The sequence below is a fragment of the Procambarus clarkii genome, chromosome 86 (genome assembly GCF_040958095.1).
Source record: "Procambarus clarkii isolate CNS0578487 chromosome 86, FALCON_Pclarkii_2.0, whole genome shotgun sequence".
Taxonomy (NCBI): domain Eukaryota; kingdom Metazoa; phylum Arthropoda; class Malacostraca; order Decapoda; family Cambaridae; genus Procambarus; species Procambarus clarkii.
In genome coordinates, this window is record NC_091235.1 from 1,653,569 (window position 1) to 1,720,511 (window position 66,943).

The 66,943-nt window shown below is 44.7% G+C and overlaps 1 protein-coding gene across 1 annotated transcript; it reads left to right on the top strand.

The window, feature by feature from the left end:
- Window positions 1–31,171: 31,171 nt before the first annotated feature.
- On the top strand, window positions 31,172–57,229 carry LOC123767228 (probable glutamate receptor). Its single transcript, XM_045756803.2, has 12 exons — window positions 31,172–32,194; window positions 32,357–32,580; window positions 32,728–32,856; window positions 33,176–33,334; window positions 34,617–34,707; window positions 37,191–37,488; window positions 37,522–37,527; window positions 46,697–46,917; window positions 52,270–52,450; window positions 55,946–56,045; window positions 56,872–57,001; window positions 57,140–57,229. Exons 1-12 carry the CDS (start codon window positions 32,066–32,068, stop codon window positions 57,227–57,229), a joined length of 1,758 nt encoding a protein of 585 aa, XP_045612759.2. The 5' UTR covers window positions 31,172–32,065.
- The last annotated feature ends 9,714 nt before the right edge of the window (window positions 57,230–66,943 follow it).

The window sequence follows — 66,943 nt, forward strand, 5'->3', positions numbered from 1 at the left end:
CCACACAAAATATGAAAATTTCACAAAGTATGGTATATGCACAAATATCGCAATTTGCACATTTGCTTGTACAAATCAAAATGCACTTTCACGAAAAAATTACCAAATTTCGTAAATATCATTTTCGCAAACTGTCTGCACACTGTCACAAAACCAAATACATTTTCACGCTTATACAGGAAGTATTAATTTTTTTAATAACAACATATGGAATTTGCACAAAATACAAATGCACAAGTTCCATTACTTCAATTAATATACAACTTGCATAAATACAATTAATACACAACAAGCTCAAATACTTAAAATACACAACTAGCATAAATATGCAATTCGCACAAATACAATTACAAAGCATGCACAATTGATACACAACTTACACAAACAATACACAACTTGCACAAACAATACACAAATTGCAGTAATACAGGCAATAAACAATTTTCAGTAATACAGACAATAAACAATTTGCAATAATACAGGTAATACATAGATGCAGTCATTACACAAATACAAACATTACACAACTTGTGTAAAATACAGCCAATACATAACTGGCACAAATAATACACAACTTACACAATTACAATCCTTGGACAAGTTGCACAAATACAATCACACATATCTTGGACAATCAAACCAAAATTTGCACAATATTTTCCTAGATATGTTAAGACCATCTTCTATAATATGCTAACATTCCATTCGCATGGGGTCTAGGAGACTCGAACCATGGCCTCCATGGTTCTATATAAATGTATGACTGGGATTGGGTGGATATAAATAGGAGCTGCATCCTATGGGCCAATAGGCCCATACGTTGATATTATGAAGATAGTGAGTATTAACACGGTATTAGTGAGACAAATGTGTATCAATGATCCTACTCAAATCGCCCTTTAATTGATCAATCAAAATTGGATCCAAATTATACAAACCACTGCTAATGTTCAAATTACGTAATTTTGTAATCTGTATGAAAGCAGATTCAATAATGTTCCTATTGAAAGTAATTTTACAATTCGTTATCGAAGAAGCCATCTCTCAATCAATCTAGTGGGAATTTTCTGACAAATGAACAAACAAAGCATTAGACAATTGGCCATGTCTTACAGAGTATTTATGTTGCGAAATTCTACTTTTCAAATCTTCAGATGTTTGCCCAAAATAGAACTATTACAATCTTTACAAGATATTTTATATATGACACAATTATCACTACGAGATACTTTTTCTAACTAATAGTTTTCCAACAGTATTTTCGTAATTAAACAATACATGTATATTAAAAAAGTTTCAAGGCCTTGACAATATTTTCAACCCCAGAAAAATATGGTAAACATAACACATTCTTTGGGAGAATTTTCTCACTGCATATTTTATTATAATATGTACGACGTGCTTTGCTACGGCAAACTTCCAAAAGCACGTCGTACATATTTTAATAATATATGCAGTGAAAGAATTCGCCCAAAAAATGTGTTATGTTTACCATATTTCTCTGGGTTTGAGAATATTGTCAAGGCCTTGAAACTTTTTAATATAGATGTATTGTTTAGCTACGAAAATACTGTTGGTAAGCTATTAGTTAGGAACAGCCCTCGTAGTGATAATTGTGTCATTTATAAAATAACTTGTAAAGACTGTAATAAGTTCTATGTTGGGCAAACTTCTAAAGATTTGAAATGTAGAATTTCGCAACATAAATACTTTGTAAGACATGGCCAATTGTCTAATGCTTTGTTTGTTCATCTGTCAGAAGATGCTCACCAAATTGATTGGGAGATGGCGTCTTCAATAACGAATTGTAAAAGCACCGATAACAGAAACATAATTGAATCTGCTTTGATACAGATCACACAAGAAAGTAATTTGAACATTAGCAGTGGCTTATATAACTTAGATCCATTTTTAATAGATCAATTAAAGGGCGATTTAAGTAGGATCATTGGAACACATTTGTCTCACTAACTCATTGTAAATATTTACTATTTTATGCTATGATTATCCACGTGTGGGCCTGTGTATGGTTGCTGCATCAGATGGGCCATTAGGCCCTCTGCAGTGTCTACGTATTGTACCTCACCTCACTCCACCATTCTTTCCAGCCTATTTATGTCCAGTACTCAACCTGTAAAACCACTCCTTCTGAAGATGTATTAATATACGAAAGTACTTAAGGAAATTCCTGTTTCAATTTTCCTCCGTGATCTGACACTGTCACATTTTTAATCACGTGTTTATTTTCGTGATATATACACACACACACATATATATATATATATATATATATATATATATATATATATATATATATATATATATATATATATATATATATATATATAAGGCTCAACTCTCCTAAACACGAGAGTTAAGTATACAACTTTAGAACACTTTCCCACCAGGAGACTCGAACCCTAGCCAGCACAGAAGCCTTCCAGCAACTGGCATAACAGGTACGCCTTAACCCGCTCAGACCCTTAAAAGAGATGGTAATTTCGGAGTATTTAAATACCCCAAAGATCAACACCTCCCAAGAGCACCAGAGCAAGTGAGGGGTCATTTATACGTTAATTTCATCAAGTCCCTGTTAATATGGGAAGACACAGTGTCTCTGCTTAAGGCACAACTCTCCTAAACACGAGAGTTAAGTATACAACTTTAGAACACTTTCCCACCAGGAGACTCGAACTCTAGCCAGCACAGAAGCCTTCCAGCAACTGGCATAACAGGTACGCCTTAACCCGCTCCACCACCCGCTCAGACCCTTAAAAGAGATGGTAATTTCGGAGTATTTAAATCCCCCAAAGATCAACATCTCCCAAGAGCACCAGAGCAAGTGAGGGGTCATTTAGACGTTAATTTCATCAAGTCCCTGTTAATATGGGAAGACACAGTGTCTCTGCTTAAGGCACAACTCTCCTAAACACGAGAGTTAAGTATACAACTTTAGAACACTTTCCCACCAGGAGACTCGAACCCTAGCCAGCACAGAAGCCTTCCAGCAACTGGCATAACAGGTACGCCTTTAATCCACTGCACCACGCTCAGACCCTTAAAAGAGATGGTAATTTCGGAGTATTTATACACACCAAAGACCACCATCTCCCAAGAGCACTAGAGCAAGTGAGGGGTCATTTTTACGTTTTTCATCAAGTCCCTGTTAATATGGGAGAACACTGTGTCTATGCATGATGCACAACTCTCCTAAACACGAGAGTGAAGTTATACAACTTTAGAACACTTTCCCACCAGGAGACTCGAACCCTAGCCAGCACAGAAGCCTTCCAGCAACTGGCATAACAGGTACGCCTTTAACCCACTGCACCACGCTCAGACCCTTAAAAGAGATGGTAATTTTGGAGTATTTATACACACCAAAGACCACTATCTCCCAAGAGCACTAGAGCAAGTGGCTAGGGTTCGAGTCTCCTGGTGGGAAAGTGTTCTAAAGTTGTATAACTTCACTCTCGTGTTTAGGAGAGTTGTGCATATATATAGTTGTTGTGCATATATATATATATATATATATATATATATATATATATATATATATATATATATATATATATATATATATATATATAATGTCGTACCTAGTAGCCAGAACGCACTTCTCAGCCTACTATGCAAGGCCCGATTTGCCTAATAAGCCAAGTTTTCCTGAATTAATATATTTTTTCTAATTTTTTTCTTATGGAATGATAAAGCTACCGATTTCATTATGTATGAGGTCAATTTTTTTTATTGGAGTTAAATTAACGTAGATATATGACCGAACCTAACCAACCCTACCTAACCTAACCTATCTTTATAGGTTAGGTTGGGTTAGGTAGCCGAAAAAGTTAGGTTAGGTAGGTTAGGTAGTCGAAAAACAATTAATTCATGAAAGCTTGGCTTATTAGGCAAATCGGGCCTTGCATAGTAGGCTGAGAAGTGCGTTCTGGCTACTAGGTACGACATATATATATATATATGTCGTACCTAGTAGCCAGAACTCACTTCTCAGCCTACTATGCAAGGCCAGATTTGCCTAATAAGCCTAGTTTTCATGAATTAATGTTTTTTCGACTACCTAACCTACCTAACCTAACCTAACCTAACGTTTTCGGCTACCTAACCTAACCTAACCTATAAAGATAGGTTAGGTTAGGTTAGGTAGGGTTGGTTAGGTTCGGTCATATATCTACGTTAATTTTAACTCCAATAAAAAAAATTTACCTCATACATAATGAAATGGGTAGCTTTATCATTTCATAAGAAAAAAATTAGAGAAAATATAATAATTCAGGAAAACTTGGCTTATTAGGCAAATCGGGCCTTGCATAGTAGGCCGAGAAGTGCATTCTGGCTACTAGGTACGACATATATATATATATATATATATATATATATATATATATATATATATATATATATATATATATATATATATATATATATATATAATATATATATATATATATGTCGTACCTAGTAGCCAGAACGCACTTCTCAGCCTACTATGCAAGGCCCGATTTGCCTAATAAGCCAAGTTTTCATGAATTAATGTTTTTTCGACTACCTAACCTACCTAACCTAACCTAACCTAACTTTTTCGGCTACCTAACCTAACCATATCTATAAAGATAGGTTAGGTTAGGTAGGGTTGGTTAGGTTCGGTCATATATCTACGTTAATTTTAACTCCAATGAAAAAAATTGACCTCATACATAATGAAATGGGTAGCTTTATCATTCCATAAGAAAAAAATTAGAGAAAATATATTAATTCAGGAAAACTTGGCTTATTAGGCAAATCGGGCCTTGCATAGTAGGCTGAGAAGTGCATTCTGGCTACTAGGTACGACATATATATATATATAATATATATATATATATATATATATATATAATAATATACATTATATAATATATATATATATATATATATATATATATATATATATATATATATATATATATTATATAATGTCGTACCTAGTAGCCAGAACGCACTTCTCAGCCTACTATGCAAGGCCAAATTTGCCTAATAAGCCAAGTTTTCATGAATTGTTTTTCACTACCTAACCTACCTAACCTAACCTAACCTAACTTTTTCGGCCACCTAACCTAACCTAACCTATTAAGATAGGTTAGGTTAGGTAGGGTTGGTTAGGTTCGGTCATATAGCTACGTTAATTTTAACTCCAATAAAAAAAATTGACCTCGTACATAATGAAATGGGTAGCTTTATCATTTCATAAGAAAAAAATTAGAGAAAATATATTAATTCATGAAAACTTGGCTTATTAGGCAAATCGGGCCTTGCACAGTCGGCTGAGAAGTGCGTTCTGGCTACTAGGTACGACATTATATATATATATATATATATATATATATATATATATATATATATATATATATATATATATATATATATATATATATTTATATATATATATATATATCACCTCATTTTGTCCGGTCGTGATGGTCAAGTGGATTAAGGCGTCTTGTACATACCAGTTGCGTGGCATCTGGGAGTATGGGTTCGAGTCACTTCTGGGGTGTGAGTTTTCAGTTGCATATTGTCCTGGGGACCATTCAGGCTTGTTCGCATTTGTGTTCCTCACGTGTGCCCCAAAGAATGAGGTGATTTGGTAAAATGCTATGCCCAAGATTACTATCCGAGTGCCGGCGGTGGGGTGGTTCAAATAGCCTCGGCTATCACCTCATTTTGTCCGGTCGTGATGGTCAAGTGGATTAAGGCGTCTTGTACATACCAGTTGCGTGGCATCTGGGAGTATGGGTTCGAGTCACTTCTGGGGTGTGAGTTTTTCAGTTGCATATTGTCCTGGGGACCATTCAGGCTTGTTCGCATTTGTGTTCCTCACGTGTGCCCCAAAGAATGAGGTGATTTGGTAAAATGCTATGCCCAAGATTACTATCCGAGTGCCGGCGGTGGGGTGGTTCAAATAGCCTCGGCTATCACCTCATTTTGTCCGGTCGTGATGGTCAAGTGGATTAAGGCGTCTTGTACATACCAGTTGCGTGGCATCTGGGAGTATGGGTTCGAGTCACTTCTGGGGTGTGAGTTTTCAGTTATATATATATATATATATATGTAACTGAAAACTCACACCCCAGAAGTGACTCGAACCCATACTGCCAGGAGCAACGCAACTGGTATGTACAGGGACGCCTTAATCCGCTTGACCATCACGACCGGACAAAAGGAAGTGATATATACTGTTTTTTTTAGGCTTACAGTCCCCAAGAGGGCATTTGAAGGCATAGACGACGTTGGTCTCTTTTAAAGCGTTCTGTTTTGTGTCTGGAGAGTTTCTCATGAGTAGGCTGGCCGTTTTTCTGGTTTTATAGTAAATCGTCAGTTGTATCCTCTGATTTTTGTCTGGAGGGATAACGTTTCTACTGACAATATCTTTCAGGACCCTTTCCTCCGTTTTATGGGCTGTGGAAAAGAAGTTCCTGTAAAATAGTCTAATAGGGGGTATAGGTGTTGTGTTAGTTGTCTCTTCATAGGTTGCATGGCGTTTCACTTTCCTTCTTATGATGTCTTCCACGAAACCATTGGAGAAGCCGTTGTTGACTAGGACCTGCCTTACCCTACAGAGTTCTTCGTCGACTTGCTTCCATTCTGAGCTGTGGCTGATGTCGACCGTGCCCTCAGCCATGATTTTGATCAAAATTTTTCGCTGATTTTGGCGAATATATTTTTAGGAGTGTGTTGTTACTGGGTACTTTTCCTCATATTATCAACACTCTACCACCTGAGACTTATGATTTGATACAATGTATACTTAGGAAAGTGTGGATTTTGGATATAAACCAAACTGTCCGTGCCTAACCTTTCTGGATCTATGTTCAATATTATAGCTCTATTATTTGGAAAGTGTGCTTTTTTACACATCAACTCGGCCACCCTGTACCTGTACCTTATGTACAGCTTACACATGATTGATAGAAGAAGCAGATCATTATTTTGCTTTCAAATATTTTCAGAGAGTGCACAGGAGTGCACGAAATTATACCTTCTTTAATAGGAGCTAGAAGGTCGAAATTGGGTGTCATTGAAATGCAGACACAGCTGTCCAGAAAACTTACGGTGGCCGCCGTAGTATTACTGAGAAAATAGTTATAGCATTAAGTTATATTTGTGTGCCAGTGCCCTGGGAGTCAAGATACCTAGGAGTAAAGGGTAGTTTTAACGGTTTTTCTGGCTTAGAGGAAGCATCACCGGCAGGTGATTCTTATTGGTCGAGGCACTACTGGACCTCCAAGATGCTGCCATCTCATTGGCCATCTCAAAAGACCAGGGGACGCAGCCGCACCTTCCCGCCTTAGGAACGAGCATTCTGAGGAGTGATCCTGTGTTGGGAAGACGCTTTGTCCTGACTTCAGCCAAAGTCAGGGTAATTTCCCGTCTAAACGCAAAGTTCAGCAAGCTCAAGCATATCTATTCCCGTCTATGCGTTATCGTCGCAGAATCCTATATTCGCCTGACGTCATTAGATATATATTTTCCCGAGATAAATGATTCAGAAAGAGTAATTCCACTCCACACATGTTCGCCTACAGGTGCATCAGGACTGTAGTATTTGATCCGTGTTCATTTGCAATCTTAAGGGCGATCCGTCACCATAATGTTAAGTAAACCGTGTACAAGAAATCTAGGATTGCGATTCCCATTCTTTGAGTTCAACATTCTGAGTGAATTAAAGTAAAACTGTGGACTGTGTGGACTCTGTTATATTTCGCCCACTGTGCTGTCCATCCCCTTGTAATTACCTAAGTGTAGTTACAAGGATGAGAGCTACGCTCGTGGTGTCCCGTCTTCCCAGCACTCTTTGTCATATAACGCTTTGAAACTACTGATGGTCTTGGCCTCCACCACCTTCTCACCTAACTTGTTCCAACCGTCTACCACTCTATTTGCGAAAGGGAATTTTCTTATATTTCTTCGGCATCTGTGTTTAGCTAGTTTAAATCTATGACCTCTTGTTCTTAAAGTTCTAGGTCTCAGGAAATCTTCACTCTCGATTTTATCAATTCCTGTTACTATTTTATATGTAGTGATCATATCCCCTCTTTTTCTTCTGTCTTCTAGTTTTGGCATATTTAATGCCTCTAACCTCTCCTCGTAGCTCTTGCCCTTCAGTTCTGGGAGCCACTTTGTAGCATGTCTTTGCCCCTTTTCCAGTTTGTTGATGTGCTTCTTAAGATATGGGCACCACACAACCGCTGTATATTCTAGCTTTGGCTTAACAAAAGTCGTGAACAATTTCTTTAGTATATCGCCATCCATGTATTTAAAAGCAATTCTGAAGTTAGAAAGCGTGGCATAGGCTCCTCGCACAATATTCTTTATGTGGTCCTCAGGTGATAGTTTTCTATCTAGAACCACTCCTAGATCTCTTTCTTTATCAGAATTCTTTAAAGATTTCTCACATAATATATAGGATGTATGAGGTCTATGTTCTCCTATTCCACATTCCATAACATGGTATTTATTAACATTAAATTCCATTTGCCAAGTGGTGCTCCATATACTTATTTTGTCCAGGTCATCTTGAAGGGCATGACAATCATCTAAGTTTCTTATCCTTCCTATTATCTTAGCATCATCAGCAAACATGTTCATATAATTCTGTATACCAACTGGTAGATCATTTATGTAGACAATAAACATCACTGGTGCAAGAACTGAACCCTGTGGTACTCCACTTGTGACATTTCTCCAGTCCGATACACTGCCTCTGATCACTGCCCTCATTTTTCTATCAGTCAGAAAATTTTCATCCATGTTAGAAGCTTACCTGTCACCCCTCCAATATTTTCCAGTTTCCAGAACCACCTCTTATGTGGAACTCTGTCGAAAGCCTTTTTTTGGTCCAGATAAATGCAGTCAACCCAACCATCTCTTTCCTGTAATATCTCTGCTGCTCGATCATAGAAACTGAGTAAATTCGATACACAGGATCTTCCAGATCGAAAACCATACTGTCTGATATTATATCATTTCTCTCCAGGTGTTCTACCCATTTAGTTTTAATTACTTTTCCAATATTTTGACTATTACACTTGTCAATGATACCGGTCTATAATTAAGGGGGGTCTTCCCTGCTTCTACTTTTGTAGATTGGAACTATGTTAGCCTTTTTCCACACATCAGCTACAACTCTTGTAAACAGGGATGCCTGAAAAATCAGTTGAAGTGGAATGCTGAGCTCAGGTGCACATTCTCTCAGAACCCATGGTGAAACTCCATCTGGACCAACTGCTTTGTTCTTATTTAGCTCCTTGAGCATTTTTTCCACTTCGTCTCTAGACACCTCTATGTGCTCTATGTTGTTCTCTGGAATTCTTATTGTATCTGGTTCCCTGAAGATTTCATTTTGTACTAATACACTTTGGAACTTTTCGTTTAATGTTTCACACATTTCCTTTTCATTTTCCGTGAATCTATTTCCCATTTTCAACCTCTGAATATTATCCTTTACCTGCAATTTGTTGTTAATGAATTTATAGAATAGACCTGGTTCTGTTTTACATTTGTCTGCAATCCCTTTTTCAAAATTTCTTTCTGCCTCTCTCCTCACTGCCGTGTAGTTGTTTCTCGCATCTTTGTATCGCTGGTATGTTTGGGGGTTTGGCCTCTTCCTGTATTGATTCCATTTTTGTGTCTTTTGGTCTCTGGCCCTCTCGCACTTTCTGTTGAACCAATCCTGTTTCCTAGTTCTGCATCTCTGTTTTAGTATCATTTTTTTTGTGCCTTTATCATATATTTCACAAAACTTTACATACATCTCATTTACTTCCTTGCCTATAGCAACAAGTCTGTCCAATTATACTCACTAAAAAAAATTCTAAGGTTGCCATAATGTCCTCTCCTAAAGTCAGGTTTTTCAATTGCATCAACCTTCATATTTTCTTCCAGATTATCACGCATTGCATACTTTATTCCCAAAAAGACATGGTCACTTTTACCCAAGGAAGGAAGGTTCTGAATGTCACATATTTCTTCCTCCTTCCTGGTAAATATCAAATCTAGCATGGAGGGAACGTCCCCTTCCCTCATCCTCGTAGCTTGTTTAACATATTTTCCAGTTTCCAGAACAACCTCTTATGTGGAACTCTGTCGAAAGCCTTTTTTAGGTCCAGATAGATGCAGTCAACCCAACCATCTCTTTCCTGTAATATCTCTGTGGCTCGATCATAGAAACTGAGTAAATTCGATACACAGCATCTTCCAGATCGAAAACCCAAATGTTTGTGCTTAACCTGTGGTGCCCATCTCGTTCCACCAGTGTTCCACCAGCAGAGCACGCCGCTCTAATTCTCACCTTGCTGTGCGCGGCAATGCGCCCCTGCCTCCACCCACCATCTTTGGAGCAAGCAATTCTCGTCTTTGTGGCCCGGTGGCTTCCCGCTTTCGCCAGCCTTACAGTCTCACTGGGAAGCGAGCCGCCCCCACCTCACCTTCACCCGTGTGGCCCCTGTGCAGAGGACCTACCACCGGCTGCCTGGATAATGTTCGATCTTCAATCAACAGCGGAATCATAGTGAGTGTGAAAGGCTGGTCAATGTATACCGGTATTTTCAAAGTGAGTACTCAAGTTATAAAATTTATGTATCATTACATCCGAAGTGCATTATTCCTTTGTGCTGAGAATTAAGTCAGCCTGACGGTCTGTTGTTTCTTCGTAATCCTACAACGGGAAGAAGATCCACAAGCGGGGAAGCACGATAGATAAAGGCAGTTACACCCAGTCTGTGTGATAACTGTAAACTGACCTGAGTGTGTTCGTAATCTTACACTTTGTTACACATTTAGTATTTGTGTGTATTGTTTGGTGTGGTATAAATATATACCGTCACTGTAATTAACCATTTCCGTGTATGTCTTCTTTTCTTTCATTCCAGGAGACAAGCAGATTGTTAAAGTTAGGGGGTGATTACCCATTTATTTCTGTGTATTATTATTTGTCATTTATTAGTGACAGTGTTGTGTTGTGTCATTCAGTGCTGTGGTTAAGCACTGTATTTACACCTGTATTGTGTTGGTCTACATGACCGGGTGCTGTGATGATTTTTGATTATTAAGTGAAGTCAGTGTTATGGTAATTAGTGTTTTTAATTACCATCAGTAATTGTGCGAGGTAATTTGCAACGTGTTGACTAATCAGTGGTCGTCAAACGATTTCAGTGATCGGCCAAGTGTTAATGTAATTCTTTGTGAGTTAAGTGACTGTCAGTTTGACAGTAACTAGTGCGGTTACTCACTGATTGCTAACCACCCGTTGTTTGCTTAAATGACTTCGTTAAGCCTTGTTTGGTTGCTTGACTGTCTGTGTGGACATATTGTAGTTGACGTAACTTACCTTTCTTTTGTATGACTGTCCAGGAGACAGTGACTAACGTAATTCGTGTTCCTAATTTACGTAAATGTGTTGAAACTTGTTTTGATGGAAATTGCTTTGATCAATTGTCTTGTGTTTGCCATAGTGTTGTAACGTAATTGTGTTGACTGCCGTCCTGGGAGACGAGCTTTAACGTAATTAACGAAGTGTTGCACGGAGGACTGTCTCTGTGACAGGTCTGTCAGTTGCGTCTTTAATTGTTGTTGTTAATATATTGTTTTGCCGCAGTCGTTACGAACTGCTACTTGCGTCTGAGTGGTCGCCCACTGTTTTCAGTTTAGTTAATGCTGGAACCACGAGCGGTCTGAACAGGAAGTTCGATTATACCGGCTTGTATAGTGTTGACAGCACCACTACGGACTTTAATGTAACGTTAAGCTAGTGTTGCCTTGTATTGTTATTATTAAGTTTTATGAATAAATGTTATTGTTTAAACTACAAGTGCCTTTCCGTTCACAATTTATAAGACCCTTGTCCCTGTTAATTAATTCTGCCTTACGTGGACCACACATGTTGCTCAGGATACTTGGACTCGAGCCAATTTCATAGCCACACACACACCAATATAAATACTTTGGTGTGAGACCCCCTAGAGCTGCTCTGACAACTGCAATCAGCAGGTATAGAAGCTCCACGGCCCAGTGGATCATAGAGTACCATGGGTTTGGACTCTGGCGGCGGCTCTACGCCAACTACTGCAGTCATAAAGTAATAAGCTGTCATTAGAGCACTTGTTTGTTGTCAGTGATATCTGACTGAGGTCACTTGTATTAGTGTTATTCCCCAGTAGGCGAACATCTCGCACCTTACCTGCCTCGATCTTTGTTCAATATTCCTGCAATGTGTTTTTTTTTGGACATGGACTCGGCCACCCTATCTGCAGACACAAAACGTAACTCTCCCTATTTTCCGCCTGTTACAACTTGTAACAAAGTTGTTGCATCTTGATATAACTTTTTATACCGTATTAAAACGTTATTACAACTTACTATATTGGTTGTTACAACTTATTAGAAGGTGTTAAAACTTGGTCGAATATTGTAGCAACGTCGTAGTTTCGTCGTGTATTCGGCGGGCTGAACCTAACCTGCTTTGACCTAATGTTGAATGGGCCGTATTTTGGGGGGAAGTGTTATTTTTGCATGAGCCTAACCGCCCTGGACCTAACCTCTGATATTAGGATCTTGATTCAATATTGCATCTTATTCTTAGCCGGTAAATTTTTTGGACATTGGTATTACATCAATACAGCCAACCTTTCCCAACCTAACCTCTATTACCTGGGTTAATGGAAATGTGTTATTAATAGACATTTTCTCTACGTCAGTTCCACTTAACTAATCTTAACCTAACCTTATATACCTGGATCTGAACTCCATTTTACCTCAAATTCTTAGAAAAGTGATAAGATACACTATATTAAAACCATTAACGTAATCTAATTTTCCTTAACCTAACACATAACTATGGGGTTTTATACCCCCACTTCAAAATTATACTATATAATGTAAGTGAATAATATATTATTTTATATATACTGTCACATAAATCCCCTGCATAACAGTGAAACTGCCTCTTCCACTCACCTTCAACGTCATTACACTGGAAGTCCACCTCTACGACAGGCCAGACCAGACATTCGACGGATACTCCACCTGTCATGCTCCACCACCCCGTACTACCCAGCACCTGGTACGGCTCAACATGAAGCGTGCAGAGTACGAAACAGCTGTTGCAGAATTTTGTCAGTTGAGCTTCTCAGTCTACTCCCACCACTCCTAGAGACAGGTCTTCCAGAAAGCTGATGTGGTCTCTGTTGGCCGTGAGTGTTGCAATAACGGGGGAACCTGCAACAACACCCAGTTATCGACGCATCTGCATGCATTGCGAGCTACTTGAAAATCATTTTTCTCTGCTGAAAGCATTAGCAAGCAAGGCACAAGATCAATTGAGCACGAAGTTGGAATAAGCTGATCTGCCCCAATTACTAAGTGGAAAGTGAGTAGTGATCAGGCACGTCCACACCCTCTGGAATCAAATACCTTCACTTTTGTAAGCATTCCACTTCCACCACTTCAGAGCAAATGATTTTGCTGGCCTGACCGCCAGGGGATCTAGACGTGGTCGCCGAGCGCTCCCCACTCGTTACTAGGCGTTCCGTGTGGGTGGGTGTTGTTGTTGCGTCGGCGCCATGGGGACCCCCATCCCCCCTATTCGCCGCTCTGAGACCGTGGGTCTGGAATTTTCTGGACGTGCGTCTTACCTAGCCCTTGAGATTGTCCTGTTGGATATGCTGCGTGTGCGTGTTGCAGATGTGTACGGGCTCCAACTGTTGTCCACCCATCGGGCACTTGTTAAGTTCAACTCCGCTGCTGTTATAGAGACTTTGTGGCCCCTTACGATGGGCACTCTCTTCCTCTCCCTGGGGACGGTGGTACCGTCACTTTCTCTGACGTATGACGTATAGTGACGTATGTGACCCTGCATGGTGTGCCATTTGAATTCACGGAGGCTTTGCTTCGACGGTATTTTGGCCAGTTTGGGACTGTCGTTTCCATCCGGATGAACTCCGTCTCTGCCGGCAGGTGGCGTGGTGTCTCGTGTGGGGCCCGGACTCTCGGCCTGAGGCTCAAGTCTCCTGTTCCCTCCGCGGTGACCAAGATGGGCTACACTATGCGGGCATTCTACGCGGGACAGCCTCGACAATGTTTTCGTTGTGGCATTGAGGGGCATCTGGCAGCTGATTGCACTGAGGTCGCGGCTGCACCTATAAATTTGTCCCGGGACGAGGATTTTCCCCCGTTGGTGGCGCAGGACCTGCCACCTCGTGATGGAGTGGGTGTGGGAGGTTCCCTTGCCACCTGCTGACCCGGTGGTGGTTGTTGGCCTAGGGTGTGTGGATGGTGGTGTACATGATGTTACGACTACAATGGGGTGCAACCGGGTTCTTTTCTGGTGGTACTAAAGTTCTGGTATCCGACCCCAAGTTAGTAATGGCTTTCAAGGAGTGAGCTCGTTAATGCAAGCAAAACACACTGGAGGAGGTGCATTGAATACTACACTTCATTAATTATCAATATATTCAGATATAATCACTTTCCCATCACCTCATATATAATCCTAGAAGAAGTATTACTACACTTAATATGTACACAAGTGTCTCTCTCTTAGGACACCAAGCGCTATTCAATGCTCGATCGATGTAGTCTTGTCAGCAACCGTGTTTCCTCAACACAATACCGTCCTCAACCAGTACTGGGAAACACCAACGAGTCTACCCTGGCCACGAGCCAGCCAAAACAGTCTCACTAGGTGCTCTTCGTGCACACCCACAATCACTCTCCAGCCTGGAGCTGGCAGAGAATATCAGCCTCGCGCTGCTGGGCCTCTTCACGTACAAATACCAGGGTAGCGAACCCTGGGCAGGAGCTTCTTGCAACTCGCTGGTTACACTCCTCCGTAGCACCTTAACTGTCAGTCGTCTCTTCCGTTAGCCAGTCCCGGGTACGCCGAATTCCGTCACTGCCACTTCACAGGCAGATAGTAGAACACTTCACAGTTCTTCTCCAGCGGCGGCTCACTGCTTCCATAAAGCAGAATGGAGTAGAGAGACATTGGCTGCCCTGGGTAGACTGACTGTCCTCGTACCACAGCAGCTCTACGTCGACTCTGTGGATACAGACACGTCATCAGTACACTGGGACACTAGGAAACAACACTTACGTACTCTGACATAGACATACAATTCCTCCTTCATTAGATGGTGCTGATTTTCTAAGCACCACCTCACCAGAGGTCAGCACCAGCTACCTCTCGAGCTGACTAAGACAGGAATCTAGCGCCTCTTGCTGGTATAATCCTGGCACTACTAGATGGCGTCGTCCAATTTGTGGGGGTTTCGGGAGCGGACTCACAGATGGCGTTGACGTCGCTGCTCCATGCTCCGACGATGGAATCGGATTCGTAACACCTCCCCACCAAAAAGGAATTTGGTTTGGGTTTCTACAAAGGAGAAAACAAACCAAATTAGTACGTTAGTACAAAACCAAACAGACGCACATAAACAATGGACTAATGTGGCGAGGATGTCCTGTCTGCAAAACTGCCTTAATAGGAGAATCTGGCACAAGGAAAGCTCGAAGATCATAGGCAATGACCTGCCTGATGTGACTTCCAGAAACCTTACTGGGATGCCCGACAGAGGCACAATTATCTTACGTGTCTTGGGTAAGGATATACAGAGGCTCGATCTGGGGTGAATAGACACCTCCCCGAGTCGTGGCACCGTTGGTGGCTGGTCGCAGAAGGCATTTTTTTTCACCGGTTTGGCAGTCCTTCAGGGAGACAGAGATCTGGAATACCGGGGACTGATGATTCGGAGTAACAGCAATAGTCTTTAAATCTGTACTTAAAGCATAACTGCTTACTAGGCCCACACCTTGTCCCAACAGGACTGCTTGTACATTGAAGATTGTGTTCGCTCTTCCACCGTCAGGCTTCCAACGTTCCGTATAATGTTGAATCCAGGTTCAGCAATTACGCGGGGGTGTCAGCCTGTCGGGAACAGTCACTCATTAAAACATTTCTCCTACTCCCTGTATCATCAATCACCTTCTGGGTCCCTTCTTCTACTGCAATACTCATAGGGCGGGTCTCCAATCCCTTGTGTCTCTCCACGATGTTCATAGGAGCCATCATCTGGCGGTTCGTCCACTGATCTTTGCTTAGAGCACACACGAGAATAATACAAAATACCGCTAAGAAATATTTGGCTAACTTAGGAATAATTTTCATGAGCCTGTAATATCCATAGCCGACTATATCCATTAGCCTGGCTTGGATCAAAGAGGGCACTAGAACCTCCGCACATACCTCACATACCTCTGACGTCTGGGGAATCTCTGGCCGGTTCTGTGAACATTGTACCTTGCCATGCCACAAGTACTTATCTGCCGTCACTCCAGACTCTTGGGTATCCGTGGGCGCTGGTACATGAGGCCCCTCTTCTCGCTCAGTTGCTTCTGTCACTGTAAGCCCATGTTTCTCGTCGGGAGAAGAGTCAGCAAAATCTGTCGGAATGTTCTTAATCTGTTGGATAGAGGGAGAATTAAACATGTTATACAATTTCACGTCTGCCTGTACCTGGGTATTAATGTGTTCTGCTGTCATCTCAGGCCTTACTATTGGATCGTCCACCATCTTGAGATGTTCGTAGTTCAAACCTGTCGCCAAGTCGTTGCCTAGTACTACTTATATCCCAGCTATGGGCAGGGTATCAACTACTGCCAACGCACATGTGCCACTGAAGTAGGGCGAGTCTAGGTGCACTTGCACTTAGGGGGCAACGTACCGCGTCAAAGGAAACCCAACTAGAACATCCTTTTGTCTCTCGTCAACACCCACTCCCTCGGGTAACGTGTCTCTCACGATCAAGATCTGGGCTGCTCCACTATCTCTGAGCACTGCAAATGATCTACCAGTACGATCACTCGTTACATACCCGCCTGAAGTGTGAGGGGCAAACAATGCTGGTCCTTCTCTACTCGTCATTAGAGACTGGGTTACACTGGTGGTGTTCTACAACTCATCAGCATTACTTCTCTGTGTGGGTCGTTACTTGTCCCTCCTCGGCACCTGGCAGCAACAAGCCCTCTCTGCCCGCAAGTACAACACACTACGTTCCTCCTTGGACTACGGTGTGTTGGTCTGTTAGGACTAGTCCTTCGGGGACTACCTGGGGGCGTCTTCAAAGCACTCTGTGGGACGGGTCTTCCTTCTTCTGGTCGAGATTTGCCAAACAGACATGGGTAATTCTTCGGGACATACCTGGTAGAGGATCGATGAGTTAGGATGTATTCCTCAGCCATAGTGGTAGCCGAGCTCTATAGGTCTCTTCCTGCTGTTCTTCTAGGTATGTCTTGAGATCTCCAGACAGACATTCCTTGAAGTCCTCCAACAATATGAGCTGCTCGAGTTCTTTCGTCTTCACCTTCCGAGGTGCACACCATTCCTGAAAAAGCTGTTCCTTGATGTTCGCAAACTCGGTGAACGTGTGCTCCGAGGTCTTCTTCAGGTTCCTGAACTTTTCCCTATAAGACTCCGGCACCAACTGATAAGCCATGAGCACTACCTTCTTCACCTTGTCGTAATCACTGGAATCATCAAGCGACAACGTAGAGTAGGCAATTTGAGCCTTCCCAGTCAAGACGGACTGGATCATGATGGCCCAATTCTCCCTTGGCCAATCCAAAGAGGCAGCAACCTTCTCAAAGGCAGCGAAGAACTTTGAAACTTCTTTTTCATTGAATTTTGGGACCATCTTTATATTTCTCACTGGATCGAAACTACTTGTTTCCTTTGTTTTCCTCTGACCACCTAATGTAGCACTTCTAACTCGTGTAGCCTTTCCTTCTCCTTTTCTTCTCTTTCCTTCTCCTTTTCTTGCCTTTCTCGTTCTTCTCTTTCCTTCTCCTTTTCTTGCCTTTCTCGTTCTTCTCTTTCCTTCTCTTTTTCTTGCCTTTCTCGTTCTTCTCTTTCTCTTTCTCACTCTAATTTCAACCGTTTCATTTCCATTTCCTTCTCTTATATTTCCCGTTCTGTTTCTAATTTCTTCCACTCTATCTCACGATTTATTTCTAAGGTACGCATTTTGACAGAAAACTTGTATTCAGTTCACCCGCCTCACTTTCACCATCATTACCTTTATCTTCCTGTTCAGTGGAAGCTACCACCTCACTTTCCTTTGTACTCTGTGCCTCGCTTTCCTGCTTTTCCTCGGCCTTTAAGTGCTTATGAACCTTCGATAAGACTTCAACACGGGCATTACTCTCACGTATTTTGATCCCTAAATAGGCACTTACTCGCACCAGTTCCTGCTTTCCCAGATGTTTCACTCTAGCAAGACAGTCCTCATTGTTCAGAAATTCCTGAACATCTCTAGATTCTCAATGGTTATTTTCTCCTCCATTTTGTCGCTAAGTGGTGCACGAGCACTTAACACATCACTTCACGTAACACTAGACACGTATAACAGCAGAGCACCGTGCTCGCCAATACAGCAATTAATCACAATGAGCACCGCACACGCCAATACAGCAATTAATCACACTTAGCACTGCACAGGACATGTAACGTCCTAAAAAATAACGAACGGGGAATTATTCATAGGAGGTTGCACTACGTCACCACCCCTGTCAAACGTACTTGACAAGAGGTCGGATCCCGATGGGGATGCCAATTATGTTACGGCCACAATGAGTCGCAACCGGGTTCTTTTTGGTGGTTCTAAAGTTCCGGTATCCGGTCCCAAGTTAGTAGTGGCTTTCAAGGAGTGAGACGGTAATGCAAGTAAAACACACTGGGGGAGGTGTATTGAATACTACACTTCATTAATTATCAATATATTCAGATATAATCACTTTCCCATCACCTCATATATTATCCTAGAAGAAGTATTACTACACTTAATATGTACACAAGTGTCTCTCTCTTAGGACACTAAGCGCTATTCAATGCTCGATCGATGTAGTCTTGTCAGCAACCGTGTTTCCTCAACACAATACCGTCCTCAACCAGTACTGGGAAACACCAACGAGTCTACCCTGGCCATGGGCCAGCAAAAACATAGTCTCACTAGGTTCTCTTCGTGCACACCCACAATCACTCTCCAGCCTGGAGCTGGCAGAGAATATCAGCCTCGCGCTGCTGGGCCTCTTCACGAACAAATACCAGGGTGGCGAACCCTGGGCAGGAGCTTTTTGCAACTCGCTGGTTACACTCCTCCGTAGCACCTTAACTGTCAGTAAGCTCTTCCGTTAGCCAGTCCCGGGTACGCCGAATTCCGTCTCTGCCACTTCACAGGCACACAATAGAACACTTCACAGTTCTTCTCCGGTGGCGACTTACTGCTTCCATAAAGCAGAATGGAGTAGAGAGACATTGGCTGCCCTGGGTAGACTGACTGTCCTCGTACCACAGCAGCTCTACGTCGACTCTGTGGATACAGACACGTCATCAGTACACTGGGATACTAGGAAACAACACTTACGTACTCTGACATAGACATACAACTCTCCTTCATTATATGGCACTGATTTTCTAAGCACCACCTCACCAGAGGTCAGCACCAGCTACCTCTCGAGCTGACTAAGACAGGAATCTAGCGCCTCTTGCTGGTATAATCCTGGCACTACTAGATGGCGTCGTCCAATTTGTGGGGGTTTCGGGAGCGGACTCACAGATGGCGTTGAAGTCGCTGCTCCATGCTCCGACGATGGAATCGGGTTCGTAACACACGACGAGGTGGTGGTGTATGCGGCTCCGCCCCCGCAGTCTGTCTCGTCGCTTCCGACTCTGCACCTGTTTCCGACTCTGAACCTCTGTTGCCTTCGATGTCTCTGCAGGCTCCCTCACCTGTGTTGGACCCTTCCCCTCCTGCAGCCGCGCCTGTTCCTTTTCCTGTCTCCTCTGTGGGTGGCGGTCTCGTCCCCTGTGTTGTTGTGGCTGACATTCTGTGGGGTCGTGCTACCCCGGTTGGGGGGAAGTCTACCACTGGCTCTTCTCGGGTGCCTCCTGCAGGGGGTGACAGCTCCGATGATCAACAGCCTGTCCCCAAGTGTTCCCGTATGGATGCGGGTGCTTCGCCTCCTCGTTCGTGGGCAGAGGAATGTGAAGATGCGACGAGTGTCGATGTTTCTTCTGAGAGCTGTTCCTTTGTGGAGTGCGAGGATGGTGCATCTGATGCTGGTGTGGGCCCAGTGGATGGTGTGGGCCCTGGTCTGGCTCCTGCTGTTGGGGTGGGGGCCCGTGTGGGGTCAGTACCTCTTGCTTCGGGTGCGTCGCTCGAGTCAGATGGTTCCGGTTCCCTGTGGGGGGTAGTTCCCCCTTGTGAAGTGGAGAGTGGACGTGGCGACCTGGTGATGGTATTGAAGAAAGCTGCATGCTCTGAGGGTTCCGTGCCCCCTCCCCCATCCCCTGTTTCGTCGGCGGCGGTTCTGCCCCCCCCCCCCACACGTCTCCGGCCATTTCTTCTGTGTCTCCTGCTATGTCGGGGGCAGTGTTGCCGCCTTGGCAACCTCCGCCCGCTATTCCGGTGTCTCCTGCTTCCTTGGCGGCGGTGTTCCTGCCTCCCAAGTCGGGTTCTTCGTCTTCGGTGTACCGTGGTTGGGCGCGACCACTTCCGCCGGATGTGGTGATTCCCGAGTATATGGAGTACCCGCGGTGTCGTGAGGGCCGTTCACCTACCGAACTGGAGTATTTAATATGGGAGGCTTATAAGCGGAAGTATCCATCGTGTTAGTTTCCTGAGAAATATCCTCCTTGTTGACTGTTGTGTGTTGTGGGGTTGCTTGCGCCTGGGTACGTGAATGTGGGGTGGGGTTGCATGTGTGTGTCTGTGTCGGGGGGGGGGGGGGGGGTTTGTTTTCCGGTTCCTGCGTGTTCAGGTTTTTTTTTTTTTTTTTTTTTGCTTATGGGTTACTTGTGTGGGGTTTGTGTGTGCTTGTGTCTTTCTGTATATGTTCTGTGTGGTTGGGTGAGGTTTTATACTTCCGGCTCTGTGTGTAGTATGCGTGGCTGGTTGTGCTATTGTGCTGCTGTAGTGGTGTGTTTAGTGTGGTGGTGGTTTATATTTTGTACTTGTGTTCTTACGGCCTTTTGGTCGTTTGCATGTTTTTGTGCCTTTTTGTTTGTTTTTTGTACTTACGGTTCCCTGTGTGGTTCTGTTTTCTGTTATTAATGCCTTGTGTCCTGTACTGCTTTTAGCTTGTCTTATGTGCCCGTTTTGGGGTTTGTTATATGCTTTGTATCATGTATATTTCACTTTTGATTATTCTTGTGTTTGGGTTCTTTGCCTGTTGTGTTCCTGTATCCTGTATTGTGTATCATGTTTGTACGCTTGTTTTCTTGTATGTGGTTTTTCTGTTTGTACTTTGTAGTATTCTTTTATAAATAATAAAAAAAAACTTCAGAGCAAAGCTCGTAGTAGAAATTGGAATATTTTTTAGACATACTTTATGTCAATATGCCTTTTCCAATGTAAGCCATTCTCTATCGTTTACAACTTTTGTTTTTAAGTTGAATTTAATTGTAGTAATTATTGTCTAAGGTATTTATTTAAATTGTTTTGTTTATTGGTCACTAGCTTGTCCCTCAGGGAGCTCTGTAAGTTTATATATTTAAGAAAATAAATGACAAAATTACTCTCCGTGACACCACACACAGAAATCACAATAGCGTGATGCATCATATGAACAAATCCAAAAGGGCCGTGACGAGGGTTCGAACCTACATCCGAGAGGATCCCAAACGCTGTCTTAATCGACTGAGCTACGACATTGTTAAAAGAATTGCAACGGGGAAATCCTCTTAATTTACCGATGGATCCTGGGTAGAAATACCCTAAGCTACTCTATCCCTTTGAGATGTATTTTTTCTTGTCTCAATAAACATACTTGAACTTGACGGATCCTGCAGTCTCTCCGAGACACAAACCAGGGTTTTACGCAATTCCCCCATGCACTCGAGCTATGCCAATAGGCTGTTCTACCTCTTCGCTCTTACTTCATTACACATACTTACTTCATTATTGGCATAGCTCGAGTGCATGGGAGAATTGTGTAAATCCCGGGTTTGTGTCTCGGAGAGACTACAGGATCCGTCGGTAAATCAGAATGACTTCCCGGTTGCAATTCTTTTAACCCATGTCGTAGCTCAGTCGATTAAGGCAGCGTCTACGATCCTCTCGGACGTAGGTTCGATCATTTGTCACGGGCCTTGTGGATTTGTTCATTTACTCTCCGTGCTTAAGGAACCTATGACTGACTGTCACTTGTGGTGCTTGTTTGGGGAGTATTTCATGCTTTAGGAGGGATATCAGTGACGCTAAGATTGGTGCAAGTTTTGCTGAATTCTGAAACGACAAGCAAAGGAAAATCCCTTCCGCAAATTTATCCCACTGAATAAAAGCCTTGATTTGTATTTTTTTTTTTATAATCTTCAAACATTGTATGAGAAAGGTTACCTCCCTGGGAGGATGAACCATGTAGGAGTATCATAAACGAGATGGCAATGAACAAGTCCTAACATTATACCACAAGAAATGAGGCATAAGTATCTCGAGGAAATTTATAAAGAAGATGGGAATGAATATGGTCAAATCTACACTGATGGGTCATCTACTCCTACCAATGGCAAGGCTAGAGTAGCATACATTGTAATTAGGAATAATTTCTTTCAAGACGCAAAGGAAGAAAAAGCACGTATTGAGAACTATTATTATAGTATTGTGGGTTGGTGGTGTTGTGTCGTTGATCCTCCTTTCGGGACAACCCAACCCAAAACTTGGTAGAGTGCTTCTACTTTACCAGGAGATCACCCTGGGCGCTTCTGGCTCTTGGAGAGAGGGTCAACGTCACACGTTTAGGGGATGTGGCTCCAATACTTAGCCTCGTTGTCACGTGCACACACCCACTCGAGCCGCTGTTACTCCCCACTCTCTCCTTATGTGATATGATCTCCTCAATCCCCTTTGACTTACTAGTTTTCCGTCCTACCCTGTCCACAGCGGTGGTTCTTGGTTCTTTCTCTCTCTCCCCTTCTTTGCTATTTCTTGGGAAGCCTCACTAGGACAAGGGAAACTAGGACACTAGGACACCAGCAAATTTGAATATATTTTCTGGACAAAGCACATACACAATACATACACACATATAATAATAATGAATCCTACACTCTATAATATTTCAGTCAAGTTGCACTCCAACACCATCAAAACTCTATCATCAGCTCATCAGGTGGTATCCTATCTCTTGATTCACCACATAATATTACCAACCTCCTCAAGTATGTCAAGTCTTATAATACAATGTTGCACTATCAGCAAGAGAATATATATCTATAAACATGTACATAGAAAATCAGCGTCTAAATGCAATAACATATATATATCAGTATAAATGTACCTTGATATATAACAATGATCAATCGATCACCCTATCAGTCCTAGAACACATACATCTGTAAGCAATCCAACCTACGACAGTAATTCTATACTTCAGTATAAACACTCCATGGTACAAAAATGGCAAACTATCACTCGCCTTTCACTGCGTCTAGCACGCTAATAGCAAACACTCTATCACCTCCCTACAAGTAATCATTTAGAACTTCCCTTCCACATTTGGAAGTTCACTACCATGATTTCTTCAGGTTCTTCCGGGTTTAACTACCAGGATCCTCTGCAGCTCCTTCAGGCTGCTACCATGAAGTTTCCTTGAACAACTATGGTGCTTCACTACTTCTACTAGGGTCCTCCACAGCTCTCCTGGCTGCTACACCATGAAGTTTCCTCGAACAACTATGGTGCTTCACCACCTCTACAGAAGCACGTGACACTCCTCTTCACTGCTTCTCCTCACAGCTCGACGTCCTCTCCTCCAATACCTTGGAGTCTCATCAGCTACTCCCTCTTTGCTGGCTTCGAAGTTCTCAGCAACTTCTTCCCCAAAGACAAACCTGCAACCCATTGACACGCCAATAAAAATGTTTCCTTATAAACACATAGACGAAATAATCCACACAATATGTTTGCGTCCAACATCTATCTGCTCTCTACATGCAGTGAGAGTGGACTCCCCGGTTGGGCTGGTCCATGCTCCGCCTTGCCCTGCGGGCGGCCCCTCAACTTTGAGAGGGTCCTCCGCCCAGTCAGTTGGCTTCAGGCGGTCGACGGGAGAGGACGTGCTGCTCGTCCCTCCAGCTGTCTCTCTCATCTCTGTCCTCTCATTTAGGCTTCCTGCCTTACTAAAACATTTCTAACTTATCAATAAACATTCGCTACTCTCGCTGGGCAGACGACCAACTACAAGCAATCACTATGAACTGGCTTAAATCGTGCTTACCACAGATTGTCTGGTCGAGGGCGCTCCTCCCTCTGACAGAGTCTGGTCAGGGCACTCCCACAGCCCACGATAATATCTCTGGGCGGCTTAATAAACATTCCTCGCCGTCCAGGAATTGAGACCACAACGTCTCCAGCTCGAACGTCTGTACACTCCTCTTCTCTTGGAGATATATCACTAGGGATTCCCTTCTGACGGGAGCTCAAACGGAGCGCGGCTTCCCCCTGCGATGTCTGGCACTCAAGTAAGGTCAAAGCCCTCCAGAAGCGAGCCTCACACCTCCAGCAAAATATCCACATCTCCTAACCAGTCATTTATCTATTTTCTTATTCACTGCCCATAATCTCAAATTGTTCATCATATCCAACCAACTATTTTACATCTGTATCTTCACCTCTATATTTCCTGGACCTTCTAATTAGGTCAGGCTTGATAGAATAATTCTCAAAGAGGAGACTCGTTTTTCGGCTACCTGGGATCATAACACTCCCTCCCCCTTGTTTTTGAGAATTATTCTAGTGGCTAGGCTCGAGAAAACGCATCAGCCACTACATTGTCTCGCCCTCTTAAGTGCGTTATCACCAGGTCATACTCTTGGAGCAATAAAAACCATCTGGTTAACCTCTGGTTTGCATGCTTCATTTTCCTCAGGAAAACTAGGCGATTATGGTCTGTATACACCGTCACTGGGTGTCCTCCCCCACTCACATACACTTCAAAATGTTTCAATGCCATCACCAGGGCCAAAGTCTCTTTCTCGACTGTACTGTACGACCTCTGGTGCTTAACGAACTTCTTTGAAAAGAAGGACACGAGGCGGTAAATTTCATCACTCTGCATCATTCCTGGAAGTCGATCCACGTGATCCTTCCAGGAATCAGCGAACACTACAATATCATCGATGTACACTGCATATCCGGTCACGCCTTGTAATTTGCAATATCTGGCTCACAACTCACCAGAAACATGATCTTCTCACAAACGATCTGACTTCTCTGGCACCTCTTGGCTAGGCTGTCCTCCTTGGACGCCTGCACTCCATCGGTCCACTCTACTTATTGTTTCCACCCTCCGTTTCCTCGTCTTCTTCTCTTCACGTCCAGAGTCAGACATCTACTGTCTGTACCTCCTCTGTCGTCTTCACACTTCCATCTACTGCCATTATACTTCTGTCTCCTGTCATCATACTTCACCCCCTCGTCTTCATCGACGATCCTCCCTTTCGTCTCCTCATTTATCCGAGACTTCATCCTGTTTGACTTCCATCGAGTCCTCGGCTTTCTTCTACTCCTCCATGCTTGTATCATCATCCTCTTCTCACGCTTCTCACCTCTACAACTCATTTCTTCTCCTCCAACTCTTCTTCGTTCCATAAAAGTTTCTTCGAGCACTGTACTACACCCAACAGCACTCGACCGTACATGTCGCTTTACCTCTCCTAGAGTGCTCGTAAGCATCTCCCCACACATACTGTCTCTTCTTTCATTTTCTCGGCTATTACTATTCTTCACTATCTCTCCTCCACGTTTTCTGTGAAACATGTCAACTCCTGACATCTCAAACAACTTAACTCCACTATCCAAATGCTTCTGTGCTCGTGGATATCTTGACGCTCTACTCCCGTCCTCAGAATGTCCACATCCTTCCTCACTCCTACTTAGCACAGTTGCATTCGCCTTCCGACTCTTAATTTCAGCAGTCTGGGCTCTACTCAGGTCCCCTCTCTTCATATGAGTTTTCTTCGGCTGGGTCATCTTCACTTTTGACCTCTCCGAGACTCCATCTTCCTGAGTCGGACCTTCCTCAAATAACCACGCTTTATCTACGTCGATATCTTCCACCGGTTGAATCGACACTGTCTCATCTTCTCCAGTGTCTTCCTCGTCGGCCACCTCTGCCTTCATCACTACCGAGACAGGGTATTCAATGGCTTGGCGGTTTCCTGACGCATCTCCTCGGATGTCAGTCAGTTTCACACTCTCCGGTGTCCCACCCGTTCCGTGGCCTTCTGGGCACTCCTCTGGCACATTCTCCGCTATGACTCTTGACAATACCTTTGTCCCGCACAAGTCATTCCCCAGGATCACTTGGACTCCTGGAACAGGTATGTCGGGGCATACTCCCAACATCACCTCTGCCAACACATATTCCGACCTTAGCTGGACAGCACATACGGGCATATCACTCTCAGATAATAACCCGAATACTTTCATCTTACTCCTGCCAGCTAACCTTCGATCATTCCCAATCAGGCTTCTTGTAATCAAGCTCTGATTAGCTCCGGTATCTCTTAAAACACCAACTTTTACTTCGTGTTGGCCTCCTATACTGATCCAACCTTTGCTCATGAACGGCCTATACCTCTCGTTCGCTAAGTTCACCTTCTGTGGTTTGTCTTGGAACACATTAGTATATTTACTTCGGGGGTCGCACGTGGCCAGGGTCACAACTCTCTTGCCCTGCCTACAATCTCGCATCACGTGACCCAATCCGTTACAATTGTAACACCTCACCTGGGAAAAGTCTCTTCTATATGTACCAGAGCGGCTCTGACTTTGTCCACTCGCATGAGAGTTCCTCGGGCCAGGTACACTACCTGCACTCTGTGGGGCTTTACTGGACTCTTGATTTCCTGGATCACGATTAGTTTCTCGTTTAGCTCCTCCATCTTCACTTTCAGACGAAGTGCGCGACCTACTCTTCTGAGTTTTAGGGTACTTACGTTTATTTGCCCATTTATCAAAATTCTTCTCACCACAGATTCTTCTGGGTCTTTCATAACTTCTTCCTCCCCAGACTCCACTGGATCTGCCATTGCTGCATCTCGCCTCGCTTCTCACTCTGTTCTCCCTCAAGCTCTTGTATGCTTCAGTAATCATATCCGCCCTATCTGCGGCATCTTTCACCTCCTTTATCCCTGCTTCTTCGATCTTGAACTTTGTTTCGGGAAGCATCATCTCCAAGAACTTCTCCATGACCATCAGTTGCTTCAGGTCAGCGTAAGATCCAACTCCAGCAGCCTCAATCCACTTCTGGAATCGTCTTTCCAGATCCCTTGCTGTCTCAGCAAAAGTACATGCTCCAACCTTCACCATCTCTCTGAAGCACTTCCTATAAGCTTCTGGGGTTAGCTGAAACGAGCGCAGTATGCTGCTCTTTACTGTGGCATAATCCTGGCACTCTTCCAGTGACAATTGGGTGTATGCCTCCCTGGCTGCACCGGTCAATCTTAACTGGACCAGCTGGGCCCATTCCTCCTGTGGCCACTCCTTGATGCTGGCTACTTTTTCGAAGTGCTCGAAAAAGCTCTCTGCCTCTTCGGGAACAAACAAGGGAATGTCCTTCTCCCTAACCCTAACATCTGGTGAGTGTGATACCTGGGTGGTGCTCTCTGGCAACCCATGTTCAATCCTTTGTTCAGCCAAGGTTCTGTTCGCTGCTATCTGCATTTGTTTTGTTCTCTCTTTTTCTTTTTCGACCTGGGCTTTTTCTTTCTCTTTTTCTTGTTTCACCTCCAGTTCTCTTATTCTGGTTTTCTCTTTTTCCTTTTCCAACTCTAGTCTTGCTTGTTGACCAGACCACACACTAGAAATTGAAGGGACGACGACGTTTCGGTCCGTCCTGGACCATTCTCAAGTCGATTCAATCGACTTGAGAATGGTCCAGGACGGACCGAAACGTCGTCGTCCCTTCAATTTCTAGTGTGTGGTCTGGTCAACATACTTCAGCCACGTTATTGTGACTCATCGCCTAGTCTTGCTTTCTCTTTTTCTACCTCCAGCCTGGTCTTCTCTTTTTCTACTTCCAGCCTGGTCTTCTCTTTTTCTTTCTCGGCTTCATTTTTCATCTGGAGTTCTAGTTTCATCTTTTCCAGCTGGAACTGTCTCTCCTCACGCTGTTGTTGCATCTGGAGCTCTAACTGGAACCTTTCCAAGCTCCTATTCCGGCTACTCCTGCTACTGCGGCTACTCTTGCTGCTCCTACTCGATCCCTGGGATCTCACTTCATCCTGCTCATCATTCTCCTTTCCACTTTCAGCTCCTTTTTGGGCTCCTTGCTCTGTCGCTTCACTTTTGGCTCTTAACTGCCTCAGGATCTCATCCTTCATCCCAACTACTTTAGATGCTTTCAACCTAATGCCACATTTTTCTGCTATTTGTTTCAATTGATCCCTCGTGCAACCTTCCAAGTCCTCAGGCTTGCTTGACTCCACAAACACTTGCACCTTATCCATCTTGTCCTGTGAGTCTTCCCAAGAGAGAGAATATACACCTGCGGTCACACAGTTTATCTATTTCAACAAGGGGTGTATGAATCCACTCTTGGACAGGGTGTGGGTGTGTCAGTTCACTCTCCCGGACAGGCCTCCAATTTATTATAGTATTGTGGGTTGGTGGTGTTGTGTCGTTGATCCTTCTTTCTGGACAACCCAACCCACAACTCGGTAGAGTGCTTATACTTTACCAGGAGATCACCCTGGGCGCTTCTGGCTCTTGGAGAGGGGCTCAACATCACACATTTAGGGGATGCGGCTCCAATACTTAGCCTCGTTGTCATGTGCACACACCCACTCGAGCCGCTGTTACTCCCCACTCTCTCCTTATGTGATATGATCTCCTCAATCCCCTCTGACTTACTAGTTTTCCGTCCTACCCTGTCCACAGCGGTGGTTCTTGGTTCTTTCTCTCTCTCTCTCTCTCCTTCTTTACTATTTCCTGGGAAGCCTCACTAGGACAAGGGCAAACACCAGCAAATTTGAAAATATTTACTGGACAAAGCACATACACAATACATACACACCTATAATAATAATGAATAATACACTCTATAATATTTCAGTCAAGTTGCACTCCAACACCATCAGAACTCTATCATCAGCTTATCAAGTGGTATCCTATCTCTTGATTCACCACCTAATATTACCAACCTCCTCAAGTATGTCAAGTCTTATAATACAATGTTGCACTATCAGCAAGAGAATATATATCTATAAACATGTACATGGAAAATCAGCGTCTGAACGCAATAACATATATATATCAGTATAAATGTTCCTTGATATATAACAATGATCAATCGATCACCCTATCAGTCCTAGAACACATACATCTGTAGGTAATCCAGCCTACGACTGTAATTCTATACTTCAGTAAAAACACTCCTGGGTACAAAAATGGCAAATTATCACTCGCCTTTCACTGCGTCTAACACGCTAATGACAAACACTCTATCACCTCCCTACAAGTAATCATTTAGAACTTCCCTTCCACCTCTGGAAGTTCACTACCCTGATCTCTTCAGGTTCTTCCGGGTTTAACTACCAGGATCCTCTGCAGCTCCTTCAGGCTGCTACCATGAAGTTTCCTTGAACAACTATGGTGCTTCACTACTTCTACTAGGGTCCTCCACAGCTCTCCTGGCTGCTACACCATGAAGTTTCCTCGAACAACTATGGTGCTTCACCACCTCTACAGAAGCACGTGACACTCCTCTACACTGCTTCTCCTCACAGCTCGACGTCCTCTCCTCCACTACCTTGGAGTCTCATCAGCTACTCCCTCTGTGCTGGCTTCGAAGTTCTCAGCAACTTCTTCCCCAAAGAGAAACCTGCAACCCATTGACACGCCAATAAAAATGTTTCCTTATAAACACACAGACGAAATAATCCACACAATATGTTTGCGTCCAACATCTATCTGCTCTCTACATGCTGTGAGAGTGGACTCCCCCATTGGGCTGGTCCATGCTCCGCCTTGCCCGGCAGGCGGCCCTCAACTCTGGGAGGGTCCTCCGCCGCCAGTCAGTTGGCTTCAGGTGGTCGACGGGAGAGGACATGCTGCTCGTCCCTCCAGCTGTCTCTCTCATCTCCGTTCTCTCATTTAGGCTTCCTGCCTTACCAAAACATTTCTAACTTATCAATATACATTCGCTACTGTTGCTGGGCACACGACCAACTACAAGCAATCACTATGAACTGGCTTAAATCGTGCTTACCACAGATTGTCTGGTCGAGGGCGCTCCTCCCTCTGACAGAGTCTGGTCAGGGCACTCCCACGGCCCACGATAATGTCTCTGGGCGGCTTAATAAACACTCCTCGCCGTCCAGGACTTGAGACCACAATGTCCCCAGCTCGATTCCACCTTACCTTGAGGTTACCTTGAGGTGCTTCCGGGGCTTAGCGTCCCCGCGGCCCGGTCGTCGACCAGGCCTCCTGGTTGCCGGACTGATCAACCAGGCTGTTGGACGCGGCTGCTCGCAGCCTGACGTACGAGTCACAGCCTGGTTGATCAGGTATCCTTTGGAGGTGCTTATCCAGTTCCAGTTCTTATCCATTCCACAGCTGGAATGTCTGCACACTTCTCTTCTCTTGAAGATATATCACCTGGGGTTCCCTTCTGACAGGAGCTCAAACAGAGCGCGGCTTCCCCCTGTGATGTCTGGCACTCAAGTAAGGTCGAAGCCTTCCAGAAGCGAGCCTCACGCCTCCAGCAAAATATCCACATCTCCTAACCAGTCATTTATCTATTTTCTTATTCACTGCCCATAATCTCAAATTGTTCATCATATCCAACCAACTATTTTACATCTGTGTCTTCACCTCTATATCTCCTGGACCTTCTAGTTAGGTCAGGCTTGATAGAATAATTCTCAAAGGGGAGACTCGTTTTTCGGCTACCTAGGATCATAACACTTTGCCTTTTCAACTCTAGCAGAACTAACTATCAATGTTACGGAGTTAAGATTTGTTGAAAGGAACATTAACGGTGCTTTGATCTTCACTGAATTAAAAGTAGCATTACAAAGCCTAAGTAAAAATCGGGCAGAAAACCTTGTGATAGTCGCTGAAATAAAGAGAATTGTGAGGGGTACTACACAATCAGAGAAGATTCGTCAAATTTCTGTGGATCCCCTCCCATGTTGTAATCTGTGGAATTGAATGAGTAGATGTGCTGGCTGCTGAAGGCGCTGAAGAAGACCATATTGAATACTTCATACCCAAGACTCTTCTACAAATTAGACGTATCATCAGGCAACATCACAGTGATAAGGTAACTGAGAAAAGGAGGATAGAAGTACAAACCAGTGAAACTGTACGCTGGTACAACATGGTTGCAGTTGGTAATCCCAATCATTATGGACGAAGAGGTGGTAGCCGCAGGAGAGAATCAGTAATAACAAGAATTAATTTTGGATAAAAATATCCATGGAGATTCAAGATGGAACTAACAGCTGAGCAGCAGAGTTGCAGAATCTGTGGTGAGAGTGATGGACACCGCCTTGAACACTACATGAGAGAGTGGGAACATCTAAGAGACATTAGAAATATGTGTGTAGCATAGTAAACCCCACATTGTTTGAGTTAGAAAAATATTAACTGTCAAATATAAATGCTGTTCTCAAAAGATTCCCCCATTTTCCACTGACAAGATAACATAATTTTTAAAGGGCTGACAAATGTTAATCTTCTTGTTTGATTACCTGTTCACTTGAGACAGTTAAGCAAGTCCCAGCTGTATCTGGGTACAAGCAACAGCATGCACAACCCAGCAGGTTTTCTTCCTATTGGGGAGTGTTGTACATGCTGCTATGGCGGTGTGTCTGCTCACAGAATGAGCGGTGCTGCCCAATAAACTCACCCCTTGGGGCAAAACTTGTCACAACTTGCTTGATGACTATAGTGTTTTTGACAGCTTTTTTATGTATATTTGATTCTTGTATTAAAATGATCTATTAAACAAAATGTTTCTGAAGTTCACAGAACACATGTGCGGCCACTACAGCTTAACGGTGTTTGAGGTGACAGCAGACAGTCAGGGCAGCAACATAACGCTGACGCAGCTCTCCCTAGTGGTCAGCGAGGCTCGGCAGGTAGGCCACTCACCTTACTGATGACACCTGTAGGTTACTCTCACATTACTGCTAACACTCGTAGGTTACTCATATTACTGTTGACACTGGTAGGTCACTCTCACATCTCTATGGAGACGGGCAGGTCACTCTCACATAACATCTACCTGTTGACGTCAACAGGTGCGGCAAGCGTCGTGGTGCGTGACGGTGGTGGTGGTGAGCGACGACCTCGCCTTCCTCGCCGCCTTCGCCCAGTGGTCCCTCAAGGGCCGCCTCCTGGTGTGGTCGACGAGGCTCCTGGTCGTCACCCGCCTCCACCTCCACTACCTGCAGGGTCTCCACACACTGCTCTCCATGACCAACTCCATGCTGATAATTATTCGTGAATCATTTGTCAGCTTCAGGTATTTCTGATTGTCACATTCCCTTTACAATATAGGTTAGCCTGATTGTTGTTGTTGTTTAGGGAAAGGAAGATTGATGACTAAATACTAATATTATCAGAAATCAAAACAAATATTGTCACGAATACTTTCTGAACCTTTCAATAGATGTAGTGTGTACATGCAGCTGCCGTACAGCCCCAGGGGCGCCCAGGCGCTGAAGGTGGCCTCCTGGACGCCCGAGCAAGGCCTCGCTTTCACCTCCAGCCTCCCGCTCTTCCCCGACAAGTTCTCCAGGTGAGTATGAAGGGAGAAATGCAAGGAATAACTTATGTAAATACGCGCAAGATCAATTTAGTTTTGCTTTGAGACAGATAATCGATTGTATAACTAAACTGCTTTATAATAAGTATATAAAATATTGGGTGATTATTCAAATGAATATAAATTATGAATATAAATTGTGTTATATGTTTTCATGTTAGAAAAAATATTCAAAAGATAAAATAGAAGTGTAAATATTGCAGTAAATACTGAAACATTTAAATTCATAAATTATACTGTTTACAGGCTTACTATGCTGAAGAAAGCCTTGTGTTATTTACTTTGCTTTTAGGTTACTTCAGCGACCGACTCTGAAGTTGGCGACGGAGATAAACCCGCTGAACATCATGATTACCAGGGAGACAGCCAAGACTGGCCAGGGAGGGATGTTACAGTTTGTAGGACCGATGCCGGACCTGGTGTCCTACCTCGCCACAGCTCTCAACTTCTCGTAGGTCACAGTTTGTTGTACTCATGGCAACCTTAGGGGTCGGATTCACCCGCAGTCTGATTTTTATTTAATTTCTGACACTGTATGCTGATCACCAGTTTCCAATAAAATGTCAAACTCTTTGGCAGGAAAATATTAGAGATAAAAGGTTGTAATTGAATGAGCAAAAGCCAGTCTTTGGCTGGCTTTTTACCTCTTTATGCACGATTCAATCTAAAGGGAATCTTGCACTAAGCACATTGATCAATGCCATTCTAATATGCATAGTTTCCTACACATAACACAGATAATATCCACAACTAGTACTGTGGCTCTGGTATCACTATAACAGTTCCACGAAACACAATGTTCCTGAATCCAATTCCAAGAAACAAATTTTATGTACAATAATTTGGGTATTTGGACTCCATCACTGTAGCTAATTTCGGTACATGGGTGTTAACAATCACCATGTTTCATTATTGTGATAGATGACTACTCGATGTTATCTTTAGCTGTTTGTGCACGAGATTATAGGTCTATATTCCTCAGTCTTCTAACTGAGCTGGTCACCGTAGCATCGAGGAACATCAAGTTTGAACTGGTTAAATATTGTGTGTAAATCAATTAAACACAGAAGTAGTATCTACAGTTTTACTGCTGTATACACTACCTCTTGCGGCAAAGTATTGATAGTAACACCGATGTCTAGGTTGCACTACTGCGCATATGGAAGGTTTCTCAATTCCATGATCACATGCAGCATTTTCTCATACACTTATAACTGTTACCCAAGTAGTAATAATTTACTTCTACAGCCTCAGACAGCCAATCCAGCCTAGTGCCTAACACATACTATTTTATTGCCTGTAGTCGTAATGTCTATCATAAAATATAGAAGAATAACACCATCATCAACAATTAAAACATTCATTTACTGAGAGAGAATAATTACGAGTCAAAGAAAGATTACAGCTACTTAAAAAATCTCCAGAAAGATCCCCAGTCCAATATACGGGAATTTATTGGTATAACACACGGTAACTGATGAACCTAGGTCAAATTAATGTATTATAGGTACTGGCATTTTAGTTCATTAAAAACAAAATACAAAAAATATTGATAAATCCTATACACATTACATGATCACTAGAAGGTACTTCTTTATCTACGATGCATTACAGTTTGCATCTTACTAAGGCTCTTTAATGTTTTTTTCACACTGCAGTGGCAAACATAATGGAAGTTGGTGTATTCTGAGCGATATTCTGATTGTAAACGAATCTGCTTTTCTCGGCTCCAGGTACATGTACTTGAGGCCTCCTGATGGATCTTGGGGCATTAAGCGTAACGATGGTACCTGGTCAGGCATGATGGGGATGGTGATCAGGCAGGTGAGTGAAGTCCGCTAGGAAACATTTAACATACAGTAGCAGAAATAAAACTTTTTGCGTTATATTATGCTAAATTTCGATATTTTTTTCAAATAAAAAGGTGAACAAAATATGCAGTAAATTCAAAATATTATCATCTTCTAAATTTGAAGGTCATAAACCCTGAATGGCTTATATATAAATGTACAGAAAATGCTGTTCTGGTATGGAAATGTGCTACAAAATTAGCAGGGGGGAGGGGGGAGGCATCCACATTAGAGAAGGGTTATGCTAAGTTCAATTATTCCCATTATATCAGTCTGTTGTGGTGTTAGTGTGGTATCATCTCTCTTTGGCTTTGACTGGTTGTCGTGAGGTGCGGTTCACCTCACCTGCTCGTACAGTGGTTGCTCGGCCGGTGTAGCATACGGACCCTGGTGGGTTGGTGATGGGGGGAGGGTCCCATCCCCCCGTTTTGCGGGCTCACTCTGTTGGACTAGAGTTTACAGGAAAGGCTCACTACCCTACAGTGGAGCTGGTTTTGTGTGAAATGGTGCGTGTCGACGTGGGTGTTATCAATGGTGTGGAGGTCGTCTCGTCTCATCAGGCTGTGGTGAAATTTGCTACCGCAGAGGATTACCGGGTGTTTTTACGCCACTATCAGGGGCAGTCCTTTCAACTGCCGGATGCTGCTGGTGCAGTAGTCATCTCTGGCCGGAGTGGTGCCCTAACCTATGTCAGTGTTAATCGTGTGCCGCTGGAATTCCCGGAGGGCCTGCTGAGGAGATTCTTTGGGCGGTTTGGTGCTGTTGTGAGTGAGGTTGAATGTGAGTTCCTCCGGGAAGCTCCAGGGCGTACGGACTAGTATCCGCACCCTGGGGATACAGCTCCGTGAGGACATCCCCTCTTCCATGAAGCTTATGGGATATTATATCCTTGTGTACTATGCACTGCAGCCACGCACGTGCTTCCACTGTGGGTTGGCGGGGACTCCTGCCAACCTGGCGGGGTTGGCGGGGACTCCTGTTGGATGCTCGGCGGATGTCGTCGAGCGAGAGAATCTCTTTTGTGAGGAGGATATCTCGCTGCTATTTGATAATGAGAGTCCGGTGCATGAGGGCTGAGCAAGTGCACGGGGATGTCATGTCTTGCCAGGTATTGGTTGGCGAGCCTGCTTCTGATGAGGTTCGGGCGCAGGATTATGCGCTGTGGCCTGATGTATGTTCGGCAGCTGGTGTGCTGCTGCTGTGGATCGGCCGGTGGCTTTCTCTCCATCTCCGTCGTCTGTGCCTTGTCCTGTGGTTCTTGTCTCCGAGTCTCCAAAGCTTTCACCTCCCGTGCTGGGAGGTGGTGTGGAGTCGGGTCTTCGTGCTGAACTGGGGCCGATCCCCCCCCCCCCCATGTCGTTGCAGCTGCTGCGGTCTTGCACCGTGTGAAAGTTCGCCCTCCCTGTGCTTCCCATACTTCTGATTCTGCCTCCAGCTCTGACGACGTCTGGAAGGATCCCAAGCGTTCGCGGTGTTCCTCTCCTTCTGCCTAGGCAGATGTGGGAGACTTTGATGATTGCGGATCTGCAGTTTTTGGGACTGCAGAGCCCACTATGACGGTGGTGGCGGAAGTTCACGTACCTGCTGCTGGCGCTGATGCGGGTGGCTCTGTGTCTTCCCCTGCGGTGGGTGGTCCCTCCTCCTGTGGCAGATCATGCAGCCCGGGGACCTTGTGGTGGTCCTTAAGAAGGATGCACACCATAGGGGATCTGTGCCTATCCCGGACCCGTGGATGATGTGCATGATGCGTCCCCTGTGGTGTTGCCCCCCTGTGGTGCCGTCTCCCGTTTTTCTGTCCCCCTTTGGGAGTGAGGTTGCGTCGTCGGGAGGTGCCGTGCCTGGTACTGTTGACCTGATACCCTGTTTGTGGATTCGGGTGAAGCCAGTCCCTGCGTGCTCCTGTACCATTTGAATCCCAAGCAAGTGTGCCTTTATGTCCAATGTTCCAGATTATATGTTGTGCCCACATGAACCTGTTCATCCGGATAAGTGGCTCCTTTTGTTGTCCCTTCAAACCTGTAGTTTTGTACCTTTGTCTTGGTATTGTCCTGTGTTTTTTGTATCTTATGTATTTTGTGTGTTTTAATTGTCCTGTGCTGTGTTTGTGTGTCCGTGCTGAAAACTGGAAAACTGGAAAAATTATTTCTAGTTTGTACATTGCTCTGTTTACGTGTCTGTAATGAACTGTGTTCTGTAATGTGTTGGGTGCATATTTTTTTATGCTCAGGTGTTTGGGTGCAGAGGCGTTTCTATGAAATTTGTTTTACTGCACTTCTTTCACATGCTCTGTGTGTAAATATAAATAAAAAAAACTCTTTGACTTTAGACTCACCACATTCACACTGAGTAAAACATTTAGTCTGCTATGCTTGCCTTCTTATTCCACATCAGCGACTTTATCTGGTTGTATCATGTTCCTTATGTGTATAATGTAGTTCTTTTATGTCAAACTTGCAGGAAGTAGATGTAGCAGTTGGCTTCTTTGGTATTAGTGGAGTCCGCGCTGAGGTGGTGGACTTCACGGAGCCAATTGTAATAGAACACATTAGGATACTGGGAGCCCGAGGTCGGCCGGAGGTGGACCCGTGGGGCTTTGTGTTCCCTCTGGAGCCGCTGGTGTGGACGGCCATCCTGGCGACGCTTCTGATACTGCCTCTGATGGTGTTCCTCCTGTCTTCATGCGTCTCATTCCGGACAGTTCGTCAAAATAACTTTCTGGCAACATTCGCTTACCTCCGTATTTTGTTGAATCAGAGTGAGCAGAAATTGTTATAAAACAAAATATTAGATATTGGTTATGTTTTAGATAATATACTGAGAATTTTATTTTTATTGTTGTGTTTATAGTGAATTTAATTAAACTAACAAGCAGGTTAGTAAACTCATCAAATGCCAAATTGCCAAACTACAGGTCGGCATAAATTGCATTCGAACACTGAACGTTCATCAATACCTTTATATATTATTATAATTTTGTGGTTATGATAAGAAGACTATCATTAACAGTGTGTTTTTGATGTTTTATATCGTCATAGAAATTACATTTCCTTAATACGAGATACCCCCTCCCCGCTCAGCTCGTTGTTGCCGTGTGGGGGCTTAGTGGGCGGCTGCCGGAGTGTGATGCTCCTTGGGACAGTCCTCTGTCCTTTTCTAGCCTTGTGCTCCTGCTGCCGTCCTCTCCAATTCTGCTGGGCATCTTTTCCTTTTCCTTCTGTTTCGTTTTTCTCCCCCCTCTTCTCCTATCTGCTTGCCGTTTCCTGCCGACCTTTTGCTTGTTGTGGTTCTTCCCTTGGACTTCTTTTATTTTGATGCCCGGGTGCTTGAGGAGGCATACTCTTGCACCCGTAGAACTGTAGTACCCGACGTCGAGAGCGAGGGGAACCTTTTATTGTCAATCCCCCTTTCGTCACTGAACCCGATCTCGACGGACTATCGGTTTCTTAAGGTGGCGTTTGTGGGGCGTATACTCACGACGCACCCCTAGGAGGCCCCGACAAGATCGGCGATAGCTTCTTGTTGGGTGTCCTGCCTCTAATTGTGGCTCCATGGTGGGTGTGGGGGCACATTCGTGAATGAATTCTTCTTTTCGTCAAGATGATAACCCCTGTTTCGGCTGCTTCTGGTTTACCTTCTCAGGCTCGTGGGGTGGGCGACCAAGCCCCCAAGTCGGTCCGTATTGGAAGACCGGGCTCTTTAGCCTCCGCTGCATTGGGCCCCGACCTTGCTCCTCCTTTGGCCTCTCTGACTCCTTCCCCTGGCTCCCCTCCCTCCTCTGTGGTTGGGTCGAGCCCCAAGCCCCCAGTGGTGACTACCACGTCCCCTGGCGCGGCTCCTTCTCTAGTTGTAACTACTGCGCCTTTCAACCCCTCTCTCTCTGGGGGTTCTCACCGCCGTCCTCGTCACGGCCGCCCTCGCTCGATTCCTTCCAGTTCTGCTACCTATCAAGCCTTGTTTGGTCCCGCTTCGTGGGCCAAATATTTTGATCTCCTCCTTCTTGATTCTGCGCCTCCTGACGATTTCTCCCTCCATCGACATCTCATTGATTCCGTGGATGCCTCCATTACTTTCAACCCCACTCGTCTCGGTACACGTGTCGTTGCTGCTCCTTCTCAGGATGCTGCTTCCCGCTTGGCTGCCTTATCCTGCCTTGGCGAGATCCCCGTTCGGGTCTCGAAGAACGCTCAGTTGAATGCCAGTGTTGGCACTATTTTGCTCCTGCCCCATGTTGCGACCGGTGTTCGGGACCTGCGCGACTGCCACGACGATATTCGACATATCCTCGCTGCCCAGGGCCATTCTATTCTCCAGGTGGACACGTTTACTCGTCCCCCTCGTGGTAGTCGCCGTCAACCCCTCCGGGTTGTGAAGATTACCTTTGATGGTAGGACCCTTCCACCCTCTGTCATTCTTGCTGGTGCCAGGTGCTCTGTCCAGGAGTACATTCCTTCTCCTCGGCTCTGCAACAAGTGCTGGAGGTTTGGGCATGGTGCCCTCCACTGCTCCGGGACTGTCTCTCTCTGTCCTTTGTGTGGTGGCGAAGGTCACTCTAAGTTGGAGTGCACTTCTCCCCAGGCTCGTTGCCTCAACTGCGGTGAGGCCCATCCTACCTTCTCCCGTGCGTGTGTCCATTACAAGCTTGAGGCAGCCGTCCTCAACTTGAAGCACCGGGAGCGTTTATCTTTTCCTGAGGCGAGGCGCCAGGTTCGCCGGCTCCCGCCTTATGCTAATATCTCTTATGCTCACGTGTTGCGCTCTTCCTCTCCTCGTCTTTCCCGCCTTCCTCAGACTCACAACCGTTTCCGGGCCTTGGACCCTGATGCGCCCACTGCCCCCTCCTCTGTTCCTTTGGGTTCTCTCCCGAAGGATCCTCCTCCTGGTCCTCTGTCTGGGGTTCCCCTTCCTTCTACCCGGTCTGTCGTGTCTTCTGTGTCTTCTTCCTCGTCCCCCTTCGATCCTCCTTCCCATCCTCTTCCTCCATCTATCGGCTCTCCCCGCCGCCTGTCGGTGCGGGCTGATGTCCATCGCTCTCCTAACGGCCGTCGTGTGTGCTCTCGTTCGGCTTCTCCTGTTGAGACACTGGAATCCGTTGCCCGGTACGTAGTTGCTGGGACACCGGTCTCTTTAAGTCAGAAGCGTAAGCCTGGCTCCTCTCCTTCCTCTTCCCCGGCGGGTAAGAAGGCTTCGCTTTCTTCCTCAGCTCCTCCTTCTGGCTCTGTTGCTCCTTCCCCTCCCGTTTCAATGCTTGCGCCCCCTGTTCCTGCTATGGAGGTTTCTTTGGCCCCTGCTTCCCTTTCGGGTTGCTGATCTTGCTGGGGTGCGCTCCCCTCTTTCTACTCCCCCTCTTCCTACTGCTGTCCTTGACTGCTCCTCTCCCTCCTCCTCCTCCTCCTCCTCCGGACCCTGCCCGTCCACCTCTGATCTGTTCTCCCGTTTCCTTCCCTCCGTCTTTGCTCAGTTAACCCATGCCCCCTAACCCTGACTTTGCTAACCCTGATCCCGACCCAGATATTCTTTAACGTGCTCTGTTGCTCTTTCGCCTTTGTTTCTTCCTTGTTCTCTGTTTTTGTCCTTTCTCTTCTCGTCGTTGTCCATTCTTCAATGGAACGTTCGAGGTTATTACACCAATTTCCTCGAACTCCAACTTCTGATTTCGCGGTTTTCGCCCCTTTGTGTCTGTCTCCAGGAGCCAATGCTTGGTGTTCGTCCTGGTCGTTTTCGTGGCTATTCCTTTCTCTCCCCCCCCCCCCCAGCCATTGCTGGGGCTTCTAATTCTTCTGCTCTCTTGATTCGGGCTGATGTTCCCTTTGTTCCTTTACTTTTTCCTTCGCCTCTCCATTGTTCTGCTGCTCGTATCTTTGTTGGGAAATGGTACACAGTTTGTTCCATTTATCTCCCCCCGAGTGTCCCGCTCTCTCTTCCTGATTTGAAACACCTCCTGGACTCCTTGCTGGAGCCTGTGCTCCTGCTGGGTGACTTCATTTGTCGTCATTCTCTTTGGGGTGACGTTCTGACGAATACCCGGGGTCGCCTCCTTGAGCCGTTTCTCCTCTCTTCTTCCCTGTCTCTTCTGAATTCTGGTGAGCCCACTCATTTGGACTCTCGGACTCGCACCCTTTCTTGTCTTGATCTTTCTCTCTGCTCTTCTTCTCTTTACTTAGATTTCACGTGGCAGGTTCTTGATGACCTCCATGGAAGTGATCATTTCCCCATCCTTGTTTCCTTTTTCTCTTTTCGCCCTTCCCTCTCTTTCCCTAGGTGGCAGTTTGCTAAGGCAGACTGGTCCCTATTTACCCTCAGTGCTGCTCTCTCTGACCTCTCCCTTCTGCCTCTCTCTCGCGCTCTCCTCCTTTTTCATGACACTGTCTTCAACGCTGCCCTCCACTCTATTCCTCGCTCTTCCTCTCGGGGTCCACGGAAGTGCGTTCCCTGGTGGAATGCGAACTGTGCTCGGGCTGTCCGCTGTAAGCGTGCAGCCTGGAAGAGGCACCGCCGTAGGCAGACGACCGATTCTTTTCTTTTCTTTCGGAAAGCGAGTGCGGTGGCCCGTAGGGCCATCCGTACGGCTAAACGTGAATGTTGGTCATCTTATGTCTCAACAATTACGTCCGAAACCCCTCTGGCCCAGATCTGGAAGCATATCCGCAATATAGCGGGTAAGTTCGTTCCCGATGTTTCACCGGTCCTTCACCTCCATGATACTCTTGTGGCGGACCCGTTGCAGGTCGCTTCCGAACTGGGTTCCCACTTTTCTTCTGTTAGCTCTGGTCTTCATCTTCCCCAATCTTTCCTTCTTCGTAAACCTGTCCTTGAGTCTCGTCCTTTAGATTTCTGCACTCATCTTCAGCTTCCCTATAATGATCCCTTCTCTCTCTCTCTGAACTTCGTTCTGCCCTGGCTCTCTGCGGTTCTACGGCGGCGGGCTCCGATGGTATTCATTATGAGATGCTTCGCCATCTCCCTCCGAGCACGTCTCAGTATTTACTGAGTCTGTATAATCGGATCTGGGAGTCGTCGTCAGTCCCTGAGGACTGGCTCGATGCCGTTGTCCTCCCTGTTCGCAAACCGGGGTCTCTGGGTACTTCCCCTAAGGACTTTCGCCCTATTGCTCTCACAAGTTGTGTCTGCAAACTCTTTGAACGTATGGTTAACGTTCGTCTGATGTGGTTCCTGGAACACCATCACCTCCTCTTCCCTTCTCAATTTGGTTTCCGCAAGTGCCGCAGCACGACAGATGTCCTGGTGAACTTGGAGGTCTATATTCGTACTGCTTTTGCTGCGAAGACCTCCGTTGTTGCCGTCCTTTTTGACCTAGAAAAGGCTTACGACACCACTTGGCGTTATCATATCCTATCTCAACTTCATTCTTTTGGCCTTCGTGGTCATCTCCCTCTCTTTCTCCGCAGCTTCCTCTCTCGTCGTTCCTTTCGGGTGCGCCTTGGTACCGCTCTCTCTCCCTCTTTTCAGCAATACGAAGGTGTGCCCCAGGGTAGTGTTCTGAGCACTACCCTTTTTCTGGTTGCCCTCAATGGTCTTCTTTCCTCTCTTCCTTCTGGTGTCTTCTCCGCTCTCTATGTCGATGATCTTACCCTTTGTTGACAGGGTGATGATTCGCCTCTCCTTCAACGCCGGCTTCAACTTGCAATTGATGCCGTTTCGTCTTGGGCCACAGGTCATGGCTTCAAGTTCTCTACTTCTAAGATTTGTGCCATGACTTTTACGCGGAAACGGGTTGTTTTTCGTCCCTCTTTGTCACTTTATGGTCATCCCCTTGAATACAAAGATTCCGCGAAGCTTTTGGGGTTATTCCTTGACACTCGTTTGTCTTGGTCTCCCCATATCTCTTACCTCCGTGTTGAGTGCTCTAAGGCCCTTACCCTCCTTCGGGTCTTGTCCCATACTTCTTGGGGGGCAGATAGGCGCACTCTCCTTGCTTTACATTCCTCTCTCGTCCTGTCTAAGCTCGATTATGGTTGCCCTGCTTACTCGTCTGCTTCTCCTTCTACTCTTCGCCGTCTTGATGCTTTGCACCATACTGGGTTGCGCCTCAGTTCTGGTGCCTTTCGTTCGACTCCCATCCTTAGCTTGTATGTTGACACTGGCTTCCTGTCTCTCCAGGACCGCCGTGATCGCTACTGTCTTCGCTATCTTGCGCGGTCCTTGCAACATCCTTCCTCTCGCCTCTGTCGTGCTTTAACTTTTACCCCTCCTGCGGTTCCTGTTCCTCTTCACCACCTCCCTCTTTCTGTCCAGTTATCTCGCCTACAGGATTCTCTTTCCGTTCGTATTTCTGATGTTTCTCCTCGTGTTGTTCCTTCTTTGCCCCCGTGGAGGGTCCCTCTTCCGCGGTTTTGTACATCCTTGACCCGTATCACTAAAGCTTTTATCCCTCCTGCGGTTCTAAAACGCCTTTTCCTCGAGCACTTTTCTTCTCACTCCCGCTCCGTTTCTGTCTTCACCGATGGGTCTAAGTCAGCGGACGGTGTTGGCTACTCTGTTGTTTTTCCTGATCGCACTTATATGTGTCGCTTGCCTCCGGAGACTAGCATCTTTACAGCGGAACTTTATGCTATTCTCTATGCTCTTCGTCTCCTGCTTTCTCGTTGTCAGTCTTCCTTTGTGGTTGTTGTTGACTCTCGTAGTGCCCTCATGGCTCTCGGGTCCTTTAATCCGGTTCATCCAGTAGTTGTCGAGATCCAGCATTGGCTGTTTCTCGTTCACAGTAAATTTAAGTCGGTTGAGTTTTGTTGGGTTCCCAGCCATATTGGTGTGTCTTTAAATGAGCGTGCGGATGCTGCCGCCAAGGAAGCTGTCCGCTCTTGTCCCATGTCTCGTAAAGGCATTCCGTATTCCGACTTTTACCCGGTTATCCATTCCTCAGTCCTTACCCGTTGGCAGGCTTCTTGGTTGTCTGTTACTGGTAACAAGCTACGTACTCTTAAATGTTGTGTTTCCTCGTGGCCGTCCTCCTTCCACCGTAACCGGAGGTGGGAAACAGCTCTGGCGAGGTTGCGTATTGGCCATACTCGCTTAACCCATGGTCACTTGATGGAGCGCCGCCCTGCTCCTTATTGTCCTAGTTGCATTGTCCCTCTTACGGTCGTGCATGTCCTTCTTGAATGTCCTGACTTCCAGGACGAGCGTGTGTCTTGCTTTCCGACCGCCCCTCGCGGTCACCTGTCCCTCGATAGAATTCTTGGTGACTCGGATACTTTTGATATCGTTCGCCTTATGCGTTTTTGTTCTCGTATTGGCATCCTTGGTGATATTTAGCGCCCTCTGATTATTTTGCATATTTGATGGTGCTACATAGCCTTCCCGGTTTGGTGCCTTCTTTTGGTAATTACTTACTTACTTAATACGAGATACAAAGAAGCATGGATACTAACTTTAGCTTTACTTGTCACGATTCTTTATCAACGTTGCAAGAATTTCACAACACCCGCAATGATCTGGAGAACAAACGAAAGATATGAAAGGATAGATAAGGAACCCGTCCTCCTAACTGAACGTCGCATTTTGACATATACTCTAAATTGGCGTACTAGAAAATGGTAGCGGCTCGCGAAATTGACATACTGTCCCGTTTTCTGTTTTCGATCCTCTGGTAGGTTATGATATTGGCACTTTAGCACGACGGTTTCTTGACGTTGGGAAGCTTTATGAGGACAGGCTGAGATAAGTCCTTTACCTGATGGAATTGTCCAGAACGTCACTCTACTGAGTACATCATCAGGTTGATAATGCAACATTGCCAATTAGATACAATGATAGAATGTTGTTGCTATGATATGTCATGGTACTGGTACTTAAATGATGATATGTTAAATGTTTTTCTGATATAATCTTATGTTGAGTTAAATAATTCACAAACACAAATTACTGGCTGGGCATTTGTGATGAAACTTTTTGAGTAACGCTAAGTTTAATGATAACTTGTTGGCTGCATAAACACTAGATTTAGTCACGACAGTCGCAAAAAGATAATAATTTTTTTACACAAAAAAAAATCTCTCCAACGATTCATGGTGAAGGAACATGCATGTGATGATGTAAAACTTTTGTGTGGCTTCTCATGTATTTAATGAGGAAGAAAAATTACAAGATAAATTTCAGAGAATATGAGACTAATAGCTAGCAGGCTGTAGACAATTAGTGACATAATATGGTGTGGAGCTGCTGGGTGAAATATAGTTTGTAAATGTATCCAACACACACAGTGAGCTGACGAGCGCTTGATGCAACAAAGACTTGTGCCTGGTTTTCAGAAATTAATTGTCCTACTAACATTCGCACACCTTGTTAGAAAAGTCTTGATTTCTAAGATGATGTTTAGTCTTGTTTCCTGAATGTTCCTTCGATTCATTTGTCCCTCGATAAAGTCCTCGGTGAATTATTTACCTTTGACGACGTCACTCATCTTATGTCTTTTTCCTTTCATATTGATCTTCCAGGCTTAGTGCTTTCTGATGATAATTTGTATGACAATTTATCCAGAAACTTGCCATAATGCGAGACATTGTGATGAAGGTTGGACACTGTACCAAGGTGAGGATGAGAAGCAATGTTGATGAGACAGCAGTTACGTACCTGCTTGGTGTAGCATTGACGCTGTTACAATGTTAACATGCAATGATTAACATACTGCAGAAGCTGGTGACTTAGGGAATGGAGAGAGAAGTCTGTACAAGACTGGAATTTTCAGTCTTGCCGAAGCAGGATGATATAAGTCCAAAGGCCAGATGAAGTTGGGATGTGTCTGATAACCCAGACTGTCCTCTTGAGGACATATTTTTCATCACGAAAATGACAAATATGTACGAACATAACCTAACCGAACACACAAGAATAGAAAGTAGGATGATGATGATAATAATAATAATAGTAATAATAATAATAATAATAATAATAATAATAATAATAAGAATAATAATAATAATTTATTTTCAAGAAAGTACAATGGGTTTTTGTGATTACATAATATTGGCATTTTTACATTCATGCAAAGCCAGTAACACGTATGGCATCCCGGGCAGAAAGCGGGACAACCCCTCAGTTGTATGAGCCACTCACAAAAGTACACCTGTAGGGGGGTTTAGGAGCCTGGCCTGGGGTCAATAATTATTTGTATTTATAAATGAAACTCATTAATTAGTTGATATTTATATAAAATAACTATCTCATAATTTTTGTTTATTTCTAATTTAACGTTTTTATCCCATTGAATCCTATACGATTACAAAGAAAATTATGGGGTAACTTTTCTACCCAAATTTGGGGATCTGATAAGGTAATTCAGATATGTCAATGTCAGAATTTCATTAAAATTAATATCAAATTCTGTATATCCAAAGCTAAACAGGATGCTCTTTTAATATAGTTTTTCAAGTTCTCCCTATATATAATGGTTATTTGGAAAGAAAAAACATAAAATGAATTGCATTCAATTATTTTGAGATAGCTGAGAGGAAATAGAACCGAGTTATTTCATCAGTTGAAGCGTTATTTGGAATTATTTAACTTTTCCTGCCAAGAAAAGTGATAAAGAGTCATAAGAAGAGAATAAGATATACTCATGCAAGACAGAGACCGAAACACGGGAATGATTATATGTTAATGGAACGCCCCATTTCCTTAAGTGAATAGTAATACAAAGATGTAAAGAGAACAGAACTGAAGTGTTTTCACGGTGATGTCTTTTTACCGATTTCCATATACTTTAAAAAAATTGTCTAACCCGTATGAAAATCAGCATGACTGAAGTATGTAGACAAATAAATATGGTTTGAATACTGACATTGCCCCCAAAAATATTATTGTATTTCTGTTTAGAGTTATCTGATTACCTTAATAAGAATTCAGATATAAAGGAAACTTCATATCCACTGCATAAATCTTATAAATTTAACATTTATAGATTCATATAAATCTGTGTTAGCATTCAACACGTTTTCCTCACATAGGTGTGTTGGATTGTGGTGGTGGGTGGTGGTGGGAGCGGGTGGTGCTGGCGGTGTGGGGGCTGGTGGCGGTGGTGACGACGCAGAGCTACGCCGGCAACCTCATGGCTCTCCTGGCTGTCAGACACATCTCCCAGCCCTTCCAGTCCCTCCAGGACGTGCTGGACCACCACTCAGTCATCACCATATGGCAGAAAGACACACCGAATGTACAATATTTTCGTGTATGTAAACAAAATCACGCTTTCACCAAATTTTTATTAAGAATTAAGAAATGGAATATTGCATGCGTGATTTTAGTTTGTTATTTCTCTCAATTCAGTTTTTTTTATTTCTGTCTACTTTCTCATTGTAGTTTGTTTTTAAGACAACCTTAAACATGGAAAGCCGTAACTGTCTATGGGGGAAGAATGTGTATGTGTGTGCGAGAATGGAGGCCAGATGCTTCAGGTTAGCCTTATTAAACTTTACAGTATTAATCGTAATTATACTGGGAGTGTCATTAGTGGGTCGGGGTCGGCCCAGGTCTTCCCTGAAGGGGGGCACGGCCCCAATACCCCTTCCCTTAGGAAGCTTGAGAATATGAAATGTTATGCATCGATTCCATAGACTTTAGCGTTAGTTGCAATTATAATGAAGTTTTATATTGACCATAAAAACTTATGTTCAGATAGATAACTGGCATTCTGAGTGCAACCATAAGGTAACAATAATGGAGATAGTGTGAATTAAAATGTGGTTAAAGTAATGAGGGACTCAGGAAGGGTCGAGATGGGCGGTCATGTGTAGGTTTGAGTATGCAGGGAGGGGGGGGAGGGGTACTCACCTAACTGTACTCACCTAATTGTGCTTGCGGGGATTGAGCTTTGGCTCTTTGCTCCGGCCTCTCAACTGTCAATCAACTGATGTACAGAGTCCTGAGCCTACTGGGCTCTATCATATCTACATTTGAAACTGTGTATGGAGTCAGCCACCACTACATCTCTGCCTAATGTATTCCATCTCTTAACTACTCTGACACTGAAAACGTTCTTTCTAAAGTCCCTGTGGCTCATTTTGGTACTCAATTTCCACCTGTGTCCCCTTGTTCGTGTTAAACAGTTTATCTTTATCTACCCTGTCAATTCCTCTGAGAATTTTGTAGGTAGTGATCTCCCCTTACTCGTCTGTCTTCCAGTGTCGCGAGGTGCATCTCACGCAGCATTTCCTCGTAACCCATGCCTCTTAGTTCTAGGTATGCCTAGTGGCATACCTCTGAACCTTTTCCAGCTTCGTCTTGTGCTTTACAAGGTCCAGGCTCAATGCTGGGGCCGCATACTCCAGGATTGGTCTTACATAGGCGGTGTACAAGGTTCTGAATGATTCCTTACACAAGTTCCTGAACGCTGTTCTGATGTTAGCCAGCCTCGCATATGTCGCAGATGTAATTCATTTTATGTGGGCTTCAGGAGACAGGTTTGGTGTGATATCAACTCCTAGATCTTTCTCTCTGTCCGTTTCATGAAGTACTTCATCTCTCATTCGGTATCTTCTGTCTAGCATCCTGTTTCCACCGCCTAGTTTCATTACCTTGCATTTACTCGGGTTGCGCTTTAGCAGCCATTCCATTCATTCACTCTGGACCATTCATTCACTCTGTCTAGGTCATCTTGTAGTCTCCTACTATCATCCTCTGTTTTAATCCTCCTCATAATTTTTGCATCATCAGCAAGCAATGAGAGGAACGATTCTATACCCTTCGGGAGATCATTTACATATATCAGAAACAGTATAGGTCCAAGAACTGAACCCTGCAGGACTCCACTGGTGACGTCTCGCCACTCAGAGACCTCACCCCTCACAGTGACTCATTATCTTCTGTTGCTTAGATACTCCGTTATCCAATGGAGTACCTTCTCTTTAACTCCAGCCTGCATCTCCAGCTTTTTCGCTAGCCACTTGTGTGGTACTGTATCAAAGGCTTTCTGACAATCCAAAAATATGCAGACTGCCCACCCCTCTCTTTCTTGCCTGATTTTTGTTGCTTGGTCATAGAATTCAATTAATCCTGTGAGCAGGACTTGTCATCCCTGAACCTATGTTGATGCTGTGTTACACAGTCCCTTCGCTCTAGATGTTCCACTAGCTTTTTTCACACAATCTTCTCCATCAGCTTGTATGGTATGCAAGTTAGGGACACTGGCTTGTAGTTCAGTGCCTCCGGTCTATCCCCCTTCTTGTATATTGGGACTACATTAGCCGTCTTACACATTTTTGGCAGTTCCCCTGTTAACAGTGATTTGTTATACGCTATGGACAGTGGCAGGCACAGTGCTTCTGCTCCTTCCTTTAGTATAAAGGGGAGATTCTATCAGGGCCTATAGCCTTTGTCACATCCAACTCTTGTAAAAGCTTCGTCACTTCTCCACTGGTAATCTCAAACTCTTCTAGTGGTTCCTGGTTAACTATTCCCTCTCTTATATCTGGAATTTCTCCTTGCTCTAAGGTGAAGACCTCCTGGAATTTCTTATTCAGTTCCTCACACTTCCTTGTCGTTTGTAGTGAATCCTTCTGCCCCTATCCTTAATTTCACTACCTGTTCCTTTACTATTGTTTTTCTCCTGATGTGGCTGTGCAGCAATTTAGGTTGAGTGTTTGCCTTGATGTGATGTCATTTTAGTATTTTCTTTCTGCCTCTCTTCTCAACCTGACGTATTCATTCCAGGCACTCTAGCATTTTTCTCTGCTCTCAAGTATCCTATTATTCCTATAGTTTCTCCATGCCCTTTTACTTTGCTGCTTAGCTAGCCTACAACTCTGATTAAACCATGGGTTTCTCATCTTCATTTCATTGTTTACCTTTTGGACTGGGACAAACTTGTTTACTGCTTCCTTGCACTTCTGCGTTATGTAGTCCATCATGTTTTGGGCCGTCTGTCCTCTGAGCTCTGTTTCCCATGTTATATCTGTTAGGAATGTTCTTATCTCCTCATAGTTTCCCTTTCGGAATGCCAGCCTTTTGTTTTCAGTACCCCTCCTCGAGTTCAATAACTCTTCTTCAATCAGATACTCAAAACCAAAGTGCACTCTGGTTGGTCATTCCTACTCGGGCCTCAAAACCGATTTCCCTTATGTCGGAGTCGTTCAGAGTGAAGACTAGGTCAAGTCTCGCTGGTTCATCGTTTCCTCTAATCCTAGCGGGTTCTTTGACATGCTGGCTTAGAAAGTTTCTTGTCGCCACCACCATGCTTCCTCTCCATGCTTTCTCTCCTCCATGCGGTTCCCTGTTCTCCCAGTCTATCCTTCCGTGATTGAAGTCACCCATGATGAGCAGGTGGGATCTATTTCTACAGGCAGCAGAGGCTGCCCTATCAATTATAATGTTAACTGCCATGTTGTTGTTGTCATACTCTTGCCTTGGTCTTCTGTCATTTGGTGGAGGGTTGTATATCACTGCTACTGCTACTTTTGTGTGGAGGTGGGGGAGTGTGGAGTGTGAAGATGGGGGTAGAGATAGCCAGTGTGTGGAGGTGGGGGAGTGTGGAGTGTGAAGATGGGGGCAGGGCTGGCCAGTGTGTGGAGGTGGGGGAGTGTGGAGTGTGGAGACGGGGGCAGGGCTGGCCAGTGTGTGGAGGTGGGGGAGTGTTGAGTGTGAAGATGGGGGCAGGGCTGGCCAGTGTGTGGAGGTGGGGGAGTGTTGAGTGTGGAGACGGGGGTAGGGCTGGCCAGTGTGTGGAGGTGGGGGAGTGTGGAGTGTGAAAACGAGTGCAGGGCTATCCAGTGTGTGGAGATGGAGGGGGGTGAAGGTGGGTGTAGGGCAGGTCAGTGTGTGGAGGTGGGGGAGTGTTGAGTGTGGAGACGGGGGCAGGGCTGGCCAGAGTGTGGAGGTGGGGGAGTGTGGAGTGTGAAGATGGGGGCAGGGCTGGCCAGTGTGTGGAGGTGGGGGAGTGTTGAGTGTGAAGATGGGGGTAGGGCTGGCCAGTGTGTGGAGGTGGGGGAGTGTTGAGTGTGGAGACGGGGGCAGGGCTGGTCAGTGTGTGGAGGTGGGGGAGTGTTGAGTGTGAAGATGGGGGTAGGGCTGGCCAGTGTGTGGAGGTGGGGGAGTGTTGAGTGTGGAGACGGGGGCAGGGCTGGCCAGTGTGTGGAGGTAGGGTGTGGTGTGTGGAGTGTGTGGTGACAGGAAGGGCAGTGTGCGAAGATGGCGAGGGTGTAGGGACGTAACCGGGGTACTGGGAAAACCTGGGCATTGTATGGTATCCTGTCTTGACAGTCTAAATAATTACATGCCTTACAGTCTTTCTCTCCTAAGGAACATCGCAAGTAACACTTCTGTACTTGTTCTCAGTGAAGACGTTTCCATCTGTTCTTGATACTTATTAGATATGTAAAACAGCTGTGAAATAAGAATAGTATCCTCTCTTAAAATTTGTTAAAGAAAGGGAGTAAAAAATTATGCACATTGTATTCCTCTATAATTTCCCATAAATCTCGATCTATTGTTGAATAGTTAAGAGCCAGTTCTGGGTGGGTGTCTGCTTTTTTATCAGACACACGGTATCACAGGCCACTTAAAATTTTCCCGAAATATCAGCTTTATTGTTTGTAAACACAACTTTAAACAAGAGTGATATATATAATATTGCAGTTGATCTAAAAGACAATATAATGGCATTAGTCATCAGAGAAAGCAGCAGACTGGCCCAGCCAGCATAGCTGGATACTGAGTTCATGAAGCCGCTGCTTTAATAAAGAGATGGCTTACAGACAAGCATTTGAGTCCCTATTAAAATCTGTTTTTTTTGGCATCAGCTATGTTTTCAGGGTGATTTTGATCCAGAATAGCCACAAAATGTATTGAGGGAATTCTGAGGGTGTATAAATTTCTATAGATTTATAGTACAAAATGTTTATATTTGTTGTACTTTAAATTGTCTTCTTATCGTCCTAATTATATATGTTTGGCCAATATCTGACTCTGGCTGAAGCGGTCAACAACATATTACTCTACCAATATATATCTCCATTCCAATTGTAATCTAGATGTCATTCAGATTTGTGCCAAATAAAATAAGTTTGATTTAGACTGTTTAATCCAGCCATAATTATATTGATTTGTGTAATTTGGTACAAATACACTTTTCATTATTATTTCAAATATTTGAATTCAATTACCGCTGGATACATACACTATTACTCGTTCAGTTCTCCTTCTTACTATAAAAACAGGTTTAAACTAATATATGTATAATATATGTATCTTAAGCCAAGCTGTAAAATTACAATCCCGTTTGTGTGAAAGATCAATTGTATATGTGTTTAAAACTGCAAACAAGTACGATCCTTTATTAATACATTTGACTGGAGTAATAAAGATGCTTGGTTTGCTATATGCAATTAATAATCAATCAATAAATATATTGTTAAATATTTAGCTGACATATTACCGAATAAGAAGCCGTATAATCAAAGAGGCAAAATGAAACTAAAAAAATTACATAAGGACATTCGTATTAATCAACACATCTTATTAAAATTTATATATCATATTTCTTGGTATGGTTGACTTTATATTAAAAATATAATTGTTACTTGAACAGGAGGTCAAGAGTGGAATATATCGTGAGATTGGAGACCTGGAGAAGAAAGGTCGTCTGGTGTACATAACTCTGCTCCAGCTGGGAGACATCATCAACACTCTGGTCAGGAGAGGAGACCACGTCGTCATGGACGTCGACTTTGGCCTCAAGGCCTACATGTCTCGAGACTTTACTACCTCAGGTATTTTACAGCAGCTGTTGAAAACCATTTTTTTAAATAAACTAAATATTATGAATGTATATATATATATATATATATATATATATATATATATATATATATATATATATATATATATATATATATATATATATATATATATATATGCAAACAAGCCTGAATGGTCCCCAGGACTATATACAACTGAAAACTCACACCCCAGAAGTGACTCGAACCCATACTGCCAGGAGCAACGCAACTGGTATGTACAGGGACGCCTTAATCCGCTTGACCATCACGACCGGACAAAAGGAAGTGATAGCCGAAACTATTTGAACCACTTCCCCGCCGGCACTCGGATGGTAATCTTGGGCATAGCATTTTATCAAATCACCTCATTCTTTGGGGCACACGTGAGGAACACAAATGCAAACAAGCCTGAATGGTCCCCAGGACTATATACAACTGAAAACTCACACCCCAGAAGTGACTCGAACCCATACTGCCAGGAGCAACGCAACTGGTATGTACAGGGACGCCTTAATCCGCTTGACCATCACGACCGGACAAAAGGAAGTGATAGCCGAAACTATTTGAACCACTTCCCCGCCGGCACTCGGATGGTAATCTTGGGCATAGCATTTTATCAAATCACCTCATTCTTTGGGGCACACGTGAGGAACACAAATGCAAACAAGCCTGAATGGTCCCCAGGACTATATACAACTGAAAACTCACACCCCAGAAGTGACTCGAACCCATACTGCCAGGAGCAACGCAACTGGTATGTACAGGGACGCCTTAATCCGCTTGACCATCACGACCGGACAAAAGGAAGTGATAGCCGAAACTATTTGAACCACTTCCCCGCCGGCACTCGGATGGTAATCTTGGGCATAGCATTTTATCAAATCACCTCATTCTTTGGGGCACACGTGAGGAACACAAATGCAAACAAGCCTGAATGGTCCCCAGGACTATATACAACTGAAAACTCACACCCCAGAAGTGACTCGAACCCATACTGCCAGGAGCAACGCAACTGGTATGTACAGGGACGCCTTAATCCGCTTGACCATCACGACCGGACAAAAGGAAGTGATAGCCGAAACTATTTGAACCACTTCCCCGCCGGCACTCGGATGGTAATCTTGGGCATAGCATTTTATCAAATCACCTCATTCTTTGGGGCACACGTGAGGAACACAAATGCAAACAAGCCTGAATGGTCCCCAGGACTATATACAACTGAAAACTCACACCCCAGAAGTGACTCGAACCCATACTGCCAGGAGCAACGCAACTGGTATGTACAGGGACGCCTTAATCCGCTTGACCATCACGACCGGACAAAAGGAAGTGATAGCCGAAACTATTTGAACCACTTCCCCGCCGGCACTCGGATGGTAATCTTGGGCATAGCATTTTATCAAATCACCTCATTCTTTGGGGCACACGTGAGGAACACAAATGCAAACAAGCCTGAATGGTCCCCAGGACTATATACAACTGAAAACTCACACCCCAGAAGTGACTCGAACCCATACTGCCAGGAGCAACGCAACTGGTATGTACAGGGACGCCTTAATCCGCTTGACCATCACGACCGGACAAAAGGAAGTGATAGCCGAAACTATTTGAACCACTTCCCCGCCGGCACTCGGATGGTAATCTTGGGCATAGCATTTTATCAAATCACCTCATTCTTTGGGGCACACGTGAGGAACACAAATGCAAACAAGCCTGAATGGTCCCCAGGACTATATACAACTGAAAACTCACACCCCAGAAGTGACTCGAACCCATACTGCCAGGAGCAACGCAACTGGTATGTACAGGGACGCCTTAATCCGCTTGACCATCACGACCGGACAAAAGGAAGTGATAGCCGAAACTATTTGAACCACTTCCCCGCCGGCACTCGGATGGTAATCTTGGGCATAGCATTTTATCAAATCACCTCATTCTTTGGGGCACACGTGAGGAACACAAATGCAAACAAGCCTGAATGGTCCCCAGGACTAGTTTTCAGTTGTATATAGTCCTGGGGACCATTCAGGCTTGTTTGCATTTGTGTTCCTCACGTGTGCCCCAAAGAATGAGGTGATTTGATAAAATGCTATGCCCAAGATTACCATCCGAGTGCCGGCGGGGAAGTGGTTCAAATAGTTTCGGCTATCACTTCCTTTTGTCCGGTCGTGATGGTCAAGCGGATTAAGGCGTCCCTGTACATACCAGTTGCGTTGCTCCTGGCAGTATGGGTTCGAGTCACTTCTGGGGTGTGAGTTTTCAGTTGTATATAGTCCTGGGGACCATTCAGGCTTGTTTGCATTTGTGTTTCTCACGTGTGCCCCAAAGAATGAGCTGATTTGATAAAATGCTATGCCCAAGATTACCATCCGAGTGCCGGCGGGGAAGTGGTTCAAATAGTTTCGGCTATCACTTCCTTTTGTCCGGTCGTGATGGTCAAGCGGATTAAGGCGTCCCTGTACATACCAGTTGCGTTGCTCCTGGCAGTATGGGTTCGAGTCACTTCTGGGGTGTGAGTTTTCAGTTGTATATAGTCCTGGGGACCATTCAGGCTTGTTTGCATTTGTGTTCCTCACGTGTGCCCCAAAGAATGAGGTGATTTGATAAAATGCTATGCCCAAGATTACCATCCGAGTGCCGGCGGGGAAGTGGTTCAAATAGTTTCGGCTATCACTTCCTTTTGTCCGGTCGTGATGGTCAAGCGGATTAAGGCGTCCCTGTACATACCAGTTGCGTTGCTCCTGGCAGTATGGGTTCGAGTCACTTCTGGGGTGTGAGTTTTCAGTTGTATATAGTCCTGGGGACCATTCAGGCTTGTTTGCATTTGTGTTCCTCACGTGTGCCCCAAAGAATGAGGTGATTTGATAAAATGCTATGCCCAAGATTACCATCCGAGTGCCGGCGGGGAAGTGGTTCAAATAGTTTCGGCTATCACTTCCTTTTGTCCGGTCGTGATGGTCAAGCGGATTAAGGCGTCCCTGTACATACCAGTTGCGTTGCTCCTGGCAGTATGGGTTCGAGTCACTTCTGGGGTGTGAGTTTTCAGTTGTATATAGTCCTGGGGACCATTCAGGCTTGTTTGCATTTGTGTTCCTCACGTGTGCCCCAAAGAATGAGGTGATTTGATAAAATGCTATGCCCAAGATTACCATCCGAGTGCCGGCGGGGAAGTGGTTCAAATAGTTTCGGCTATCACTTCCTTTTGTCCGGTCGTGATGGTCAAGCGGATTAAGGCGTCCCTGTACATACCATTTGCGTTGCTCCTGGCAGTATGGGTTCGAGTCACTTCTGGGGTGTGAGTTTTCAGTTATATATATATATATATATATATATATATATATATATATATATATATATATATATATATATATATATATATAACTTTCACGTGAGAATAATTAACACTCACATTTTAGGGATATTGCTTGTATTCGTGCTATAATTTTTTTTTATTTAAAAATATGACGGCATTTGTTTTTATCACAGGGCAGTGTTCCTTTTACGTGTCCAGGGAGGAGTTTCTGCCTGTGATGCTTGCTATGGTGGGCCACAAGGGAAGTGCTCTTGTATCAGCGTTAAGCAAGAGGTATACACTCTCAACTGATCTTGCATAACATTGCTGATATAATTGAAGTTTATGGTTTCTAGTGTGAAGAATAATTCAGTTGATCTACATACCAGCGATTGCAAAAAAGTGTATAGATAATGCATGTACAATTATGGAAGTGATAATCATTTAGAACATGTTATCTGTACTTGCAGTGAAGAGGTTCATGACATGCCTAAATATATTACTAAAACAAAAATAGCATTTAACTATCTGTATATTTATAATATTAAGACGAAATTTATTTGTAGTTAATGATTAGGTAATGTATATCTCCACTAGAGCAGGTGGGAACCTACACAACCAGTGTGCAGGTTCGAACTTTAGCACCAAGTGTGCAGATTGGAATCTTCCTCGAGACTACTACTGATTTTCTGAATGCATGTCTAATTTATAAACAAATAAGTAATATATAATGGAGCAAGGAGAAGTTCCCTGCTATACAGAACAGAATAGGAAACATGAATATGAATTTACAGTCCCATGTCGCAATAGTAAATCACTCGCCCGGCGCTTTGCGAGCGCTTTGGCCTGGGTTCGTATCCTGGCCGGGGAGGATTGACTGGGAGCCAATCCATAACTGTAGCATCTGTTTATCCAGCACTGAATGGGTACCTGGTTGTTAAACGATTTGGACGCGTATTTCGGGGAAAATTGGGATTAAGGACCTTCCGGAAACGCTAAGCGTGCTAGTGGCTTTACAAGAATGTAAAAATTCTTGTATATATAAATAACATAACAAAAAAATAAAAAATATATTAAGAATGCTTATGAAGTATTAATACTGATTGTTGTGGTGATGAAGGATACGGAGGATGACTGAGGCCGGTCTCTTCCAGCACTGGATGAAGGGCGCGGAGCCAAACTCCACCTTGTGTCAACACCCTCCCTCAAAAATCATCGTTCAAGCTTATCTTTCACTTAATAATATCTGGGTAATGAAAACGCCTCGTTTTGTTAACAGATAAGTAATGAGTCTTATATTAGAAAATGCTCATGTCTGTAGTTATGATGCTCATTATGTGCTGGTTTGTGCATCTTTTCCTCTAATGGTGATGGCTTTATTATTTCAGGGAGTGTTTGTCATCCTTATTGCTGGTCACACTGTCAGTGTGTGCGTTCTCTGTCTGGAGTTGGTGACTGTCAACATTCAACACGTCTAGACAACTCAGTCTTTTGTAATTTATTGTTTATTTATGCTGTATTTGTACATGGTGACCTAATACAAATGCACAATTGAGTAAAATTATAACTAGTTTAGATTTTACATTTAGCTTGTGAACATTTAAATTAAGTTTGATATTTCAGACTGACCCTCTCAAATTTCTATGGTACGCAAATGAGAAGGTGGATTTTTCTGAGCCAAATGTGCACACCCAAAGATGCCGAACGAGGCGTTCACTCATGTGTACGATATTATGAATAGGGTTATTTCAGACCGGGGTTCCAAGGGGTCGTTATAGCCAGGGAGTGGTAATGGAGTACGAGATTCCATGACCTACAAAAAGCTCCTGTATTGCGTGCGTCTCAAATAGCCTCTGACAACCAAGTCCAATTCCTGGCCTGCACGGGTGGCTTAGTCTTTAAGTCCGGCGAAAATGCTTCTACTGACAGGAGAAAAGGCGAGGGCGTGCCTCTGACGCCTTAAAACCAGCTGCTCCGGGTAGATGGGACTCGATAGCCTGGGAAGGCAACTCATCTAAGGGAAGGAAAACCCTGATCTTAAACCTCCGCTGTCTTGCTGCCATACCCGTCTTCAGGAGTCAATATCGAGTAAAAATCCGGAGGTGGAGCGCGTAAGGCAGTTCGTTGTTCACTTCGACTTCGTTCTGGCAGCGCCTGCGACGGTGCTGGAACCATGTGTATTGGCATTTGCCTTTCCATTGGATAACTTCAGCAACGTGGAGAGGGGGAACCTGCTGCATGGGTAACAGCTTCTCCTCCATATCTACCTATCCAAGCTTTGCGCCCTGGAAAGGACATTTCAGCCTCGCCTCACAGCGTCGAACCAACATGGGAAGTGACATTCTATCAGTTTTAAGTCTTCTACTCGATTAGCAAAGAGTGCGACGCCAGGGGTTGCTTCCGATGGTGAGAGGGGGTCATCATGCCCAACTGGGCAGCCACCGCCTGCCTCAAGCTGGGCAAAATCCAGACAATAATATGTTGCCTCGCCACGGTCCGTTAACCTCACTGGGTGCGTGGGGTTTAGGGTGAAAACCGACAAGCGGCCCAACAACTTTGCATCAAGCAATACCCAACCCAAAAGGAAAATATCAACTGCCCTAAAGCTGGGCACATGGAACGTCAGAACATTGACACCAGGTTTCTCTGACGACCTGTAAGAAATCAACGACGCCCGAAAAACAGCCGTCATCGATAAAGAGCCTGTAAAAGATGGGAGCACTTCAGAAACGCTGTGTTCATCGCTGCCATGTCCACCTTTGGCAAGAAGACTAGCAGGTCGACAGACTGGTTCGAGGCTCACTTGGAAGAAATGACACCTGTTATCGAAGAGAAGAGAAATGCCTTGGCAGCCTACAAAGCCTGCCCAAGTCAGCGCAACTTTCAGATCCTTTGGGCCGTCCGCTGCAAAGTGCAGCAGAGCTCCAGGCGATGTGCCAACAACTATTGGATGCAGCTCTGCTTCCAGATACAGACTGCAGCAGATATAGTCAATGTAAAGGGAATGTATGACGGCATCAAGCAGGCCCTCGGCCCAATCCAGAAGAAGACCGCTCCCCTGAAATCTGCCACAGGCGAGGTGATTCAGGACCAGACACTGCAGCTGAAGTGCTAGGTCGAGCACTCGACACTCTGAGCTATATGCCAGGGAGAATGTGGTCACCGAAGACGCCCTTAGCGCCATTGAGTGTCTGCCTGTGTTAATGGAGCTCGACAGCGAACCAACCCTCGAAGAACTCAGTGAGGCCCTAGACTCCCTTGCTTTTGGCAAAGCTCCTGGAAAAGACACCATTCCTGCTGAGACCTTGAAGTTCTGCAGAGATAGCCTGCTCATGGAGCTGCATGAAATCCTCTGCCTCTGCTGAGAAGAAGAAAAAGAGGTGCCACAGGACATGAGGGATGCCAACATCGTCACGCTGTATAAGAATAAAGGTAACAAGGGCGACTGCAACAATTACCATGGCATCTCCCTCCTCAGTATTGTCGGAAAGCTGTTTGCTTGAGTCACATAGAAGAGGCTCCAAGTACTTGCAGAGAGAATCTATCCAGAATCACAGTGCGGATTCCAAGCTAACAGGTCCACCATCGACATGGTCTTTTCCCTCAGACAACTGCAGGAGAAATGCAGGGAACAGAAGCAGCCACTCTTCGTAGCCTTCATAGATCTGACGAAGGCGTTCGACCTCGTCAGCAGGGATGGCCTGTTCAAGATCCTCCCCAAGATCGGATGCCCACCCAAGCTCCTCAGCATCATTAGATCTTTCCACGAGAACGTGAAGGGCACCATGGTCTTTGATGGCTTAACATCAGACGCCTTCGGCATCCGAAGTGGAGAAAAGCAGAGCTGCGTCCTGGCTCCAACCCTATTTGGGATTTTCTTCGCAGTTATGCTGCAGCACGCCTTCGGATCTGCCACGGAAGGCTTCTACCTCCGAAACAGGTCGGATGCAAAGCTCTATAACTTCGCCAGGCTGAGAGACAAGACAAAGGTTCGGCTGAGGTGTCTGCGCGACTTCCTTTTTGCTGACGATGCAGCAGTAACCGCCCACTCAGCTGAAGACCTCCATCGGCTCATGACCCGCTTCAGTGAGACCTGTCAGGCTTTCGGACTCACCATTAGCCTGAAGAAAACACAGGTCATGGGACAAGGAGTGGACTCCCCACCTGACATTGGCATCTCCGATTACAAACTGGAAGTCGTTCACGACTTCGTGTACCTGGGCTCCACAATCTCTGACTCCCTCTCTCTTGATACAGAGCTAAACAAACGCATCAGTAAGGCATCTACTACCATGTCCAGACTGACAAGGAGAGTGTGGGCCAACAATAAGTTGACTGAGTATACAAAGATCCAGGTTTACAGAGCCTGTGTCCTGAGCACTCTCCTATATGGCAGTGAGCCTTGGACACTCTGAGGAGAGCTAGAATCACCACCATGTACACAGTGCTGAAGCAGAGACGAATAAGCTGGCTCGGGCACGCGGTGCGAATGGGCGATGGCAGGATCCTGTGAGACACTGGCCGCAGACTATTCAGCCTGGGTGCAGTCTGTTCAGAGAGGTCTCTCCAAGTTCGAGGAGTCACTTGCCAAGAAATCGGATGCAAAGAGACGGAGAAGGATAGCTGGTAGCCAGGAAGACAGACCAGAATCGGACTTCGTTTGTGCTCAGTGTGGGATGGACTGCCACTCTTGGATTGGCCCTATCAGCCACACCAGACGCTGCACCAGGATTGACAACTAGGGCGCAACTCCATAGTCTCCCGAGACTGAAGGATGCCTACTACTATATCAGGCCTGATTACCATTGTGAGGGAGGGCGGAAATGGGATATCCCTGGACAGCTGTTCTCATATGCAGCCTAGAAATGTATGAGGACCAACATACAATGTTGGGTTATGCTAAACCTTATTGGATTTGTGTGTAACCAAAACCACAGCAGTGACTAGCACATTCAAATGCTTTGGGATCACCTCCTCCCTTAACCAGATCGCTATGGAAAAAAATCTACGTGTGACTGTGCTTCAGGAGCTATAGTTATGAGAACTTCTCAAACAAGTGCCCAGAACAAACAGCTAAGTGCACCTTATGCTCAGGCACCCACAACTAGAGGGAATGCATTGCCACCACCTAGAAATGCACAATGTGCGGAGAACGGCACCCCGCCACTTTCTACCTCTACTCAAAACAAAAGGAGGAACTCAAAACAAAATTGAGGAGAAGGAAACTCCACCAACGACCACCCACAGGCCAGTCGCCACTACGCTGGACTTAGGTCCAAACCAGTTTCCGAGCCTGCCTACGACGTCCGTAAAGATTGGACGTCCACACAAGCTTCATCAGCAACACCCTTCAAGGCCAGCAACACCATAAACCATCCAGAATACGTTCCGGTCATCACCGCATAGGTCGGACATAGTTGCGAAGCAAGGTCACAACCTGTTCCACAGAACAGTGAATGGGCTTCTGGAAGTAAAAAGCATTGTACCCGTTCTAATGCAAGGGACAGAGGACGTGGAGATGCAGCCAACGACACTCCACAGACGACGACAACTGCAACTACCCAGACAATGCTGACCAACCCGTCCTCTTAATAGAACGTCGTATTTTGACGTATATTCAAAAGCCAAAAAGCCAAAAAATCCTAAAGCCAAAAATTGTCATACTAGAAAATGGTAGCGACTCGCGAAATTGACATACTGTCCAGTTTTCTGTTTTGGGTCGTCTGGTAGGTTAGGATAAGGGCACTTTAGTACAACAGTTTCTTGACGTTGGGCAACCTTAGGAGGACGGGCTGCGTTGACCGAGTTTGAGAAGGCAATAATGGAACAAGAAGAACTAGCACGAGCGCAAGCACAACCAGACGTAATAAGCACGTGAGCCACCATTGACCTCGACTCCTCACCTGATGAAGACTCGATCAGCGAGCAGGACACCTCGCACATGAACCTAGAAGCCTTGAGGAATGAACTGGTCGAACTTCCTCCCGGCTCCCCAGAGAGCAGAACTCGCTGTTCACTATACTACAAGTGGCTTACCAGAGAGAGTTAATGGAAGCCCCGAACGAGAGCGTAAGAATAAACGCAGAAGGTATTCATGAGTATCTCTTCATAGAAACCCTTAACCCAGCACTCGTAAATAAGAGGTACTATGACCTGTGCCCAGAGGATGCAGTATTCACAAGAAACGCTCTGCCTACTAGTGGCTTTAGGTATTGTATGTACTACCTCTATTTTTAAATCAAACAGAATGTTTGTACTGTAACTCTGCAACTATGTATGTACTTTTCCTAAATAAATTATTATTATTATTATTATTATTATTATTATTATTATTATTATAGAAACAAGACCAGCAAAACGAAGAGGACTAAGAAAAAGTAAACACAACGATTTGGACCCTGGAAATAATGTCGGGAAACGCTTGTGGACTGTCGACGACTCAACTGCCTCGACTACCCAGACTCTGCACTCTCGACTACGACGCTGCCTCTCCAGCTTTCTCCCCACCTCTCCACACTTCAAGTGTCGCCCATCGATACCTCTCCTACCACATACATAGAGAGGTAGAAAAATGCTGAGACAGTTCCTCGATGCCTGGGTGAAGGTGTGTGGTGGCCGTGACGACTCACCTGAGACCCTGACTCAAGGCTTGCAGCTGGGTCAAGCCCTGGCCAGAAGGTCGAACCTGGGCACAAGGGTCAAGCCCAGGCACTACCCTCATCGACTACGATGCTTCCTTTCCAGACTATTTTTCCATCTGTTCCCACTTCCTGCTCACCCATCAATGGGTACTTTACCTGTTTATATATATGTATGTATAGTTATGAGTTCACTTTATGTGACTGTGTCACATAATACATACATGCCAATGGGAGGTATGTATGTATTGTTATGAACCCCCATGTAGCCTCATGCTGTAGGTACACCACACAGTGAGAGTTATTCTCCACCTCACCATAGTGAGGAGTCAGGGAAATGTATTAGTGTAAATAAACGTCATTAAATGTGACCGAGGAGGAGATAAATCACAGATGAAAATCTTTAAGAAAACTTGGAAGGAGATGTCAACGGTATATGACGATGTCGACGGTATGTGACATGCCGTGTGTAAAAATGACGTCATCGTGGGAGCTTGTCGTGGGCAAAGGTCTTTAGCAACTTTCTCTCACTTGCGGTGTGAGGGTCTGAAGAGAAGGACGCACGTCGTCGCTCAGGATGATGAAGGATATTTGTGAGTTGTGGAGAAGAATTTGTGAGGAGCTTCATGAGTGAAGTGTCAGGAAGCTGTGGGAGGATAATTAGTGATGCATATTTTAAATAGGGGCGACCTGAAGCCAGCTGGGTGGTCATGCCCTGAGGAACCATTGTGTGTGAATCCTTCAAGCGGATCTTTTGGGAAGGTGTACCTGATTGGTACCTGTGCATTGACCCTCCTCAAGGAAGTCTGGATTGAAAGGAGCCGATTAGTGGCAGGCAAATAGAAGTTGCGCGGGTGACTTCCCAGAGCACCAATAATTAGACGTCGTTCGACAGGCGTCGCTGTCTGTATATTTTGCGGTAAAAGCTTAATAAACTACCGTATGTTGCTTGTTACACCAAGATCGTGTGCCCAGCGATCTTGTATAAAGTTTATAAAGCTAAATTAGAAAGTTTGTGGAAATAAGAAGGTGATATAACGAGTGAATTGACATAATGAAGGAGGGAGCGACGCATACTCGTTCGGCCAGAGTCTGGGGCTGACTGAGATGGGCAGCCCTCCCGGGGCACGGAGAGTTCCAATTTGGACTCATCCAGGTGGGAAAGTTCTCCCACAGTACAGGCCGGCACACAAAATATTAAGTAGTGAGGAGGATTTTATTTAATGTAATTTGTGCTTTAAACTGTGGACACAATTCTTCATTAGTTGATGTAGAAGCGATATAGAAGAAGCTGCTTAATTTGAAGACCCACTGATGGATGGTCCCAGTAGTGATTCCCAGGAAAATCAATCACCATAGAGGAGACTTGTGTAGCTGATCATCTGGACGGGATAAAGGGGGGTTGTGTGGACATCATTATATGTTTGAGATTGATTGATGGATGGATTGATGTAGTGTGTCTGACGCAATGCAAGATGAGAACGTTGACATTTTTGGATGTATTAAACAATTTACATGTACAAAGCCTAGCCCAGACGACGAGGTGACTGATGCGCAGGGAAGGGGTGGGGGGGGTTGCTGGAGAGGATCAAGCAGCAACCTAGCAGAGACAATTAGTTGGAGCACTGATATTATGCAAGTGTGATGCTAGTTTGTAGAAGCTTTACCTGGAAATATTATATCTTTATTTTATTCTCTATTTGTGTGCAATAAATGTTTGTCTGTTAGACAACCATGTTTGACCTTGTCCTGATGAAGATTTCTAAGAGGAGAGAGAGAGAGAGAGAAATAATTGCAGGCCAGATGACGGAAACATACAGTGTCGGAAATCCGACACACAAAATAGCATAAGTTACCCATTAAAGAAAAGGAGTTTGTTATTCTGTGAAGTCATCCAACAAGACGTATATTTATATATCTCATCTATTTTTAAACAACAGTCTAGTGTTTAAACTTAATGAAAAAGTAAGTAAGTAATTATCAAAAGAAGGCACCAAACCGGGAAGGCTATGTAGCACCATCAAATACGCAAAATAATCAGAGGGCGCTAAATATCACCAAGGATGCCAATACGAGAACAAAAACGCATAAGGCGAACGATATCAAAAGTATCCGAGTCACCAAGAATTCTATCGAGGGACAGGTGACCGCGAGGGGCGGTCGGAAAGCAAGACACACGCTCGTCCTGGAAGTCAGGACATTCAAGAAGGACATGCACGACCGTAAGAGGGACAATGCAACTAGGACAATAAGGAGCAGGGCGGCGCTCCATCAAGTGACCATGGGTTAAGCGAGTATGGCCAATACGCAACCTCGCCAGAGCTGTTTCCCACCGCCGGTTACGGTGGAAGGAGGACGGCCACGAGGAAACACAACATTTTAGAGTACGTAGCTTGTTACCAGTAACAGACAACCAAGAAGCCTGCCAACGGGTAAGAACTGAGGAATGGATAACTGGGTAAAAGTCGGAATACGGAATGCCTTTACGAGAGATGGGACAAGAGCGGACAGCTTCCTTAGCGGCAGCATCCGCACGCTCATTTAAAGACACACCAATATGGCTGGGAACCCAACAAAACTCAACCGACTTAAATTTACTGTGAACGAGAAACAGCCAATGCTGGATCTCGACAACTACTGGATGAACCGGATTAAAGGACCCGAGAGCCATGAGGGCACTACGAGAGTCAACAACAACCACAAAGGAAGACTGACAACGAGAAAGCAGGAGACGAAGAGCATAGAGAATAGCATAAAGTTCTGCTGTAAAGATGCTAGTCTCCGGAGGCAAGCGACACATATAAGTGCGATCAGGAAAAACAACAGAGTAGCCAACACCGTCCGCTGACTTAGACCCATCGGTGAAGACAGAAACGGAGCGGGAGTGAGAAGAAAAGTGCTCGAGGAAAAGGCGTTTTAGAACCGTAGGAGGGGTAAAAGCTTTAGTGATACGGGTCAAGGAAGTACAAAACCGCGGAAGAGGGACCCTCCACGGGGGCAAAGAAGGAACAACACGAGGAGAAACATCAGAAATACGAACGGAGAGAGAATCCTGTAGGCGAGATAACCGGACAGAAAGAGGGAGGTGGTGAAGAGGAACAGGAACCGCAGGAGGGGTAAAAGTTAAAGCACGACAGAGGCGAGAGGAAGGATGTTGCAAGGACCGCACAAGATAGCGAAGACAGTAGCGATCACGGCGGTCCTAGAGAGACAGGAAGCCAGTGTCAACATACAAGCTAAGGATGGGAGTCGAACGAAAGGCACCAGAACTGAGGCGCAACCCAGTATGGTGCAAAGCATCAAGACGGCGAAGAGTAGAAGGAGAAGCAGACGAGTAAGCAGGGCAACCATAATCGAGCTTAGACAGGACGAGAGAGGAATGTAAAGCAAGGAGAGTGCGCCTATCTGCCCCCCAAGAAGTATGGGACAAGACCCGAAGGAGGGTAAGGGCCTTAGAGCACTCAACACGGAGGTAAGAGATATGGGGAGACCAAGACAAACGAGTGTCAAGGAATAACCCCAAAAGCTTCGCGGAATCTTTGTATTCAAGGGGATGACCATAAAGTGACAAAGAGGGACGAAGAACAACCCGTTTCCGCGTAAAAGTCATGGCACAAGTCTTAGAAGTAGAGAACTTGAAGCCATGACCTGTGGCCCAAGACGACACGGCATCAATTGCAAGTTGAAGCCGGCGTTGAAGGAGAGGCGAATCATCACCCTGACAACAAAGGGTAAGATCATCGACATAGAGAGCGGAGAAGACACCAGAAGGAAGAGAGGAAAGAAGACCATTGAGGGCAACAAGAAAAAGAGTAGTGCTCAGAACACTACCCTGGGGCACACCTTCGTATTGCTGAAAAGAGGGAGAGAGAGCGGTACCAAGGTGCACCCGAAAGGAACGACGAGAGAGGAAGCTGCGGAGAAAGAGAGGGAGATGACCACGAAGGCCAAAAGAATGAAGTTGAGATAGGATATGATAACGCCAAGTGGTGTCGTAAGCCTTTTCTAGGTCAAAAAGGACGGCAACAACGGAGGTCTTCCCAGCAAACAATTTTAGGTTGCCACAACATATCTGGAAAGTATTTGAAAGTATTGGAAACGTTTGTTTTATCGTATCAGATACGATATTGTGTGTGGACTTAAATAGGTTTCCAAAACTTATAACCAAGACATATGTATCTAACACTAATTTGAGATGTTGTGGCAACTTACACTCCTAACATGAGTCATTCATAATCCATTCATACACCAATATGAATCTCTTGTGAAAGGTTTGAGCCTTATCTGAACCCTTTTCACATCTTTGTGTTTAAAGTTAAATTTCTTGAAAATAAAAAATATTTATTTTTAAATATATTTAAATATTTTAAATATTTTAAATAATAAATTTTTTATATTATATTAGTGTTTTCAATTTAAATATTAAAACCAATTTAAGGGTAAAAAAATCAAATAATTTATATTTCTTTTATTATTTACTAACAAATCAGCAAAAATACAAAAACATATGACCTATATAATTATATATATAATATATATATAAATAATTTATAT

Bases quoted from the DNA above. Each gene is read 5' to 3' on its own strand.
- LOC123767228 (XM_045756803.2), top strand. From the start codon at position 32,066: ATGTTTCTGAAGTTCACAGAACACATGTGCGGCCACTACAGCTTAACG. The intron at 32,857-33,175 runs GTGAGTATGAAG...CTTTGCTTTTAG, and splicing joins TTCCCCGACAAGTTCTCCAG to GTTACTTCAGCGACCGACTC. The intron at 56,046-56,871 runs GTATACACTCTC...GTGGTGATGAAG, and splicing joins GTATCAGCGTTAAGCAAGAG to GATACGGAGGATGACTGAGG.